At 40.0% G+C, this 58,581-nt stretch overlaps 1 protein-coding gene and 1 non-coding gene across 2 annotated transcripts; both read right to left on the minus strand.

Annotated features, from left to right (window-relative positions):
• Positions 1 to 16,517: 16,517 nt before the first annotated feature.
• LOC131255530 (pleiotropic drug resistance protein 1-like) lies at positions 16,518 to 45,629 on the minus strand. The gene is made up of 24 exons (XM_058256266.1): positions 45,024 to 45,629; positions 44,767 to 44,887; positions 44,093 to 44,181; positions 35,049 to 35,133; positions 34,492 to 34,651; positions 34,315 to 34,391; positions 24,613 to 24,666; positions 24,403 to 24,493; positions 23,976 to 24,277; positions 23,539 to 23,820; positions 23,098 to 23,414; positions 22,856 to 23,016; positions 22,190 to 22,293; positions 21,948 to 22,104; positions 21,742 to 21,849; positions 20,446 to 20,600; positions 20,038 to 20,370; positions 19,669 to 19,959; positions 19,472 to 19,555; positions 18,759 to 18,892; positions 18,437 to 18,664; positions 18,148 to 18,319; positions 16,909 to 17,163; positions 16,518 to 16,822 (listed from the first exon to the last, which is right to left on the minus strand). Exons 1-24 carry the CDS (start codon positions 45,344 to 45,346, stop codon positions 16,565 to 16,567), a joined length of 4,341 nt encoding a protein of 1,446 aa, XP_058112249.1. The 5' UTR covers positions 45,347 to 45,629; the 3' UTR covers positions 16,518 to 16,564.
• A 6,232-nt stretch (positions 45,630 to 51,861) lies between these two features.
• LOC131222397 (small nucleolar RNA R71) lies at positions 51,862 to 51,968 on the minus strand. The gene has a single exon (XR_009160026.1). It is a non-coding gene; the product is annotated as a small nucleolar RNA R71 (small nucleolar RNA).
• Positions 51,969 to 58,581: the final 6,613 nt, after the last annotated feature.

Consider the following 58,581-nt stretch of genomic DNA (forward strand, 5'->3'; position numbering starts at 1 on the left):
TCACCACGGAAACAACGTGAATTGAAATTCCACTACCAAAAAAATGACCTACACTGACGGCTGTCTGGTGGTTTCCCCGATGACTTTTAGCTGCCGGAGATGCCCAAATCTATGTTAAAATAGTATTCATGGTTTTGTTTCCTCCCCCCATTTATATTTTCTTAATGATGCACCGTGACTCACTGAGTGGCTCAGTTTGAGTCACCACTAGACATGTTGATTTTATGTTCTAACATAACACTACTAATATCCAAAGCTCCAAGCAACAATTTTAAGTGTTAGTTTTCTGTCTCTCTCATGAGAATGGATGATATTTATAATGCATTGCTACTTAGATCTTGAATCATTACACTATAGGTGACTAAGAATTGTGATGTTTATAGCATTGGGGTCCTAATGGCAGAGCTACTAACTGCAAGAAGGCCTAGAGAAGACATCTCCATTACAAATACTAACGCTTGTTTGCCTCCATTTCCTTTCTTTCTTTGGATTATACTTGCTTTGAGCATTTGAGGCATGCCTATCATACTATTTAGAGTTTTCATATGGATTATCTGTTTGTGAGTAAATAAATTTACAGTATCACCGTAATGTTGTTCCTCTTTTTCTTTTTTCTTTTTTCTCCTCCTTGGAATAGAAGCAAATAAACAAAATGACAAGGACTCACGAAGCTAGTTGAACTACTTGTTGCAGAAATTCAGGTTCATCTCATCATCTTTATAAATTCTGCAGAGAAATATTTAATGTTTGTGGAGGATGTTGGTGAAGTTCTTCCAGATAGCCAGAGTGGCCTGATTTTTGGGCCAAGGTACATGGTGGGCGCCATTAACATGTGTGGGCTGAGTAAGATCTGTAATCCCATTCTTGCTGCTAGCCTTCACAGTTCATATGGTGCAACTTGTAGGATATGACGCTCTTGATTGATCATTTCTATCTTTTGTCGCTATTTCAGAATGTCCTCAAGAGTGTTGGTGTGCATAATCTCAACTTTTATCAAAATGTTCTTTTTGTTTTTGACCTTCATTTCTTTTTATCTGTTCTTGTAGGCATTATTTGAAGGGATTCTTGTTGATATACCATTTGCAACATTCTTCTTGAGCAAATTAAAACAAAAGTAAGTTGTGCATCCCATAGTGAACCTTTTATAGCTGCATTTATTTGAATAATTCTATTGTATTTTGTACAAGAACATGTGCAACCTTTTCTGTTTCCTGTTCCATTGGCTGTCGTTGAAACTTTTCTGATCATATGACTCTTTCAAAGAAATGTTCATCTTCAAAGTTTTGGAATTGTTATATTAGTGTTTCACATTTTCAAAGTGCGAGTAGCTGCTCAACCATGAGTTGAAATGGATCCAGTTTTCTTGCCACAAGTAATTATGGCTATGGTTTATTGGTAGTTCTTTATAACATAATAAGACATTTGGACTAGAGATGCTAAGATGATTCGCAAATAGATTGAAGAGACAAGATTTGGGCCATTCATCAAGCGGGCTTTGAACATGCCATATCTACTTGATCAACTCATCAGGTGGGTTAGATGTAATATGATGATTCATAATTTCTGTGAATTGTCCAATTTCTTGAACAAGTGCAGTCCTCTTGATGATAAGGGCATGGTTTGATTTCAGGGCTGCAGTATGTTTGTCATGGGCCTCATCTGATGAATGGCTTGGATCTTGCACCAATGTGCCAAGTCGGCATGTGTACAATTAGTCCTTTAACTCTCATTGCTTAAACCATCGTAGCATTCATCTTATATGCTAAGCTCTAGTATGTCTTGTCTTTTGAGGAATGGTAGTTGTTCGATGCTCTGGCACATCATAGGTCTAACTTGCTAAGCAGATCAAAATTTTCATCTTTTTATTTTCAGCCTTTAAAAAAAAAAAATATCAGCGTTTAATAGCGAGGTTTGCTGGTTCCCATGCACCTTTGTAGATGGACAGACCTGTCAGGAAATGTGGACTTTCTACGTGTGTATTAGGTGGGACCTATAGTTTTGATATATGGCCAAAACTTTCTGTGTGCCTGCATATCAAGCATTTTATTTGTTGTATTTGATTCTTTGAAGTTTATTGATTTGATTTTATCTTTCTTCTGAACTCATCATTGATTATTTTTATTCTTTTGGAGATTAAATCCAAATCTTATTTCAGGTAATTCATTGAGAACTCGGAGGTTTGCTAGCTGGTTTCGAAGCTTCGGATTCAATACAGTAATCATTTCAGGCAGTTTAATCCAAACTGCCCAAAGTTTATTTCTAGATCAAACTTTGGTTTATACGTTACTTTGAATGTAATTTACTAAGAATGTGAGAATTAGATTATAATTTGAAAGATTTACCTCATATGATTTGTGAGAATTGGGTTGTATATTTTTTGTTAGCATATATTTAATTATTGTATTAATGTTCTTCTCAAGATTGCTTTTGGATGCAGTTGTCATGATCCGTCATGTCCAGGTGGCAACTTGGGATTGGGTATCATATATACAATCAATTTTTATGGAAATACAAATTTTATATATTGGAGATTTGGATGGTAGATTTGATTTTGATTTCTTCCCTTTCTTTAATAGACTTACCTTTACAAATAGGTCGGTTGGTTTGAGGCTATAGAGAAATGGGTATTAAATCCGTCGGAAACACAGACGGGTTAAATCCTCTGGTGAGCAACACCAACGCCCCCCTTTTTTGACAGCTTGTCCAACGGCTAAAAGCCGTCGGGGAAAGTCAATGTCGACGGTTTTAAGCCGTCGGAATTGCCCTAGTTTTTTTGCTAGTGTTTCTAGTGTTCAAAATTTCCACAGAAGTTTTGGATCAAGTTGTTATTTGTGTTTTCCCTTCATCCATGGAAATGCGATCTTATGTATAGATTGCATGACAAATAAACATCATTGTGGCCCTTACAAGGTGTCAATGGTGGAAGTCAGTATTCCCAATGTTTCCTATAGTGTGGTCCACTTGAGCCGTGGATATGCTTCAATTTTGAGCTTAACCATTACAGTGGGCCTAACTTAGTTTACTCGGTATGATAAAAGTAACTGAATCCGATTTCTAGTGCAGCAGTGCTGAGAATGTAAATAATGACATGGATCAATCAGGATGCAGCAAAGCAGGAATTTCCTGTTTGTTTAAAGCAAATGATCCGGATTCCTTAAAATGATACCAGAGAAAGGATAGATGGCCTGGATAAATAGATGCATCATGGTGGGTCCACATAGATATGTTACTAGAGAGGGGCTAGGCTAGACGTAATTTGATTCCTTTTTCTTCTTGTGCAAAGTGGCCTGTACTCATATCGTCATTTTGCATAGAAGCGAATTGCGTCCGACCTCGCTCGGACAATAATCCATTTGGCCAGGGGCTCCTACGGGGCCACCATGATCTATTTGTTTAACCATGCTATCCATCCATTTTCTTAGATCATTTTAATGTATGAGTCTATAAATGAGGTAGATCTAACATTCAAGTGAACCACATTAAATAGTGAGCTTGGATTGCATTAAACGCATGAGTAATCTCTAGTGTGGTCCACTTGAGCGTTGGATTTGCCTAATTTTTGGGCCCGTACCTTACAATGATATGAGAAAATGGATGGACGGTTTGGACAAACAGATACATCATAGTGGGCCCCACCATATCTCCTAGTCGAATAGATTATTGTCCGAGTGAGGTAGGATGCAATTCACTTCCATTTCGCACCCTAAGAAATGACTTTGACTCTTCAAAGGGGAGTGGATTAGGTGTTACTAGACGTTGTTAAGGTGATGATCTCAACATCGAAAGCTAATATTATCTTAGCCCTCTGACTTTCTTCAGGACAAAAATGGTCATCTGCTAGCCGTTCCCTTGTACGACGATAACTTTTCACAGAAGCCAAGATAGCCTTTTGAGAAGGGGGTGATCCCCACTAAATCAATGATTGGGGCTAGCCTGCAACCAATCTAATCCGTTCACTTTGATCAGACAAGTGGGAACCCACAATAAGGTCATTTAAAAAAAAATTGGAGTTGTGTGGCTCACAACTATGTTAATGTTGCGCATTAATTCCAAAATGTTTCCTCTGGTGTGGTACATCCATGATAAGTTTTTTCCTAAAATCCGACAAATGGCATGAAATTAAAACTCCTTTCATGTGGACGGATTGGATCTACTGTAAGACAATTTACTAGGCCTCACATAAGACGTGGGATGGGTTCAATAGGTGGGTCCCTTGCGCGGGAAAGGCCATTTGGCCTTTTCCTTCTTTTCTTATTCATTTTCTAGGGAAGGGACCATTTAGTCGTTAGGACCATTACCAATTTTGTGGGACCCACTCCAGGGAGCTTTCAGCGTGCATCCAATATCATTCCCTCCATTTTAGAGAGCTTTTAAGTGTTTTTAAAGATTTTTTGCCACACTCTCCGATAAAGAAGGTATGATAGCCAAAGGTAGGTTTAGGTTAAGATAATAATAGATTTTATGTGTTATTTTTATTTTTGTTAGTGGGTATCAATGGTGGAAGTTTGTGAAAGGGAGGAGGGTGTAGTAGTTCTCTTTACAATTATCTTTTTATTTTCTTTATCAGTATAAATGATAGAAGTTTGTGAAAGAGATAAATTTTATAATAGAAGAATATTGTAATGGATGAATTTTGAAATGGAAGAATGTAGTAATGAATGAATGTGATAAATGTTGTAATGGACGAATGTTGTAATGAAAGAATGTTGAAATGGATGAACATTCATACTTGTCATAACTCCTATAGGTCGCAAATCTCATGAAAACGGTCATAAATCCCTCGTTACATGTACGATTTAGGTAATCTTATATTCTTATATTCTTTAGAAAGGTAATTTGATAAATTTCAAATGACTTTGGAATCACCTCATTTAGTTACTCAAAAGTGGTCCCAAAATTCATCACAGGATTTATTACCGAATGAGATATCCAAATAGATAAACTTTGTGCCCACTTTTGAAAAATCAAATGATATCCAAATGAAATGATTCTAAAGTTATTTAAAATTTTATCAAAATATATTTTCAACAAATATAACATCACCCAAATCGGACATTTTTTTTAATCTCCTAGAAATTTCATTGCTGTGGAAAAAAAACAAACCATACAACCTATACGGGTGGGCTCTGGCAGAAAAATAACACCCGAGCCTCCCCTGTTTTCACAACCAACTCACATTCAGGCTGACCTTGCCTGGAAAGGAAGGGCCAGCCTATCATTTCAAAAGCTAACCAAAAAACACTAGCTAATGCACATCATACCTAATCTCGCCCTATCTAGGACCAGCTCCCCATGAGAAAGAAAGGGGAGGTCGGAAACTACCAAGAATATCTTGTTCTATTGATTAGTGCTTCTCAAACGGGCTAGGCTATCTGCTACCTTGTTGGCTTCTCTCGGGGTGTGCTTGATAGAAATGCTAATTGTGGCTTGGATAGAATCAAAATGATTTTTCCAATAGAACACGTTCCACGGAGTATTACCTACCTCGGAGAACAGCTCCACCACTGCTAGCGAATCGCTTTCCACTTCAACCTTGGAGAGCCCTTTTTCCTCGCAAATGTTGAGGCCATCTACTACTACCTTAATGTCCGCCTAGAAGTTCGACCTCACACCATAGCCTTTGGAGAAAGCAAACTCTAGATCTCCCTTATCATTTCTGCATACACCCCCACTACCCAAGGGCCTCGGGTTGCCCCTTGAAGAGCCATCAACATTCAACTTCACCCAGCCCTTCATTGGCCTTGTCCACTTCACAAAGGACACCAAAGAAGAAACGCCCCGGCCAAGATCCAGCCCAAGATCAGTAACAACCTCTTTATCTACCAGATTTCTACTCATCGGGAGCGGGAAGGTGTTGACCAGATGTTAGAGCCAGGACCAAACTTGCTGAATGGAATGAACTACCCTAATCCGGACATCCTCAAACCACTTCTCATTTCTAGCCATCACTCAAATCAGACATGCAACAAGGAAGTTATGATTGTTTTTGTGGGATGACAATCCATAGTGAGTATCGACGCCCCATAGTAACTTTAGGGCCACTTTTGGGAAATCAAATGGCACCTAAATGAGGTGATTCTAAATCCATTTAAAATTTCATAAAATTTCCTTTCCAATGAGTATAAGATCACCCAAATCAGATATGTAATGAGGGAGTTATGACCGTTATCATCGGATAGATGATTCATAGTGCGTACCGTCGATCCACAATCATTAATGAACTTTAAGACCACTTTCAGGTAATTAAATGATTTCTAAATAATTTGATTCTAAATTCATTTGAAATTTCATCAAATTAAATTCCCAATAAGTATAAGATCGCCTAAATGGGACATGTAACGAGGGACTTATCACCGTTTTAGTACGTATCGACGATCCATAGTGAGGATTGCTAATATTAATTATGGATCACCGATATTAACTATGGATCACCGATATTCAGTGAGGATCGCCTATATTAATTATTGTTCACAGATATTCACTATGGATTGCCAATACACATTATGGAGCACCAATCTGATGAAAATGGTTATAACTCCCTCGTTACATGTCCGATTTAGACAATCTTGTACTTGTTGGAAAGCTCATCAAATGAACTTTAAAATGGATTTATAATTACCTCATTTGAACACCATTTCATTGCCCAAAAGTAGGCCTAAAGTTACCACTTATACTCACTATGGATCGCTGGTTCCACGAAAAGAGTCATAACTACCTCGTTACATGTCTGATTTGGGTGATCTTATACTTGTTCAAAATGTAATTTTATCAAATTTCAATTGGCATTGGAATTACTTCATTTGGACACCATTTTACATTATAATATTTATTTATTCCAACATTTATTACATTCTTTCATTACAAAATTTATCAATTACAACATTCTTCAATTGCAAAAATTCATCGATTACAATATTCTTCCACACCCTCCCCCTTTCATAAACTCTCACCATTCATACCAAACCAAATAAAAAATAAATAGGAAGGGAACCGCCACACCCTCTTCCCTTTCATAAACTCCCACCAATGATACCCAAAAAAACAAAAAAAAAAAAATTACAACACACAAAAAACTCACATTTGGCCGCCATAACTTGTACGTTGGATATTGTGGATGAAGAACTTAAAAAATAAAAAATAAAAAATAAGAAAAAAAACTCATTTTTTTACGCTCAGAGCTTTGTTGAAGCTTCATCAGAGGTTTCTGGAGTTTTCCATTGTCGTCGGGGAGTGTAGTGTCCGTTTATATAGCTACTAATCGTCGAACAGGCTTCGGCTCTTCGTATGGTCCCCTTCTGTGAAAAAAAATGAATTAAGAAGAAAATGCCAAAAAGCCTTCCCATGCAAGGGCCTCTCCTTTTGAGCCCACATGAGACCTTATATGGGGGCCCATTATATTGTCTTGAAGCAAATCCAACCCGTGCATATGAAAGAAATTTTGATTTTAATGCATCCACTAAAGTTAAGGGAAAACTTCATCACAGATGAACCACACCAGAGGAAACATTTCAAAATTAATGTACAACATTAATGCAGTTGCAGGCCACATATAACTCCACATTTTTTTTTTGAAATGATCCTATAATATGTTCGCGACCATCCGATAAAAATGAACAGATCAAATCAGATGAGGGGTAGCCCCAATTATTGATTTAATGGAGCCACGCCCCCATTATCAAAAGGACCTCTCGACTTCCCTGAAAAGATTTATCATACGAGAGGGCAATTGGTAGGTAGAATGACACTTTGTCTTGGAAAAGTCCTAATAGTGATTTGAGGGGTAAAATAATAATAATTTCAGACATTGAGATCATTACATTTATGACTTTATAATTGATGGTTATTTTAATTAATACCTTGGGGTTACTTAGGTAGATAACTTTTTTTTTTTTTTTACCAAGCTCTTTTTTTTTTTTTTTTCCATTCCAACCAACAAAATGCTATACAAAGATTTGCACAACAAGCACCAAGAAGCTAGGCCCCTCACTACAAAAAGGACAAAAGGGGCAACCGGCAGAGGACGCAAAGGACCACGTATCTACAGTAAGGAGGAAGGAAAACCCCAAAACGACTGAGCTAGGTGTTGGATCTAAGCGCACCTAACCCGACCCTATCCAAAAAGATCATGCCTCGGAGATGATGAGGAAGGCCTCTGGAGTGGAGGTAGATCGAAGTTTGTTGAAGGAGGCTCCTTTCTCGAGCCAACCCATCAGTCAGACTGTTACCTTCTCTGAAGATGTGCACAAAAGAAAAGTTTCCCAGACGGCAGAGACGGTTGATTCTGGACAGCCACGACTTCCACTTCCAAGGGGTTTTAGAGAGAGAATTGAGGCTATTAATTACCAGTTGAGAGTCAGACACAACAATAACCCTGTCCAAACCCTGATCCAAACAAAGCAACATCCCGTCATGAATAGCTCGAAGTTCCGCCATATTATTAGACCCAACCCCGTAGCCAAACGCAAAGTCGAACAGGAAAATTCCATTCTCATTCCTACAGATGCCACCCCCGCCTGAAGGACCCGGGTTACCCCTCACCAAACCGTCAACATCTAATTTAACCCAACCAGGGGTTGGTTGTCTCCACTTCACCACAGAAGAAGTACTACGAATCTGACCCACTATCGAAAACGTGGAGTTCAGCCCATTATTCCAGCTAGTATCGTCCTTCAACTCTACCCCAAGGATTAATCTTGCCCACCATCTGATACGAGCCACTGATTTACCAAGGGTCATAGGGGAACTATCGAAAACAGCTTCGTTTCTGGAGCGCTAGATCTCCCACATAATCAGGATGGGCAGCAAGCATCTTACCGATTTATGCGTCGTGCTAGGAGCTGAGGCTTGTCTCCAGTGGGCCAACTTACCTGCAACCGAGCTGTGGAGCAGGGGAGGTATACCACACAATGCGCCGTTTGCGTGGCGACCAAAAAGGAAAAGGTGGGGAATTGATTCCTGATGAGGAGAAACGCTCGTACCTTGCGGATAACATCTACAAGTAGAGGCCAAGGCGACGTCTTTTTCTTGGACTCTGCTGTCTACTAGGGGAGCGTTGTTAAGAGCTCTCCACATGAACATGGAAAATTTTGGGTGGAGATTATGAATCCAGATCCAAGAAGCCCACTGGACGGGAGGGGAGGAGGAGCGCAGCAGCTTTCAGGCCGAGCGAATGGAGAACCTCCCTGACGCTTCATGCGCCAAAGACACTCTGGCGTCTCGTCAGAAGTAGAGAATCCCCCATTGATGATTTCCTCTGAAATGGGTTGGGGAAGGACAGAGAAGACCCACGAAGGAGGGAACGGGCCAGATCAACCCAGCACCTCATAAACTTTCAGTTCCTTTAGTTCCGTAGGAACATGACAGCCGGTGATGCGTTGGATGGGGCCTCTGCCCAACCAGTTATCTACCCAGAAATTCAGATCGCCATTGCCCATTGACCACTGAATTGATTCTGACAGTAAAGGAAAGAGGGATCTTACTTTCTTCTAAAGGGGCGATGGGTTTGAAGAAGAGGGCACGTGGACATTGGCATGGATATCCCTGCCGTATTTGTTACTCATAAGTCTTGCCCAGGGCTTGGGAGTCTCAGCATATTTGACGGACCAAGCTAATTTAAGGCGATGAGCAACCATGACCTCTTTCAGCCTTCTGATGCCCAGACTATCTTCCTCAAGCGGTCTGGTAATCCGATTCCAAGCTAGCCAATGTAGTTTTCTGTCCCCATCAGACCAGCCCCAAAAGAAGTTGGAAAAGCTTCTTTCCATTCTGTTGGTTACCTGATGAGGGATATGCATTGCAGACATGATGTAGATGGGAAGACTGCTCAGGACGTTGCGAATAAGTGTAACTCTACCTGCTTGAGAAATAAGTCTTCTCGCCCAACCCGAAGTTCGCCTGTCCACCTTGTTTAACAAGAATTAGAAGGCCCCCGATTTGACTTTTCCAGCGCAAAGCGGGCTCCCAAGTAAACTATATCGTCTCTAACTTGCTGGAAACCGAGGGTGCGCGCTGTGGATCTGATCCTTGCCGGAGTAAGGGCTTTTGAACATATAAATCTGCTCTTTTGCTTGCTGATTTTCTGACCCGTAACTGCCTGGAAGAGCGAGAGAAACTGGTTGAGCTGGAGGAGGGACGCCCTTTTACCGTTGGTGAAAAGGAGGATATCATCGGCGAAGAGAAGATGGGACGGGCTGGGGCAGCCACGTCGAATGGTAAATTGATGGCACCCGCCACTTGCAATCATTAAGTTGAGATTAACGGAGAAAGTCTCCATGGCAATAAGGAAGAGCGTCGAAGAGAGAGGGTCCCCTTGACGTAAACCCCTATGTGATTTGAAATAGCCCATGGGTTCCCCGTTGTTAAGGATGGAGAACCAATTGTTCCCCCAGCAACTCGCCATGATCTGGACCCATTTCTGGTTGAAACCGAACTTGAGGAGCACTTGTTTCAGGTAATCCCAATTCACCATGTCATAAGCCTTCTCGAGGTCGAGTTTGAGAATGAGATTTCCTCCCCTGACCTTCCTGTTGATATCGCGAATCATCTCTTGGACAAGCGCAATGTTCTCTGCAATTGATCTCCCTTGCACAAAAGCACCCTGTTCCTGCGATATCATCTTAGGCAAAAGGGAACTTAATCTGTTAGCTAACACCTTTGCAAAGATTTTGTAAATCACATTGCACAAGCTTATGGGGCGAAAATCAGTAAAGCATGCAGCTGACGGGGACTTAGGGATGAGGCAGATGAGATTCGAGGTGAAAGCTCTTGGCATAGGGGACCCGGCTATGAAGTCCCTAACCGCATAAAGGATATCTTCGCCTACAATGTCTCAACAAGAAGCATAGAACGCTGCGGAGAAGCCATCAGGGCCAGCGGCCCCCTCGCTAGGCACGGAAAGGGCCGCTGCTTTGACCTCCTCCATCGTAGGGGGGCCAGCAAGGGGTCATTTTCATGACGGGTGATAACCTGGGGGATGGCCTGGAGAAAATCAGCGTTGAACCTGATAGGTTCAGCGTGATAAAGATCCTCGAAGAACTTGATCGCTTCATCTTGGATCTCCTGGATAGAAGTGAGCAACTCTCCAACCGAGTTTCTGATGGATGATATGATGGATCTTCTGGCTCTTTCATTTGCAGCCGAGTGAAAATATTTTGTGTTTTTGTCACCATCCAGGTGCCACGAATTCCTGGATTTTTGCTTCCAGAACACCTCCTCCATGTTCTGAAGTTGATTGAGCTTTTGTTTCACCTCAATGTACTAGCGGGAGAGGACTTCAGAAGGCCCGGATTGCAAGCAGAAATCAATTCCCTCCAGCTCTTCTTCAGCTATCTGGATCTGGCGGAAAACATTACCAAAAGTTTCCTTGTTCCACAATTTTAAAAGTTGTTTAGGTTTTTTCAATTTGAGCTGAACATTAATCATCGCGTGCAGAGAGCATACGCCCCCCCATGCCTTCTGAATAAGCTAAAAAAAGAAGAATGCATGGTCCACATTCTAAGGAATTTGAAAGGTCTGACCTTAGGAAGAGTCTGGGCAGGAAGGATGAGGCGCAGGGGTGCATGATCAGAGTTGGTTCGAGGCAGGTGTTCGACGTGAAACAATTGGAACATAGACACCCAAGGGGAATTAATGAGCACTCTGTCTAACCTAGCCCACATGCAAGCATTACCTTCTCTGCTGTTGCACCAAGTGAACCTATTTCCAACAAAACCAGCATCAATGAGGCCACTGTTGTGAATCATCTCTGTAAACTCTTGCATGCTTGAGATATCAACCACCCTGCTCCCACGTCTCTCATCAGAACTAACCACCGCATTAAAATCTCCGGCAATGGCCCAGGCCTCTTGAGTTAATCTGCTTAGATTTTCAATCTCGCTCCAGAGAACTCTCCTTTGAATTTTATAGCATTTAGCGTAGACAACCGAGAAGGAAATGGGAGTAGACTGGGAAGGGGGAACAAAAGAAACTGTCAACATCTGATTGGAAGCCGCGGTCTTTACAGCATTCAGGTGATTTCGGAAGAAAAGCCAGACTTTTCCTCCTTGATCAGCATTTGAAACAGAGCAGTGGTAGCCTAATTTTAGCCCCAGTGCTACCCTCTTTCTGTCAGGCAGCATGGGCTCCAAGATCGCCAGGAGGCAGGGACTGAAATTCTTAACCATTTGTTTGAGGGCTTTAATTGTAAGCGCATTGCCGATCCCGCGCACATTCCATATAATTGCGTTATCCATCTGTAACACATCCAGAATTAATTGCCCGTCGCTTCAGCCTGCGCAGCCTTGAGCTCCAATTTCCTTTAATATAGAGGTTTCTATGTCTTCTAGATATTCGCCCTGATTGATCCCCTAACTGCCGTGAGTTTCCTTCTTAGTCTTCGGTTGCTGTTAGAACCTGTTTACTGCTCTCCCAGATTGAGTCAGGGCACTGAACTGAACATACACCCTAGCCCTGTCCCACGTTCAAATTGGCTACAGGACTTAAGCAACCAACGTCCGGATTCCCATCCAGCACATTGATGGTTTTGATTGTTGAGAAGAAATAGGGAGAGAGGTCCACCTCAAGAGCCGCTCTCCCTTCTCGGACATTGTTCCAATCTAATTTTGAAGTTATAAGCGACAGACTGCCCATGCTGGTTGTTGATATGGGGATTTGGCCACTGCACCTATCAGTTCTGCTTGCACCCAGCTCTGCCCCCATCAGGATGTCTCTGGATTCTGCAATTCTAAGAGCATGAGGAGCATTCTCTTTACCACGCATCTGAACCCATTCTAACAGATTTACCTGGTGATCCAGAGGGTTGCAACAATTCCCAGTCGGGCTCAGAGAAGTTTCTGCTATGTGATTGCTTTGGACGAGCTCGAGAGGAGGTAATATGTCCAAATGACTGACTGCTAGGACAATGCTTTGCTGAGGTTGGGAGTAAGGCTGCATTCCACTCAGCAAATCAACTTCACCCTGGATTGGTAGCACGTTACCAGACTTCTGTGCACCCCGACTATGCTGCATAATGCCCTAGTTGTTTTCAAGAAGGCCCTCCTTACTTAGGTCCCAAGAGTTATGTCGAACCTGGTTAGCATGAACTAAACTCGAGTGCAGAGGCATTCCCGCAACAGGATTGCCTACCCCTTCATGACAATCGGCCTGCCTATAGTATCCCTTGTTTCTTGGCAGCATGGCTCCTTGGCTGTCAAAGCACCCAGTCCGTCCTCCCGACTATTGAAGACTGCGCGTCCAGGAGGAAGAGTATAGATTGACGGATGAATAGCGGAGGAGTCTTGACCCCCTACAATATCTAGCGCACTGGCGTTAAAACACTCTCGAACTCCAGCATCAGCATTGTGGCAACCAGCAGATGGGACGAAAGCCTTGTCGTGGGGTGAGGCCTCAAAACCTGCAATGGTAGGAACCCTGGTCACCATGATTCGAGGTTCACAAGAATTGGCATTGAACAGCGGAACACTATCAGCAGTGTCCACCAAGTTACCAAATGAAAGAAGAATTGTTAGGTTGCCCACCTTTCCCTGAGGATTAGATTCCACTCTGACAGCCGCATTCCCACAAACATCATTTTAGTTGCCCCCTCCTCCCCGAGGGACACAATCAGAAGTTTCCACCCTGATAGCCACCTTTCCACAAACATCTGGTGGGGGTCCAGAGGCATTTCCACAAACATTTGGTGGGGGTCCTGAGGGGCCATGGAATCGTCGCAAAACCCACTCTCTAGTGCCCTCTTTCAGAGCTGGGTGGATAGCCGTAGAGCTACCTAACCTGAAAAGGGGTTCCATTTTTGAAATGATGGGAAACACCTTCCCCAACACCTCAAGCCACAGCACCTCTTTGAAGCTAACCCCTGGGCTAGGAATAACTTTCACCCAAGCGAACGCCTGGAAATAGCCAAACCAGGACTTAGAGTCAATCTGAACAATCTTCCCGAAGTAGCTTGCCAGATCAAGGATGGCTGCTTCAATCCATGCATGGGCAGGGATACTGAAGAGTCGGATCCAGACCCCACCACCTCCAATAACCTCTTCCGGAGTTCACTTTCTCACAGATTTCAAACCCATCTCCCAATGTAATGCGGTGTTCTTGTTGAACTCCTCCATCGCTATCGCGCTTTTGAAAGTCAGAAGGAAGTTCAGATCTGAAGTACGTACCATCTCTATCTCAGATGTGGACATGTTCGACTTTTTCAGCGACTTTGAGAGACGAGCAATACCAACCTCCTGGTCTACCACTGTCCCCACCAGAGCTAATCTCAAACGCTGAAGTCTGGTTTCCACGGCCCTTGAATCAGCAATAGTGTTTGACCCCAAACTCTGTTGCACCGATTGGCATCCCGGACTGGGTCTGGGAGCAATCGTCACTCGAAATCAATCCACATCCAGGTCCTTTTGTTGGGAAAGAGGAAGAGCAGCAACCGCCTACTGTGGCCTATTACCGATCTGCCCTTTCGCCCAATCCACAAACGCGATCCTCCCATCAATCCTTCTCGTGTGCAGGCAATGGATTGCGTTAAGAGCATCCTGCTCATAGTAGAAGCGGATGAAAGCAAAGCCACGAGAAATTTTGAGTTGTTGATTCCATGGAATGTAAACATCCCAGATTTTCCCAAAACGGCCGAAGATACGGTGCAGATCCTCTTCATTTGTGTCAAAAGTGAGGTTTGCCGCAAAGATGCAGAAGGGGTTGGATTTAGGAAGACGAGATCTCCGGGTAACGACCGTCACCCATTGACCCTTTGGATCTTGGACCGCATCCTGCGCTCTCTCTCTCTCTCCCTTTCCTCCATTTCACATACAGCCTTAACAGAGATCTTGTAATAAAAGTAGGTTGAAAGAACAAAGACTTAGGTAGATAACTTGTTATTGGTTGTACATAACGATCTGGGGCCCACCACCTTGATGAATGTACTATATATCTACCCTAGCCATTAAATCTTTGGCTTGCTTTAGATGACTTAGGACTGTGGACCCCTTCTAATCTCAACCATCTTTGGGTTTTGGAGGAAAAATTAGCACTGTAGACTCTTTCGTACTATACCTTTTTTTTTCGACGCCCGAAAACTTATGTCACCAAAGTAGATTTTTAAGGTACGGAAATAGGGTTTTGGATGAAAATACCCTGTCTTTTAGGGTAAAGTAGCTGAAAAAAGTAGGGGTATTTTCAACGGTTAAGTAATATAATCAAAAGTAGCTTTTCATAAAATTATTAAAAAAAAAAAACTGAAAAAAGTAGGGGTATTTTCATCTTTATGGGTTTGTCCGTATGAATAGAGGTCTACTTTGGTAATTTAGGTTTTTTTTTTTCGGATCGAATAAAAAAAGGTGGCTGCTACATCAGGTCTATACTAAAAAATTACCCGGTTTTGGATCTTCCTGTATGGGAAATTTTCAGTGCATGGGCTATCCATAGACTAAAACTTGATCAAACTCTGCGTGCGGCACATCCAAGTTGCCAATCAAGCAGATCCTACTTAGATGCCTTTCTCAAGAATCATGCAGAGCAGATCATCAGGTAAGCTGTAATAAATTGATACTCTGGTAGAGTGTGATGGATGATACACAGTCACTTAATCCTATGGGATTCACTCGGCCAAACAGGCCCTTAGAAATTACATGTGTCACATACAAGTCGATCGATTTTTAGTTGTATCATAAACTAAAATTTAGGCTTAGTTAATTATCTAACAATTGACCCCACTAGTGTGCACCAAAAACCTGTGTTTGCACATGTTTCTCTCAAAATTATGGATGAGAACATTTCAAAATGGGCATTATAAAAATTCAAATTTCCCACAAAGTAACTTTAAATGGCAAGAATGGTGGAGTCTAAAAGAACACAACAATGATCACACAAGGATATGTGGGGTCTAATCACTGGTCAGCTAAAGGCAAGCAACTCTGACAACAATGTCAAAATAATTTACTTAGGGCCTGTTTGGATTCGCGTATAGTATTGTATTGTATTGTAGTTGGGTACTGTTTATGTATACATTGGACGGTTTTCAGAATACATCCAAATCAATCAGATATTAATCAACGTTTGGATAGGAGGTATTGTTTAGCATAATATACAATACATTATACAGATCAATGTTTGGATAGGACGTATTATGTCTACGTATTGTACAACCTTAATTGGGTCGGGTGGCCTGTTTGACATATGAAACTTTTTGATTTCTAGCCTAGATGATTTTTACGTTGAAATGTACCAAATGAACGGTCCTGATCTTACACCGCATAGGTACCAAATATCTTGTAATCGTACAAATTTCAAACTTTCATCCGCTGCCGAATACAACACAATGAGTACGAAGTATTGACAGCAACAGAACCCACTGACAATACTCTACCGTTGGTTTGGAAATTTGGTTGGAGTTTGTATTCACACGCATGAGATTCAACTCCTATTCACTCCAATCCAAACACGGTAAACGTCAAATCATAACTTCTAATACAATACAATACATCCCAAAATGCTTATCCAAACAGGCCTTTATTCAATTCAAACTATGACAATGGATTGATAAACAAAAAAAAAAAAAAAAACAAAAGAAGAGTATTTCTTATCTTTTTTGAAAGTTAAACGTCCTAATCGAAATGGCAAAGGTACACGCGAACACAACAGTGAAGATGATGTGCATGAGGGCAACAACTCCCAGGAAATCGTGCTTGAATCCAAAGTAATTCCTCACGTAATCTTTTACCGGCTCACCCGTACCGAATGTATCATCAACATCCCCGTACTGCGACGCAACCATTCCATACATGGTCCATGCAATGGGGTCCAACCAGTAATTCCATCTCCACCATTTAGGAATCCTCTGTAATAAACCCGAAAAGCCTTTTTACCATCTAAACTCTCTTACAAAGCCAGTAATGTAATGATGAGTAGAATTCTCAACTTTACCTTTCTTGGAATTAGAAAGCCTGTGAAGATATTCCATGTCAAGTAGAAAGCAACCGAAATGATGGCTGCAATGTTGTGATTGGGGGTGATACCTACTGTCATCATCCCGAAGTAAGTGAAAGTTAGAAGCATAAAGTACATGAAGAACAGGTACCAGAAGAACTTAACAGCCGTCCATTCATATCCAGTCATTGCATACACAATAGACACATACGCCACGCTCTGCATCAAGACATATGGAAGCTCGACCGTGACCTGCAAATTCAGTGAAAACATTAAGGGCCTGTTTGATTTTCCAAATTCATTGTAAATGCCTTGTAAATAATCAATTATTATGATTTCACTTGTTTGAAAATAGGCAGGTATTTCTGTTTTGAAAAACGGTTTGAAAGGATTGGCTTAAATTTGTGGGCCCCACCATGATGTATATGGTATATCCATGTCGTCCATCTGTTTAACCAAAACATTTTGAAACATGAGCTGAAAAATGAGGCAGATGCTACTGGTACTTGATTAGGCGGGGGGCAGTTTGGTTTCTTGCAACCTCCCTGCAGCAGGAAGAGGCGGTTGTCATTTGAAAGGAAACAACCCCACTTTGGAAGGGCGCACTCGCACTCTTGGCAAAACGCTTTGGAAGAAGAACTCCTTGCCAATAGGGATACACCCAAACGAAAGAGGAGTTCGTATGGCTAAAGCTTGTCACCTTTGCATCTTAAAGTGGGGATGACACCTCTGCTTCAAGCGGTCACTTCATATTATTCTCCTGAGCTGGTGGGTTGGGTGGGGTTAGGAAGGATGTTTCATTGATCAATCAATTCGATGGGAAGAGCTGAACCCTACCCCTGAGGTTTCTAACATTAAGTGGCTCACACCAAAGTAAACAATGACCTCAAGAAGTTTTTAACAATGATGTTCAATTCCCTTTTTCCTGTGGTGTGGTCCACTTGAACTTTGAATCTGCCTCCTTTTTTGGCTCATCCCTAAATTCAATTGGCTTAATGGATGGACAATGTGGATAATCCACATATATCACAGTGGACCCCATATATATTTTGCAGCGTACTTGATTTTAGCGTTGAAAAAAGAAGTCAAATCAAGCCTAGGGAATGACAAGGTAATTACCAAAGAAAATAATTATTACCAATTTGTAATGCATTTACATTTACTTTAGAAAATCAAAACACAAAATCAATGAAAGACTGTTGCGTCAGTTTGTGTGTAAGACAATGCAGAAGTTACCTGTCCTAATGCATACGACAAAGCGGAATACATTCCAGCAGCTCTCTCTCTGTAAAAGACTGTTCTCTCGACGGCCACGACCGGCTGCACAGATGATGCGTTTTGTATTCCAAGGAAGAGAGCGGCAGTATAGATGGAACCCACAGCATTAAGCAGATCCTCTTGCCTTTCGCTGAAATTTTCCAACATCAAAATCTTATTATCTTCAATTCTAATGTTAAAAGGGATACCTCTTAGAGGAGGATCCGGTTTGGAATCTGGGTCAATCTGGATATACCGAATAGCTTACGTTTTGGAGCCGAGATCCCAGAATATTGACCCGAATGCCAAGGCTATGAACATTGTGAACCAAAACCTCACCGCCGTGTACTGCGTATTTCGCCAATATGACCAGTGTTGTTTCCAAAGGCAGGCCATGTATTGTGTATAGAAAGGTTGTGAGTACTGGGTTGGAAAGTGGAGATCTATGGAACCGGGAGGAGGTTTGCTTAGTTCTTCAATTAGAGCTTTGTTTCTCCTGAAACAATTTTCAAATATTTGTTATGGTTGAAGATATTCACGGTGTTTTGAGTCGTAGATGCAGTTGAAAGATGGTCTATTGCCTGACCTACCTATACAGTTCTGAGTTCTTGTACATCACGGCAAAATCAACCCCAAGAGCCTCTTCTTGTACTGGTGAGGTCACCTCCAACATCCACGTTGCAGGATTATAACCGTCTCTTATCTTGCTAATTCCATTGATTCCCTTGATAAAACAAAACTCGAATCCATTAGCATAGAAACTAGGAGATCACTCGTTTGGGAGCATGGATTCGGAACCCCCTGGATTTGAAATCATTCTATTGTGTTTGGTACCCTGGATTGGGATCCAAAAGTAGCTATGCATGGTATATTCACGGGGGTTTGAATTTAATTACTAAATCAACTTTAATATCTCAAATTAATGAACAAATGTAATGTTTGACATAATGGTCGTGATAAGCCCGCTGAAATATATACTTTGCCCGAAAATGATGAAATTTCATGTCCGGGTGGGCCACAAGCACAAGATCATGTTTGAGTGACTAACCAACGATTTTTAAACCATTGATTTAAATGAACAATGTTTAGACAGAGCTGATCATTATATTAAAGTAATTTATAGTGATGCAATTGATAATCTAATTGTTTTGGGATATCGTTAGTGGGTCATATGCCCGATAGTTTAATAGTCTAGTGACACATATATTACACGTGCAACTATTCGAAGGATTTTAGATGTAATCCAAGCTCTCACGGTAGATTTCCCCTTGTGCCAAACGACCTAGAGAATAAAATTCATTACCTCAAAGTACTTTATCAGGTGGAAAGAATTGTGCCCAAGCGGACCCACGTATATTTCTTCACCCCCTCTCTTCAATAGAAGAAGCTACAGTTGGGCAATAAGCAGATCTCCAATGCATTAGCAGATCAATTTATAAATTAAAGAAAAAAAAAAAAGACAACAAAATCACAACTTGTTTCATTTCAATCTCCTCTTACCTCATCAAAAGCTTCGAATATATCAATGCTCGGTTGGTGAATTGTGCACACCACTGTCCTTCCAGTGTTGACTGTGTTCCTCACCGTTCTCATCACAATTGCTGCAGCCCTTGCATCAAGTCCGGACGTAGGTTCATCCATGAATATTATGGAGGGGTTTGCGACGAGCTCGACAGCAATAGTCATTCTCTTACGTTGCTCGGTCGATAGCCCATTAATGCCGGGCAACCCCACCAACGAACCCCTCAAAGATGTCAGCTCTACAAGCTCCATGACTTCCTCGACGAACATCTGGGCCCACCACTTTACCAGTAAGCCAACACCCAAAAAGAGATAATTAAGAAACAGATGAGAATTGACAGCACTGACCTTTCTTGTTGTGGAGTCAACTTCACCGGGCAATCGAAGCCACGCAGAGTAGGTGAGAGATTCATGGACTGTGACATGAGGAGAGTGGATGTCGTTTTGTTCACAGTATCCGGATATACGAGCAAACGTTTCCTGCTTCTTGGGATAACCAGATATTGTAATGTTTCCCTCTATATATCCACCGGTCTTCCTTCCAGCCAACACATCCATTAGAGTAGTCTTACCAGCACCACTAACACCCATAAGAGCTGTAAGAACTCCTGGCCTAAAGGCTCCATTCACACCTTTTAAGAGCTCCAACCGATCTTCTGGAAAACCTTGAGATTTCATTTCCTGCGAGTTCATGTTTAATGAGAAATTCATATGTTTGTGTTGAAGCTGCAGATTTTAGCAGTTATCCGAAGCTACCTCTGGCATGTCTACGGAGTATCGGATATTATCGAAGGTGATTGAAAGTGGTGCAAATGGAAGAATCATTCCCTTCTTTTTGCTCTGACTGGCACTGGAAACGGCTTCTTCTTGCCCTTCTGAGACAGTGTTGTTCCTTGTTTCATTACTTCTTGCTGCAATTGCATGAATTGATTTCATCAACAATTATGAAGTATAAACTATAACAGACAATTAGACAAGAGTTGAATCCTACCCCTCAAAGTCCATGGATTTTTAATTTGTACAAGTGTTGCCAATGGATTAGTTATTCAGATCAATGAGATGATGGGCCTCTTTGTGAGAGGCCCATGTTCCAAGGTCTCCCCAAGTTGAAATATCTTTGGCCTTTTCCAGTTGAGTATAATAGAACATTTCTATATTACTTTCCTAACTATCTGCCAGCTGGCCAACAAATTGAAAGATTAGGATTGCCATATGAGAGATTTTTAGGTCATGGAAGGTGAGAAAGGTGTCTTCAAACTTATAAAAGTGATGTAGAGCGGGTCACGTACAATTTCATGGCCAATATGGACTAGAAAAGACCCAATGGAGGCAGAAGTGATCCGGACCGTCAGAACTTAAAACGTGTTTATCTCGCAAACTGAAATGAATCCAACATGCTATATATGATTTTGGGGTAGGACGAGGTACTTTAGCCACCCAACCCCGCTATACCAGGTTGCGCATGCCAAATTTGCGAGATTCCATCAGATCAACAGTTGAATTTCTATTTTATTTTTGTTTTTACTATTTATAGTAAGTTTTAGTTTGATTATAACTCTTCATCCGTTTGGCTTTAGGAGTTAACTCTAACATGAAAAGTGCTTAGAATAATTAGGAGAGTAGCATGGTTGAGCCAAATGGGACACTATTTTTTGCCGAAAACCATGAGGTATAGTGGAAATCACGACTGTTTATAAATAGTAAATGTAAGTCATGATTTATAGGAGTTTTAGTTATAGTATGATTCCGAAACTTCTTCCTAGGGTTTATGTTATTATTTAAGAGGTTGTAAGTTTGTTTTTCATCATGAATCAATTTATTTCAATTTTTAATAGAATTTATTTCTATTTTTTAATCTCTCCTGGTGGATTTGAGGCATCTATGTGAGGAGTCCAAAGAAGCTCTGTGGATTCGGAGTAATTATCCCTGCGTCAAAAAGAGTCCAGTCACTGAACCATTGGCCTCACTCGTAAAAACTGAAAACGTAAGGAGACTCTGTGTACTGGGGTCGAGAATCATAAAATTCCTCATTGAGAAATGGACTGAGTCTACATTCTGGTCTGCTGTTGTCCACGGAGCTCTCTATAAGTTCTCCCGTTCTGTTTGCATGTTTCTCTCTCAAGGCTTCTTCAGATAGAACTGCTTGCGCTCTCCCAAATGCTGCAGACGTTTGAAACAAACAAGTTTACGAAGCTGTGGAAATCTTTAACGATTTTCTAGATTGGAGTGGTACACACATGAGGGTAGAGCATACTCACGGTTAAGATAATGAAGAGCCAAGGGACAAATGGCATTGAATAAGAATACATAACCAACCACTGCAGCTAAACCGAGCCAATACCAATATGCGTGAACAAAGATTCCGCGGGACGTTAGGACTTCTTCTCCCAGTGGTACCGTAGATCCTGGACGAAACTGTAAAACAGTGCCAAATACGAAATTTAAGCTAGTTTCCTGCTCAAATGAAAATCTTTCTAACTACATAAAAAAAGATCCTTACATGGTTCCAACTATGCCCAAGGAATTCATTGACAGAGATCGCATTCTGCCCATACATCAAGGGTGAGGACCAATAGCCCCATTTCCACCATTTCTTCACATTATCTGTACCCAAACAGAGAATATTGTTTAAGTAACATCCTGGGAAGTATGTTGGGAGCATAGTTAGCAGGGCGCGTGGAAAGAAAAATGGTACGACAAATGTTCGAATTTAATTTGGTCTTGAAGGTTAGAAACATGGTATAAAAAATTTGGTCAGAACAGAAATTCCAAAAGTTTTGGAGAATGACAACTTTGAGTTTAATATGGTTTGGACTCATAAAAAATGGCGAGAAAAAACAGCTATATATGTGCATAAATGTGTCTATATATTATGTATACATGAGGTTAATATATAGAACTTTTATTAAAATAATTAGAATTTTTATATGCGTGAAGAATAATGTATAAAATCAGTCTAATTAGAATTTCTATGTAGGTATCATTTCCCTTGCTGTCCCAAATGCTCAGTAAATTCAACATAAGCCACCCCATTGAAATATTCAATTGAATTTGTAGTTGGGGATACTCCCTAATGCTTCCTCAGTTTACTAGTGCATATATCAGCAAAATTTAGTTGGGCATTTCATAAATTTGTAGGAAAGCAGTTTTTACTTGTGCATATTACCTCGAGACAAGAGGAACCCACCCATCGCCGCCACCAAAAGAAGTACAAAAGATCCGAATGTATTTGCGACGATCATAGTCCTCCCAAAAGAAGCAATGACTCGAAACAGTGCAGAGGCCATCTGGTTATTGGCCAGAACTATCAAGTAGTGCTTAAAAAACCTGCACCAAGCATTTTGCAGCGATAGCTTAGTAGTTATGCAATGTAGGGAATTTGAAATCAATCTCTTTCTTTGATCTTACCTCCCAGCATTTGAATCAAAGCCAATCACATAATAAGTGAGGCCAACGTGGATAGCAACTTCCACGATCGATACCGGGATCCTGAGGATCCATATAGGTAGGTAGTAGGCCCATGCAGGAAAGAAAAGGAGGTCTCTGTGCTTGTAGAAAACAGGAAGCTTTAGAATGGTCATCGCAAGCTCTGAAAACCCGTTGAACATAGATACGAAAAGTGTAAAAAATAGAGCACCCATAAAGATCCCACCATCAGTTATTGTATCACGGTGCATCTTGGTACGCAGGAAGACAGTCATTGTGATTATCGAGATGAAGATGAGCTGAGATAGGAAAGAAAGCATGATTTAAGGTTGTCGCACCTGTAGAGAGAGAGAGAGAGAGAGAGAGAGAGAGAGAGAACTCTTGGAATTAAAGAGAGTTTATTCAAGTAGTGAAGTTACTCACTTGCGATATCCTGAAGATGAAGACGAACGAGTTCCTCTTCATTAGCAAATATTCTCTTGCGGTGCAGGCCTTCAATAGTTCCTTCATGCTAGCGCCGAATCCGGAAGTTGTTAGAGCGGCAGGATGGCTCTTGCTCTTGTCAAACGGGATGGCCAGTTCGTCTCCTAATTTCTTGCCAACATGGAATGACTGGAAGGCCTCCGCGAATGCCTTGACAGGAATGTAACTGTAAGGTTCATCTTGGTTTACCCAATACTGCTGCTGATCTTTCCTTGACGTAACCTGTTTACTCAAAATAGGAGTCAGTGTTGGCTACTCCATGTTATAACATTTTATGTGCATTTGGAAGTAAGTCAGGACTCAATGTACATAGGGATTGCATTTGGAACTTTATGTTAGAACATGTTCAGTTTGATATTTGGGGTTGGCAAACTTACTTCTTGCAAAAAATCTGCAACGCCTTTTCTCTCAGGGCATTTGAAGCCCATGGATTCAAAGAACTCGAGCACATTCTCACGAGGCCCCTGATACACAATCTCCCCCTCCGATAGAAGAATAATGTCATCAAAGAGATCATAAGTCTCTGGTGCTGGCTGAAGCAGAGAAATAAGTGCCGTTACATTGAGAATGTGAATGGATTGCCTGAGTGCATTCACAATCTGAAAAGTAGTGGAGCTATCTAGACCGGTGGATATCTCATCCATGAACAATGCCCTTGCAGGTCCAACAAGCATCTCTCCTTCACAGTAGAAAAGAAACAGTATGTGCATGAGATGCTAAGGAATTTATTAATTTTTTTTTTTATTTAAAAAAAGCCCCATTCCCACATTACAATCTCAATCATTCTTATGGTGTCTGTTCTACCTGTCGTTACACGCTTCCTTTGTCCCCCGGATATTCCCCTCAACATTTCATCTCCTACCAGGGTATCAGCGCAGACTTCTAGTCCTAGAATCTGTAGTTTGGAGAGGAACATAAAATATAGATAATTTTATCTTTAGGATTCTGAGATCCTTCAAATGTTAAATTAAAGCTTTGTGAAAAATGATACTTTTCTTTATTCATAGTACATACCTTAATAATGTAATCAGTAACTACACCAGCCTCTTCCCCTGGCAATGCTGCTGCCTGCAAAATAGGTAGAAAATATCATGTGGAAAGAAAATGGGGCATGCAAATCAGGACTTCAGAATTATGGGAATTACATGGACTGGTCAGAAGTTACTCAAAGCTTAGAAAAGCAATTTCCCAAGGGTTTTACTTTGTGCTTGGATCTGTTTAATTTTGTCTATATTTAGAACAAGATATTTATCTTTGATGAACTGGTGAAGAAATGAACAAGGGATGTGGGAAAGATCATGGGATGCATTCATGCTATGGCTAAAAGCCACCTGATAGATGCACACCAGTTTTGAACAATGTTTCGAGTTTCAATGATAAAAAGAGCTATAATTGATGACAACTTCAAGGATGAAGAATTCACATGAGATGTTAGGTGGATGATGATCTACAAAATCTGTGGAGAAAGAAGATATTAATGTTTTAGAACATGACTGATGATGAATGTGTATCCTTTTATGGATACCACTTTTTTAGGATATAAATTGATCCAATGGAGCCATTAAGTTGTAGCATTATGGAAAAATAAGGCAAACCATGGTAAGTAGTGTTACAACATCAACATCAACCACCAAAGAAGGGCCCAAAATAATGATAGTTTCAAGTTATTAGAGTACATGTATGTTTTTACTTTTACCCAGATGCTCCCTTAGGACACCATTCCACTTCTATGATTATGCTCTTTGTTGAGGGTCAAATATTGCATATTAGACCCCAGTTATTACTTGGTTTTATAAACATGATAATGCTTAATGACCTATTTTAATCGTGTTCATGTTGCAGGGTGAATTTAGGAGCTTAGATTGAAAAGGGGTACTAAAGGCATGGATTTGATGCTCAAAAATCACCAAGGCAAAGGACGAATCATAAGACACTGAGATCAAAGAATTACACGCCAAAGATCTAAGAAAATTAAGTGATCAACGATAAAGAGCCTGAAAGTCGTCCTGAATGCAAGATCAGAAGGTTCCCACCATTCGTTTCACTCAAAAAATTATATCTGGCCTGAAGACCCTAAATTAACCACACATGTATAATTTCAGCCATTGGATCTTTGTGCAAGTGACCCAACGGACAGATCATCCCATAAATCACTAATCTGTGGCCCACCTGATATATGGATTTGCTTCAATTTTGGTATAAACCCCTTAAATGAGGTGGCAAAACGGATGGAAGGAGCAGATTCCTCACGAACATCATATTGGACCCCACATGGGGTCGTACGAGTGCACGGGTGGTGCACTAGTCCCACACTGCACCAGACCCGGTGCTCGGTCAAGGATCGGGTTGACCCGACCCTTCTTCGCAAAGGAGACAGTGTGCGGACGTTGTCTCGCCGGGCAATTTTAGTGGGCCACCATCATGGTCCTGATGGACGATCGGGACCATCCATTCGATCCAGGGGGTGGCCACGACCCCAGCCATGGTGGCCTTTTGGTCCCAGGCACGTGTATGCACGTAAATCACCGAAAAATGCAAGATGAACGGCGAGAAGATTTGATACAGTGGGCCGCACCAAATTCGACCAAAACCACTCTTTTCTAACCGAAATTTCGCCAGGAATCTAATGAACGAGGTGAATTTCTTGAAAACATCACTGTAGAGCCCACCGAATACATCAGTGGAAGAAAATTAGTAGCTTACGCATGCCTGGGAAAAATCGGACGTTGCGAGGAGTTGTACGGCACAGATAACTGTTGGATGACTGGTCCAAACCGTCCAAAATCTTGGGAAGGGGGTTTTTACCCCGACCATGGAGCCAAAATTAGTTCGCGGGACATCTTCTGGCTGAAAATTCCGTCCAAACGCAACTTGGTTTGCTTTTCGCGGCTGCGCACGTTGCATGTGCTGCGTAAGGAACTTATGCCTTCTCCTCACCGACCCTACCCGACCGCCTCATGAAGCTTATAAAAGAGAGAGAGAGAGAGAGAGAGAGAGAGAGAGAGAGAGAGAAGGACATAAGAAAGGCATTCCAGGTGTGAAGCATGAGAGAGAGATAGAAGAGGCATGCGGCTGGTTCTTGGTGGGAATTTTTCTTCCTTTTCATTTCATTGTTTTGTTTATATCTTTTCTTTAAGAGTTTTAGTCATCATGATTATGATAAGCTAAACTTATTAACTAGGGCTAAGAGGTGAAGCTTGTACTATAATGGGGTGTTTATGACTTTAATTCATGTTACGTTGAACTATCTTTGATTTGGTATGATTATAAAGAATATTCATAGTTTTTAATGATTTATTGTGACTTAATTAATTACAATGGATCTGCGATAGCTTTGAGTATGTTCTTTTCATTATTATGATTGTGAGCGTAGGAGCCATGTTGTTCACCATCGTCTCATGGACATGGTTGGATGATGAAATCCTTCCTAACGTTCATAATTCTTTCAGATTGGTTATGAATTTGTTAAATTCCGTTGTTTACTTTGTCTCATGGGCATGGTTTTGTGATGGAATCAATTCTAATTTTCATACCTTTCATCTCTTAAAAACTGGATCAAAGGAAGTTCAGATTTGGTTTATAATGAAATATATTCCAATTGAATGAAGATAGGACTCTAAATCTAGTTGTGACTGTGAATCAAGCATAGATCTCCCTGATCTCTACAAGTGGATCCTTGGCACCCTAGTTTCCCACCTTTTAATTTTACAAGTTTTAGTTAAAACTATTCATAATTATTCTCTTAAATTCTTCTAGTTTATATTACGTCTTCGTCTAGTTCTAGTTCGAGTTACTTTTAAAATACGTACAAGGTTCAGTCCCTGTGGATTCGACCTCGGTCTTACCGAGATTATTACTACATCGCAACCCTATACTTGGAGTGGTGAACACTCTTAACAAGGTTAGAGAGATCACTCTTCTTCTTATTTCTTCACACCTATTTTTTCCTTCTCTTTAATATGGTATTAGATACGGGGTTTTTCTTGCAGAGTTTGTACCTTCTGTTTCTCTTCCCTCTTTTTTGTTCATTTATTTTTTATTTTTCTCATCTTTGTTGACAGCAGTGGCCACCAGTGACACTAACAGAAGAATTGCCGATAGACACTTACATCGGTGCCAATGGTAACAGTGTTGATATCGGGGTGCACCGATGCCAGTAGCAGTGGTGGTACCCATTACGCCTTTTGTGGGTCCCGTAGATGTAGCCAAACCCCCACTTGGAAGGCTCTTATCACATCTCTTCTTTGTTGTGACATCCAAAAAAGCATCCTAAGTCCATACTGGACTGTGATCGGAATATATACATGTCACCTAAGAGATCGTGGTTTCAATATCGGATGCTAGTATGTTGTGATTTGGGTTCCTTCCAATTGTTTGTGGTTCAGCCCTATTCATAGTATTCTTCCTAGTTATACATATGGGAGACAGTAATGGCATGGTGATTAGAAAATAACTAGAGTTGGGGGGCTAGTTATCTAGATCAACACCCGGGATTCATAATTACCACAATAAAGCTTGATGGAGCCAACTATTTGAACTGGTTGTAGTCAGCCAAGATGTTAATTGGTGGCTGCAAGAAATTGTGGTATATCACTGGCAACAAGAAAAGCCAAAGGAAAATGAGCCGTCCCGTGAAGACTAAGAAAACGAAATCTTACTATGGTGTTCTGGTTGGTCCACTCTATGCAACATAGAATTAGTTGATGTTATGTATGACAACCAAAGAAATTTGAGACACTGTTGTGGACATTATTATGATATTAGTGAGGATATGGACAGCATAATATTGATAGATCGGGCTGATTTACTTGTTGATGAGTTTTTATGTGGGTCAAAATATCTTTCATAATGGGCCAAACCCATAGACCCATTAATGGACCATGCAATATGGTACCCATGATACACATTCGGGTGCACAAAATGTCTTTTGGTGATTTTTAAGTCATGATTTTTACTTTATTTTTGGATGAAATTTAGTTTGTTTTTGTTTTTCTTTTGCCTCACTTAACTAGATAGAGGTAGTTTAGTCTTTTCCCTTTAAAATAAAATTGTAGAGTTGAAATTATAACATTAAACTCATAATTATGTTTTGATGTAAGGCCCATATTAGTTCTAGGGCTTTTCTTTTGTTCCCTTTCATATAAAACTCAATAACAAAAATTGTCCAGAAGCTTTTGTGAGATTTTCTTATCTTTTTACAAGCTTTGGGCTAGGATTCGTACAACCGCATATTTGTAAGTGTGGCGCTTATGATTCAGGCCATCAAAATTGATGAGAGCTTCAATTATTCACCAGTTTTTGCATATTTTTACCTTTCATTGGAAGTAGAAGAATCTCTATCTTAGATTCAATTAGTTGAAGGATTGATGTTATATATGACAACCAAAGAAATTTGAGACACTATTGTAGACATTGTTATGATCTTGAAGACAACATAATATTGATGGATCAGGCTAATTTACTTGCTGATGATTTTGGCATGGATCCAAAAATCTTCCATAATGGTCCAAACCCTGACGCAAGGATGAACATGATGAGGTTGATCACCGTTTTCCTCAAGGATAACTACTTCGAATCTACGAAGCTTCTCTGGACTCCTCACAAATTAAGACTTCTCGAATTCAAAAGGAAAATGTAAGAAAATAGAAATAATATTCTAGAAAATTCGCAAATTGATTGATGAAATGAATACACCCCTTTAAATAGGGATACTAAGCCACATAATAAATTTCAGAATCATACTAAAACTAAAACTCCTAGAAATCGTGACTTACTATAAATAGTAAACTTACTATTTATAGACATTCGTGATGTCTACTAGTGCGCATGGTTTTCGGCCAAAATAGTAAGTGTCCTATTTGGCCACACCATGACATTCCCCTAACTTTTCTAAGAACTTTTCATGTTGGGCGCAACTCCTAAAGCCCAATGGTTGAAGACTTATAATCAAACTAAAACTTACTATAAATAGTAAAAATGGAATTAAAATGGGGATTCGTCCATCGATCTAGTGGTATTTCCCAAATCCGACATGCATAATCCAGCATAGTGGGGTTGGGTGGCTAAAGTAGCTCGTCCTACCCCAAAATCATATATGGTACGTCTGATAACTCATTTCGATTTGTGAGATACATCCGTTTGAAGTTCTGATGGTCCGAATCACCTCCATCTCCAATCGGGCTTTTTCTGGTCCATTTAGGCCATGAAACTATTTGCATCCCTCTCTACATCAAACGCATAGACCCATCAATGGACCATGCATTATGATACCCATAGCACACATTCAGGTCCACAAAAAATGTCTTTTGGTGGCATTTTTCTTAAGTTGCAATTTTTTACTTTATTTTTGGATGAATTTTAGTTTAATTTTGCTTTGCTTATGCCTTGCTTAAGTAGATAGGGGTAGTTTGGTGTAGGGTCGTATGCTTGTTTTGTAGCAAGGTAACCTTCTGGACAAGGTGAAAGGTATGCTTTTCCTAGACAAGGTTGGGCTCGGCTCCATTAGGGAAGGTTCTCGAGTTGAGGGAAGCCGAAGATAAGCCTTTGTTTTTCTCTTTTTGTATAGTGTTTTCTTTTCTTCCTGTTTCTATGATAGGCGTTCCCTGGGTTCTTTTTTCTCCCGGGGGACCCCCGAATGTAAATATTGGCCACTGATATATGGAAAGCTCCTTTAAAAAAATAAAAAATAAATTAAAAAAAAAAAAGTAGATAGGGGTAGTTTAGTCTTGTTTCTTTAAAATGAAATTGGAGGGTTGAAATTATAATATTCAATTCATAGTTATGTTTTAATGTAAGGCCCATATTAGTTCTAAGGATTTTCTTTTATTCCCTTTCATATAAAACTCAATAATAAAAAATTGTCCAGCAACCTTTGTGACATTTTCTTATCTTTTTTACAAGCTTTGGGTTAGGGTTTGTGCAATTGCATATTTGCACATGTGGGGCGTATATTCAGGCCATCAAAATTAGTGAGAGCTTCAATTATTCATTGGCTTTTGTATTTTATTTTATTTTTCCCTTTTGTTGGTAGTAGAAGAATCTCTATCTTGGATTGAGTGTGTTTAGGGCATGATTTGGTCCGAGGGTTTGATACAACTGAATGTGGTTGCCGGCTCAAGAGTAGAGCTAACATCGTTAACCCTGAGGGGGATCCTACCATCGTTGACTCAATGTTTAACAGTGTTAGCAAACTTCATCAAGAGGTGTCAGTCTTCGTGCTTCTCGCTCTTTCTATACTACTAGTACATCAAGTGATCAATCAGGTGTATTTGCAAACCATATGTCAAGATCCATGTCTTGTCCCTCTACATCTTGGATCATTATTTCTAATTCTACTGATCACATGGCATGTTAAGAAGGTAACTTCTTCTCATGCTCACATCTTTCCCATCGTATTAAATTAGTTGATGGATCTTATTCTAAAGTTTTTGAAAAAGGATCTCATCAATATTGCGCAGTACAACTTTGGCATACATATATGGGTCATGTGTCATTTTCGTTCCTTACGGTTTTATTTCCAAGTAAATTTCATTAGAATGTTAGATTTCAATGTGATACGTGTCAAACTACATATCATGTTAGTGAAAATAAAAGTGTTGTTCCTTTTTACTTGGTTCACTCTAATGTGTGGGGCTCTGACCCTGTTGTTTTTGTTTCTAGATTTAGATATTTTATCCTGTTTGTTTGTTGATGATTATTCTTGTTTTACCTAGGTATATCTTAAGAAAAATAGAAGCGGAGCTATTAGTTGTAAAATTGTTTGATAAAATGGTCTATACTCACCTTGGTGCCTGGATTAGAATCTTTCAGTATGACAATTCTAAGGAATATACATGACATAATCTGAAGAACTACTTCTCTAATCGTTACACACACACCTTAGTAGAATGGAATTGCTGAATGAAAACATTGGCATCTTTTTAGGAGAATAAAAATCATTTTGATAGGAATGATGCTTCTAAAGGCCTATTGGGATGAGGCAGTTCTCACTTCAACTTATATGATTGACAAGATGCCTTGACTTTCACTTGGGAATAATTATTGCGCTTCATTTTCTAAAACATTATTTTTTGTTTAGTAATTCCCCTAAGGTGTTTTGTGTGTATATTTTATTCATGTTTTGAGCATTTTTGAGATAAGTGGGCTCCCCAATCCATAAGGTGTAGTTTTTAGGATATGCATCAACACAAAAAGGGTATTAGTTTTATTCCTCCACAACTAGGAAGAAGTATATTTTGAGAAATTTCACATTCTTAAATAATATTCCCTAGTTCCTCTCTATGATAACTGATACTAACCCTTCATGTGCAGATGTACTTCCTCTTCTGGTTAAAATCGATACTATTGCTCATTTCTCTATGCTCTCTAAAAAACCTCTTTAGCTGTTCACTTGCAAAAAGAAAAGGGAACAACCTTATGAGATATGATCGCCTGCCGCCTGTCCAACGACTCAGTTCCAGAGCCTCATGACATTCACCCAATCACCTGTTGAGAACCAATATCTCCATCCATTCTTCTCATTGCACTTCGTAAAGCTACATGCATGCCTGCTAGTCTTGAATGATACAAATCTAGTACCTTTCATCCTATAAGAAATTGCTTTCATATAAGAAAATTTCTTTTTTCTTTCAAAGCTTTTGTTTCCTCTATTTCTATTGTGTCTATTACTTCCAGAGTTACAGATGCTTAACAAGATCCTTTTTAGAAAGTAATTATGATGAAAGAAATGGAAACTCTCAATAAATACGAAACTTGGGTCCTCATTGACTTATTAGAAGGAAAACACGTTGTTGAGCATAATGGATGTACACATTGAAATATAACCCCGATGGTTCTATTACTTGACAAGAAGTCCATCTTGTTGCTAAGGGGTTTAGACAACAATTTGGCTTTGATTACCACAAGACGTTTGCCCCCATCACCAAGTTGAACTTGATATGAGTTCATTTGGCTATAGCTGCTCATCATCACTGGCCACTTCACCAGTTAGATATAGAGAATGCTTATAGTGATCTTCAATAGGAAGTATCTATGTCACTCCTCTGGATTTCATCCTTTAGACTCTAAATGCAAAGTATACAAGTTGAAGAAAGCGTTATATCCTCCATCATAGTTTTGTACAATTTAATGAATTCATCTCTCATATTTGCTTCCAGCGTAATGCTTGTGATCACTTCATATTTGTGGAAAGATTTTGCTCCTCTTCAACTATGTTAGCAACCTATGTCAATGATATTACTATTTGGTGATAGATGAGATAAAAGCTAGGGAAGAGTATTCTATAGGCACCTTTGAGAATAAAGATATGGGATTGTCGAAAATTTTCTTAGAATTGTAGTTGCCCAATCCAAGTTAGGGATATTTATCTCGTAGTATAAATATTCCCTTGACCTTCTTTAAGAGAATAGCATGCTGAATGTTCTTTACGAATACATTGTTACTTGAAGTCTTCACCTAGAAAGGATCTTTACTCAGATTGCGGTAATCTTCATGCTAGTGTGTATTGCGATGTAGATTGGACTGGTTCATCTACTTATGGGCCATTGTTAACTTTTTTTTTCTTTTTCTTTTTCTTTTATTATTATTATTATTATTATTATTATTATTATTTTATTTTATTTCCGGGGGGGGGGGGGGAGGGGGGGATATAATATGATTTCTTGGAAGAGCAAGAAAGAAACCGTCATCACTTACTCATATGCTGAAGGTGAGTACTTCACTGTGGGTCATGCTATATGCGACGATACCTCATTTCAACACTGAGGTCTTGGTATGGATTCCCTAGTGGAGGTGGCTAACAGTGGAGTGTGTACTGACAGTGGTGTGTAATAACAAGCTAACCCAAAAAATAAAAATAAAAAAGAAGTCATTTGGCTTTAGTCTCTTCTTAGAGATCTTGGGGTTAAGGCACCTGTGCCCATTTCACTCTATTACGGTAACCAAGCCACAGTTAATATTGTATCTAATCCAAGAAAGCATATCAAGATGAATTGTCATTTCATCTGCGTCAAGATATCCTTTGGATTGTCAATATTTCATCCATGACAAGATATCCTCTAGGTTGATTTCTACATTCCATGTTCATTCCAAGGATTAAGTTATCGATATTCTTACCAAGGATAACGTTCGCTCTTCTCACCTTTGTGATCTCATGGGTAAGCTAGGAAAGTTTGATATCTATGCTCCAGCTTGAGGGAGTATGTTGAGTATGTGTGTTTATACTTTTACTTTGATGCCTCCTCAGGACACCATTCCATTTGTATATATTAAGCTCGTAATAAATTAAGTTAGGGAGATCGTTTTTCTTCCTAACGAATAATTTTCTCCAAATCTCTTCTCCCTTCTTTTCAATAGAAGTGAATGTTTGAAGAAGACGCCTCACAAGAGCAAGTTGCTTCTAACTCGAGGGTGAGATCCTTCCGCCGGTAAAGACTATTGTTGGTAGAAATGGTGGTCATGCAAAAGTAATGCTCTAGGATTATCATTACTACCATAAACAAGTGGAAAGCCGAAGAAACACCAACAAAATAATTTTCTATGAATATTTATATAGTGAGTTCCAAAGGTACAACGTCATGTTCTAGTGGCAATGGAATGAATTGTCATCCATATATATATCACTTTTAAGGCCAGCTGGACCTAACTATATATATGTATGTATATGTGTGCGTGTATAAGGAATAGTCATTTCACAAATAAAAGCTACTTGTTTTTCACCTTCATGTAGACGTCGATATCAGGATCCGGTTTAATATTTGCTTCCTTCTCTCTTCTCGATAGCTCTTGCAACATTTCTGTAGATTGTTGTGAAAAAGGAAACAAATGATTAAAATTCTGTGAAATTATCTTGACATGGTTTTGGGAGAGAGAGAGAGAGAATCATGTTTGTCTTACCATAATTACTTCCAACTCCCTGACACCTTGCAGAGAAATCCAAGGTTTCTCTCACAGTCATTTCCCCTATATGGTTATCATATTGACTGATGTAGGCAGCAGTCTTCACAGGTACAAACTCTCCCAGTTCACGACCATTGTAAGTCACTTTCCCAGAAGCCTAATATTTCAAAAAGTAAAAAAAAAAAAAAAAAAAAAAAAAGAAAAAAAAAAAAAGAAAAAGAACCCCTCATATGTATGCATGAAATGATTCTAAGCAAGGAATGTTTGGTAAGTACGAGTCCATGGTGAAGGACAGGAACTTGTAATGAGAGAAGTTCGTAAATTCCAAAATGACATGTAGGTTTGATTTAACCATGGAAATCCTAATTTCAGTAGACAATGATCATTTTGTATCTTGTGCCTGAGAATTGCCATTGATGGTAAGTCCAATAATTATATGTGTGGATTCCACAACATTCCTTGCATGTCAAATAGCACGTAGGGACAATATTTTCTTTTCTCGTGAATTTCTCCTAACTAAACAAGCCTTGAGAAAAAATATGCAATGTCTTTACCTTTAGATCTGGATCAAGCTTTCCCGCCAAAGCTAATAGCAATGTGGTCTTCCCTGCACCCGGAGGGCCTAAAAGTAAAGTCATTCTGCAAAATTATATGGATAAAACTATATATTAATTGTTTGAACACAATCTTTACATTATATCAAAACTAAATTCAACCAAAACCCAATTTGTTATTTAGTGTGTGTATGTTATACATACACACACATGTAGACACATCTATGCACACACGTGTGCAGTGATCGTCTATCAACTGTAGCGTATGGGAGCTACCTGTTCTCCAATCTAAGTCCCCAGTCAAACATGGAATGAAATGTGTGTAACCCTGCCTTGGTTTTCTATGGCCCACCATGATCTGTAAGTGAAATCCATTCCAACCATTACATGTGCCATTCCATGTTAGGCCCAAGGCCAAACAATTAGGCTGAATTGTGATTACGGTGAGACACACTAGGGGCGTGTTTGGGCATTGGGATAAGAAGGGATTAAGTGGGATGGAATTGCATCCGGTACTGTGCCAATTCCACTCCATGTCTGGGAAGAATGGAAAAGCTGTATATGGAATTACATTGGGTCTCGTGCCAATTTCACTCAATGTTAGCAAGTTGTGTAGGTCCCACCATGATGTGTGGGCTATATCCACACCGTCCACCCATTTTTCGAGATTATTTTAGAGCATGGGCCAAAAAATCAGGTAAATCTAAGGCTCAAGTGGACCCCACCATAGAAAGTAACGGGGATTGAATACTTACCGTTGATTTGGAGCCACATAAGTTTTGGATCTGCCTCATTTTTCGGCCCATGCCATAAAATGAGGTTACCAAACAAATGAACGGTTTAGATATAACACATATGTGTTATTCTCAGTAATTTCAAATGATGGTGGGTATATTCATTCAATGTACCATCGTATTACCAACAAAACATGGTATTAATCTTATCCCATGGCAACAGGGGACAATCCCTGCCACGGGTAATAATTATGTTTTTTGAATCCCATCCCACCTAACCTAATCCCTTCTAATTCCACCGCCCAAACACGCCCTAGAAGAAACAATTGGGAAAAAGATGTGTAATGTTGATTATTCTAAAGGGCCCACTAGAGCTGTTCACGAGTCGAGCTAGCTCGAATAACTCGCTCGACTCGGCTCGAGTCAGCTCGGATTGACTCGGCTTGAATGGCTGAGTTGGGCCGAGTCAAGCTAAAATTCTGTAGCTTGAGTTGAGTTCGAGCCGAGTTTGACCATTGCCATTTTAACTCGACTCGAACTCGAACTCGACTCGCCTCGAACTCGAGCTCGACTCGGCTCGTTAGAAATAGGTTTTTTGATATTTTAAAATATTATATATATATATATATATCATAAAAAATAAAAACCCTACCCCACCCCACGGTCCCCACTCCCCACCGCACGACTGCCTCCCTTTTCTTCTCCTTCTCTATCTCTACCCCACGGTCCCCACCTAGTCCGCTGCCCCTGCTCGCCGCACGCCCGCCCGACCAACATCATCAAGGAGATTAGGTGAGTTCTTCTTCTTCTTCTTTTTTTCTCTTTCTTGATTCCGTTGGAGAATGGGGTCCACCTGATGAGTGGCTTGGATCTTGAATCGGGCTCCGTGACTGATGGCCCGCTGATGCCCCACCTGATGAGTGGATGGATTAGATCTCTCACGTATCTGCCTGTAGCGTGGGTCCAAGAACAGCTATAGTTGGAGGTAGAAAGGATGGAATGGATCTGGGTTGCTTTTTTTTTTTTCTGGAGAATAGGGATACGGATTGGCTACTCCCCCTGACACCAGCCCTCGATCTGGTGGTCGGTGCTCTGTGGGTCCCACCATGATGAATATGTTTCATCCAATCCGTTCATCAATTTTTAAATATCATTTTAGTTCTTTACCCCAAAAATTAGAGGGATGTAAATCTCAATTGGACCACACCACAGGAAAACAACAGTGATTGGATATCCATCATTTAAATCCTCCTAAGGCCCACTGTACTGTTTATTTGACATCCAATCTGTTGATTAGGTCATAAAGACGCAGATGAAGGGAAAAAACAAAGATCAACTTGATCCAATACTTTTATGGCCCCCAAAAAGTTTTTAATGGTTGAAGTTCATTCAACACTTTCCTGTAATGTGGTCCACTTGAGACCAGGATATATCTCATTTTTTGTGTATTACACATAAATTGATCTAGAAAAATAGATGGACGGAATGGATGAAACACATACATCATGATGGGGCCCACAGAGCACCGACCACAAGTAGCGAATCCGTTTCCAGAGAATAGTCAATGGGAGCTTGAAACGTCATTTCAGGCATGGGCTTCACAGGCCCTCCTTGGAATTTACGCTTGTGGGATTTTTGCAGTCCAGCGTTGGATTTCACGTGCCTTAGTGGTTGGTGCTATGTGGGGCCCACTATGATGTATATGTTTTATCTATGCCGTCCATTCGGTTTGAAATATAATTTTAGGACTTGACCATAAAATTGAGGTAGATATAAATCTCAGGTGGACCACACCATGGGAAAACAGTAGTGATTAAATTACACCATTAAAAATATCCTAGGGCCAAATGTAATGGTTATTTGACATCTAACCCGTTAATTAGGTAATAAAGACTTGGACAAAGGGAAAAAATAGTTATGAGCTTGATCCAAAACTTTTGTGGCTCCCAAAAAGTATTTAATGGTGGGCGTTCAATCAACACTTTGTGGTCCATTGAGATTTGTATCAAACTCATTTTTGGGCTCATATCATAAAATGATATGAAAGAATGGGTGGATGGCACGGATGAAACACATACATCATTGTGGGGCCCACAGTGCTTGGGCTCCACAACCTACCATTATATATATGCCTGGATCCCTCCCTGAGAAACACCTTTGGTACTCTTGTGAAGTATCATAGACAATACACATGCACTTGAGACTTACATGCATGGCATAAAATTAGTTCAAATTAACCCATCTTAAGTATGGGTATCAGTTTAGATTTAGGAAAAAATTATGCCCACTTGATCATCTAATATTAGATTTATGAAAAAATATTAGACGGTTAGAAATTAATCTTATCATATGGTCTGATTTCAACAAACAAGTGTTTACGACTCAGATGTTATGATTTTCTAAGATACGATGGATTACATTCAAAGATGGAAAATAAACATTAATACATTTTAAAGAAAGTTTTAACAATAAATATCATTACCCCCACTGTTTCCAGTGGCATGGTCCACTTGAGCTTTGGAGATGCTGCAATTTTGAGCTCATGCCTAAAAATATGAATGGAAGGCTTGGATAATACACACGTCACCATGAAGTTACATCGTATTAGGGATCACCACGCAATCAGCTTGCGGTCCCACAACAGGTGACATCCTAGCTCTGTTGTCTTGCGCTAGTTTACATGTATTGCATCATCATACGGATTAGTAATCTAGCCATAAAACCAAAAATCTCCTATGGTGATTGCACGTAAAGTACGTGCGCTTTTAAACCACATAATATCATTCACAATAATAATAAAAAAAAAACTTCAGTACTCCAGCAAAGCGTGATGAATGATAAGCAGGCGCTTCGATAATACTTAAAAGCTGTCCTTCCAAGTCATGCATACACTCTAAATGCATCATGAACCAATCCGAATCATGTGTACCCTTCTAAATTATTATTATTTTTCTATACAATACAATATAAAATTATGATGATCACAAATTTCTTTTAAAGTCCACTTGATTTACTATCATGTAGAGGAAATAAACAATGATAACATATTACTTTATTATCTCCTTATATAGTTGCATTATGCACTATTGTATGTTAATGATCATATGCATCATCTTCTTATTTATTTTTAAACATTATCTTCTTGTAGAGTTGTAGGTGTATGGATAAATTATTTCTAATATATTTTGATAATTGTTCTTTACATTTTGTCATATTGCTACTTATGATTATTTGTGATCTAATGTTGTTAATTAATATTTAGGTCACCTAGATAGAGACAAGTAAATTGTATGGTGATATTACATGGAATGTTACCGAATGGGATAGAGACAATTAGCACCTCTAGATAGAGACAAGTAGGAATAAGATATTTAGAAATAATAAGTAAAAAAAATTGAAACAATTATGGACAATTTATAGTTATGTATATATATGTATCCTGGTGGATTTATTTATTAGAGGACTATTTGAGACACTTGTGTCTTCCAGTTTATGGAGGGGCCCGATATTGTTTGTATTGTATATATATATATATATATATATATATATATATATATGTATAAATGTCATTGACTGATTCCTTCAACCTATAAAATTCCTGATCTTACCCTACTCTTATTAACTTTTGATTTTTAGATGACTACTGAAGAAAACCCAAGTACTCCTGACCCTGGTGCGTCAATCAATTCTTCTTTTTCCGTGGATGAAGAAAAATTAGAGAACAAAGTTGAAATAACTTCAGGTTCTGTGAAATGAAAAAAAAGATCCGCAATATGGGAATCTTTTGATGAGATCACACAACCAGATGGTTCTGTCAAGATTAGATGCAAGTTTTGTAAGACTCTTTACAGCAAGCATTCTGGTTCTTCTACAACTCACCATCAGAGGCATCTAGATAAATGTGTGAAGAGACCAAGAATATCGAAGGGTGGAGTCCAGCAACTGCTTTCATTTAATATTTCTGAAGATGACGACTCTAAAGCTGCACTCTTAACATATAAGTATGACCCAGATAAACTAAATGAGTGGTTTGCGAGATTAGTGATAGTAAATGAGAAGCCATTCAGCATGGTGGAAAGCAAGGTTTTCATGGGATTTTGTAAATTTCTAAATCCCAGATGTGAGAAGATCTCTCGATCTACTGTGAAAAGAGAGTGTATGAAGATGTATGCCGTTGAGAAAGCTAAATTGAAAGCTCTCTTGGAATCCGTATCCAGAATAAGTTTGACATCTGATATGTGGACGGCCTCAAATCAGAGAAAGGGATATATGTCATTGACCGCACACTTCGTTGATGCGGATTGGAAACTACAAAAGAGAATTTTAAACTTCCGCTATGTTCCTCCTCCTCATACCGGTGTGGTACTGTCCGATTGCATTTACAACTGTCTTGTTGAGTGGGGCATTGAAAAGAAAATTTCTTCAATTACTTTAGATAATGCATCATCCAACGATACGTTAATTTCTTTCTTACGTACTCAGTTCAAGGCTGCTGGAAATTTATTCTTCGAAGGTAAAATATTCCAAGTTAGATGTTGTGCTCACATACTCAACTTGATTGTGCAAAAAGGGCTGAAAGCAATTGATTCAATGATTGCAAACATACGAGACAACGTTAAATATATAAGGGGGTCACCTTCAAGAATGAGTACGTGGAATGATATAATCCAACGTTTGGATTTGAAATCTAAACAGCAGTTGAAGTTAGATGTCTGCACTCGCTGGAATTCCACTTATGAAATGTTGGATACAGCTTTACAATTTAAAGTTGCATTCCCTAAACTTGCGGCACGTGATAAAATGTACGTATACGTGCCAAGTGATGAAGACTGGAAGAAAGCTGAAGATGTTCATTGGTTTCTCAAAGTTTTTTACGACTGCACAAAGATTTTTTCAGGAAATAAGTATCCCACGGCAAATCTATTTCTTCATGAAATTATTTTCATTATGAACGCACTTAAAAAATGTGCTGCTAATGGTCCGGAATTTTTAAAAGCGATGGCTCTAGGAATGCAGATGAAATTTGATAAGTATTGGGCTGAATGCCACTTATTAATGGCCATTGCAGTTATCCTAGATCCACGATACAAGATGGCAATGGTTAGATTTGTTTTCAGATCACTTTATTCCAGTTCCGAAAGAGTTTCAGCGGAGACCGCCGTTATTAATGTGGCAATTGAAGAGTTGTTCGCATCATATGTTGATAATTCGGCCGATTCATCAAGTGCAATAGGTACTTCTCAAACTACAAATAATTCTTCTACTGCGGGCGAGCGACTTCGTGACTTTATGTCTTTTTTAGACGAAGAAGAAACAGAGACGCAGAAAACTGAATCCGAAGTGGACAAGTATCTAAAGGAACCGGTCATAAGGATAAAAGATAATGATTTCGATGTTTTGCAATGGTGGAAGTCTCGAGCTCGTGAATATCCTAGACTTTCGTTGATGTCACGAGACATTTTATCAATTCCAATTTCGACCGTGGCATCAGAATCAGCTTTTAGCACTGGCAGCAGGGTAGTTAGCAAGTATTGAAGTTCACTCGCCTCGAATACAGTTGAAGCACTGATATGTACGCAAGATTGGTTGCATCCAGTTTGGGGCGGTAGCACTTTCGATGTTGAAGAGTATGAAGAGGATAATGAAATTGAAAATGTGGGCCAGAACGCTTAAAGGAAAAGCTTTAAAAATTTTCATGAACGGATTTATAATTTTTGATATATTTTAACTATTTCGAATTGATGTTGATGTTGATTGTTAAGGACAAATTATTTTTTTGTGGTATGATATTGATAGTATCTAGAGGTTTATCATTTATGTCTTAGTAATGTGGCATTTAATTTGTATTTTTTAGCCAAAATTTTAATAACGTAACCTATGATGAATGATACAAACAAGCTCGAGCTTGACTCGAGGTAAACTCGACTCGACTCGAACCACTAGCTTGACTCGAACTCGACTCGATGGCTTTGGCAAACAAGCCAAGCTTCAATGTTGAGCTCGAGGCCGAGCTCGAGCTCGAGCTCGAACTCGAGTACACCATGGACAAGCCAAGCCAAGCTTGGCCCAGCTCGACTCGACTCGGCTCGATGCCCACCTCTAGGGCCCACAGTGATTATTATATGAAATCCACGCAATTTAAACTATTAGATGCCATACAACAATTTAAGCCTGGAGCCAAAAAAATTAGGCCTATCCCTGATTTAAGTGGGCCACATAAAGGGAAACAATTTGGAGGGCAGGCGTCACTTTATACACTATTTCTAATAGTGAGGTCTACGTAAATTATGGATATGGCTGGTCTTTTAGCCTTATGCCTAAAATTGGGCCACTTGCCTGATGGACGGAATAGATGTCCACGATGGTGGGCCCATCTGAGCTAGACCACTCCTAGTAGGGGATTGCATGCTGACCCTGCTGGTAGGTGGGTGCTGAAAAAGCTGTGGGCCCACCATGATGTATATGTTTTGTCCACGCCCTCCATCCATTTTGCTGGCTTATTTTAGGACATGAATCCAAAAATTGGGAAGATGTAAATCTCAAGTGGACCACACCACATGAGGCAGGTGTGATTCCACATAGTTGACTCAGGACTTAAGCTGGAACGCACTAGCTCCCCTACGCTACTGTTCACTGTTCATAGGAGATCATGCAACTATTTATAGGAAATCGCTTGATAGGTGTGTACATAGTAGGGGTGCACATCGAACTGGTAGAACCATGGAACCGGACCGGAACAAACCAAATGGTCTGGTTTGGTTCAGTTCTAGAGTGCACCGGTTTCGGTTCCGGTTCCAAAAATCAAAGAACCGATTACATCGGTTTAGTTCTGGTTTGAAGGTATGTAAAACCAAACCGAACCGTGAACCGATCCATAGAACCGAACCGTGGATCCGAACCACAGAACCGAACCATGGAACTAAAGCTGGAACTGAGCCAAGATCTCTTTGATTGTTTCCATATTTGACTCATGATTTATGATTTACAATGCACCATTTGACTGTTTTCAAAATTGTATTTTTGCACATCCTATACAATATCTAAACTATTCATCAAATGGATTATAACACGAATGGACATGTGGGCTAGATTATAAAATAAAATATGCAATTGGGCTGGATTATAAAAAACCCAGAACCGTGGAACTGAACCGGTTTTAACGGTCCAATTCCGGTTCAATTCTAGGGTGCTAACAGTCTGGTTTCGGTTCCGAATATCCTAGACCCATTAGGAACAATTCGGTTCCAATTTCGCCCCAGAACAGGACCAAACCGACCTGTGTGCACCCCTAATACATAGAGAGAGAGAGAGGGAATAGTTTCCTCCTTTGATTTGTCTCTCTCCTTTACCATGGCCCATCAAAATTTTGGATAAAGGTGAAAGTTAACCATGAAGAGTTTCATGGGCTACTGCATCACATGGATGATTCGGATTTTACATTCATGTCATCCCAGTAGATGAGTTCTGAAACACCTGCCACCTGCACGCACACGTGTCATTGGCGTCTAATCTAAACAGTCCATGTGATGCGGCATCCCTTGAAACCTCATTGGACCAATTTTCACACTAATCTAAAACTGAGAGATGCAAATCAATGGAGAAAAGTGTTTTCTTTTTCCACGGCCCACCAAGTTTTGGATCAAAGTATAAGTTAGGGCCTAGGGTTTTTGTGGGGTGTTGCATCACGTGGACCGTTCAGATTTGGGACTCACATCATATATGATAAGTTCTCAAATTGTTCACACGAGTTCCTTGTGAATATATATATATATATATATATATATCTATCTTCCCATGAAATCGAGCTCTGTGGGCCCGTCACGCCATGCTTTTGATAGGTTCCCTCTATGTCAAGTGGTGTGTCAAAAATCAGCCGTATTAGGAACTCAGGTGTGCCTTACCATCTAAAATCATGGAAAAAACATATTTAAAATATAAAATCACTTGATGAGACCCACCTGAGTTTTGAAATGGCCTGAAATTTGGTTTAACTGCTCATCTAAGTGGATCACACAAAATGGATGGACTGGATGTCTGAAACACATCTCAGTGGGTCCTATATACCATCAGGAACATTTCAATGGATGGGCATCCACTCTCAAATATTGTTTGTGGTGTGGACCACATAAGCCATGGATCTACCTGATAAGCACATGTCTCACCATGGAAAAGTACATCTCATTAATGGGATGGATGTCTGTCACACATCACTTTGGGGCCTATAAAGCTCGACCTAATGGAAGCTTCCCATGTGGTCGACCTCATAGTACCTTTTCTTTTCCACACACACATGTAACTTTCATCTCTCACCTGGAAGGCTTGATGATCCCACTGACATCACGAAGGATTGATAATGGTCTCTTTCCACTAGGAAGAATATGGAGATAGTTCAAGAACCCCTTCAAAAATCCAAATAACAACTTAACAAATCAGTACAATTTATAAACACCTAAATCTACATGTTTGTAATCTCTACGAGTGTGTGATTTCGACGGATTACATCATCCTCAAATCAAGCATAGGCATCGTATCCTTGCGACTTGAGCTGGGACAAGTTGGCTGCCTGACTCGGTTATCTGGACCGTTGATCTGATCGGATCCAAAGTGAATAAACCATGCATGCCCCTAAAATCTCTCAGTTCGGTGGCATGCATTCTTTGAATCTACGGTTTTCTTTATATTATCGAATGTGGGTTATGGCTGAATTATCCTCAATGATGCTGTTAGGATTGTTCAATCAGAAGTGGTTTTGAGGCTGTTTGGATTGATGGAAAAACGGGATTCAACCATGGAAAATGGAAATTAATTGCCTCATATGTGATGGTTTCCCTCATTTGTGAAAGGCAAGAGCACCAGGGATTCCCAGCAGATCAACAGGCCGGAGTACCCACACTGCGGTGGGCCCCACTTGTCCAACTTTAAGGGTTGTAGATTCTTCTCATGTCCTTACTCTCCAAGTTCAAATAGTTCTTTGTGTGAATTACCTCTACAATATTAGTAATGAAGTTGAGGAATGTAGGTAAAGCTCGGCTGCCAATGTAAGCTTCTGCGTCAATATTTAGATGCTCGAACCGAACTTCGATTGTCGGAAGTTCAATTCCAACTCTAAGTGGAAAATCAAGAAAAAGAAGTCATGAAACTACTTTTGATAGAAGAACTCGAGAAGTCTAAAAACCAAGATAGATTGAGAACAGAAAATCAGGAAAAAAGAAAACCTTGTAAAGAATGCAATGGTTCTTACTGATCAATGCGGTTCTTCATTTTCAACAGGAACTTCTCATTGTCTTCCTCTGCAACTTTAATCAATCTATCCAACAAAATTTTCCTCTCCTGAGTTCCGAGACTCTGAATGTCGACTTCCCTGAGGTCCCCTGGTGCAACTGTCAGTATTCCTTTCCTCAAACGATCGTACGTCGGCAGTTTCTCGAGAGCGGCCCATTTAAGAGCTTCTTCATCGTCCTCCTCATGATGTGATCTCGAGAAAACATTAGTTGTCGCGTTCCTCCATACTGAGGAACTGTTTCGGCGCATACTACTGACACTGTGCAGATCAGCACTATCCATTTTAACCAACTTAAATTCCAACGACGGCAAAACCCACGAAAATTCTTCGAGCTTTGAACAACGAAATTCAACGAATTGAAGTCTATGGATCAAACAAGCCTCTATAAAGTGATGGGTTTCTTTTCATTTTTCCAATTTCTTTTCTCACAGAGAAATGCAATTCTCTTTCTTGACGAATTGGAGCAAAATATCAAAAGGAAAATATCTTGGATTTTCTGGGGAAGGGAGTTGAAATCCCGCGGTCCGGAGCTCGAATAAAGGATCTTGATGGATTGAAATGAGAGAGAGAATTATATATAGAATTGGAGAATAGCTTTTAGTGGTGGGTTTGCATTCGGATGAAATGGACTTATTAGTGACGGTTGGAATTTTTAATTCCCAGTGCTGTTTTTTACTTCTTCTAGAGGAGAGAGCTTCCGCAACTCCTGTGATAGTTCACCACTATTTTAAAAAAAATAGTGGTGATTATTTGATTGTACGTATGGCATAGTTGGTCCGCAATCCAGACCGTCCAAATCACTGACTCAGTTATGTATGGAGCAAGACCCCAAAAATTACACTGACAAGATGATAGTAACCATCTAATTTTTTTCATTGGAATTTGGACCATTCAATATAATATTTTAACCATTCATGCAATAGCCACCAATTTAATGATTAGGATTGCTTGATGAATGCGATTTTCGAGATGTACTCCCTCTGCCATGTACCCCAAAATTGAGTCCGGATCCTCTGTTATCAGGTCAACAGAGAATTCCTGATACCTTAATTCTCATTGGTCCACGTTACCACTCACTAAAAAAATAAAAATGATAAAAAACAGCTTCGGACGCGGAACCATTAGGGTAATAGGAATTCTCTGTTAACCTGATAACAGACGATCCCGACTCAAATTTAGGTGGCTCGGTTTTTTATCTGTTTCGGCCGGGCGTTCATGCCGGACGTAGTCAAAATGTTGATTTTTGCAGGACCGGGTCGGGCCCATTAACAGCCCTCTCGAGGGGAAACGGATTGGCTACTCCCTTCCACCAGCCAATGGCTGGTGGTCGGTGCTCTGTGGGACCCACCATGATGTATGTGTTTCATCCATTCCGTCCATCTATTTTCTGGATCATTTTTTGTTACGAGATTAAAAAAAAATGAGGTATATCTCAATCTCAAGTGGACCACATTACAGGAAACAGTGTTGAATGAAGTCGAGCATTAATAACTTTTTGGGGGCCATAAAAGTTTTGGATCAAGCTGATCTTTGTTTTTTATCCTTCATCTATGTCTGTATGACTTAATCAACAGATTGGATGTCAAATAAACAGCACAGTGGGCCTTAGGAGGATTTTAATGGTGGATATCCAATCACCATTGTTTTCCTGTGGTGTGGTCCACATGAGATTTATATCCCTCTAATTTTTGGGATCAAGCCTATAATGATCCGTAAAAATGGATGAACTGAATGGATGAAACACATATATCATGGTGGGGCCCACAAAGCACCGACCATCAGCCACAGGGCTTGTGGCTGGGGGAGTAGCCAATCCGTTTCCCTCTTGACGGTTGCTGGGGTGCGTGGAAAGAACGCTTCACACAAAATAATACGGGTCCACGGGTCCTCTACGTGCTACAAGCAGAGCCGTGCTTGTTGCAATCGAACCAAGCCACTTCGAGTTCCATCACCACATTTGTATTTAATGCAGCAGTGCTGGCAACATTACTAATTATATAACCTATCATCATTCAGAAACAGCATTTCAGGCATTTAACGTCAATAATTACATGGCCTATCATCGGTAGCAAAAGAAAAAAAAAGTAGCAGACACACTAGCCATATAGCTGTGTATTTACGTCAGCACATTCATATAACTAGTGTATTCACGTCAGGAAATTCTGTGAGTCTCGTAACGACGTATGTGTTATATTCAAATGGTCCAGTGTACATGTTACACTTAGAAAGAACAGTGGGGTATTGAATGTCTACCATTGAAATTCTTTTGGGGTCACAAAAGTTTCAGATCAATATAAATTTGTTTTTCCTTTTCATCTAGTAATTTTTACCTTATTAACAAATTGGATGGAAAATAAATATTATAGTGAGCCCTAAGAAATTTTTAACGATGAAAATCATTATCCTTGCTGCTTGTTTTGGTGTGGTCCATTTAAACTTTGGATATGATTCATTTTTTGTCTAATACTATGAGGGCGTGTTTGGGGCATGGCATTGGGAAGGATTAGGTGGGATGGGATTCAAAAAACATAATTATTACCCATGGTAGGGAACTGTCCCAAGTTATCATGGGATAAGCTTAATTCCATGTTTTTTTTTTTTTAATACAGTGGTACATTGAATGGATATACCCACCATCATTTGAAACTATTGAGAATAACACACATGTGTTATATCTAAACCGTTCATTTGTTTTGTAACTTCATTTTATGGCATGGGCCTAAAAATGAGGCAGATCCAAAACTTATGTGGCTCCAAAGAAGTTTTCAATGGTAAGTATTCAATCCCCGTTTCTTTCTATGGTGGGGTCCACTTGAGCTTTAGATCTACCTGATTTTTTGGCCCATGCTCTAAAATGATCTCAAAAAATGGGTGGACGGTGTGGATATAGCCCACACATCGTGGTGGGACCTACAAAACTTGCTAACATTGAGTGAAATTGGCACGGGACTCAATGCAATTCCATCTCATCTAATTCCAAGCTTTTCCATTCTTTCCAAACATGGAGTGGAATTGACACAATGCAATTCCATCCCACCTAAGCCCATCTAATACCATGCGCCAAACACCCCCTAAAATGATCTGGAAAAATGGATGAATGGTATGGACATAATAAATACATCATTGTGGGGCCCATGTAACTTTGATCCCCTTTGAACCGGGATTGGCTGGTGTACCACACACCAACTGTATAGCTAGTGAATTGACGTCGGCAAGTTTTGTGGGTCCCATCTTAATGTATGTGTTATATGTTGAGGGTCAAATATTGCATATTAGACCCTAGTTATTGCCTGGATTTACGAACATGATACTGTTTAACAGCTCAATTTAATCGTGTTTGTGGTGCAAGGTGAATTTAAGAAGTCTGGTCTGAAAATGATGCTAAAGGCATGAATTTAATACACAGAAGTCACCAAGGCAAGGGACGGATCCCAGGAGACCAAGATCGACAGATTTGCATGCTAGGGATCCAAGGAAATCGAGAAACTGAAGCTCAAGTAACCTGAAAGATATCCAGAATATGAGATCATAAGGTTCCCACCATCCGTTCGACTTGAAACTTCATATATGGCCTAAGGACCATAAATCAGCCATACACGCTGAAAATCATCCATTGGATCCATATGGAAGTGGCCCAGCAAACAGATTAGCCCACAAATCGTCAGTCTAGGGCACACCTGATATCTGGATATGCTTTCTCAACCGCTTAAACCTGAGGAAAAAATGGATGGACGGAGTGGATTTCTCATAGACATCAAGGTGGGACCCACCTTAAGTGGCCAGTGTACACTACAGGCATACGCCCGCAGTACACTGGACCGACTGAAGCAGTCAGCGGGCGCTGACCTGATTTGAATGGGATTTCTCTCCGCCCACAACAGAGACGGCTTTGGTTGGGCCACCATCATCATACGTTTTGATGATCCACAACGTTCAATGAGATCAGGAGGTCAAACCGACCGCACACTGATCTACGATCCGATTTTTGCAAACAATGCATGTACAGGGAGTCCAAATGCCAGTCGGACGGCTGAAGAACGGAGTCAGTGGGCCACAGTATCGAAAATAAAAATTCACTCCTTCTGCACCGAAATTCCACTGCAAACCCAATGGACGGAATGGATTTTCCATTGTCATCGCTGAAGGGCCCATTAAATCACACCGCAAGGAGTACCCGCCAACTCTGTTCGCAAACAGAGCTTGCGGACAATCCTTGTCGGCCACCATCAAGGCCCACCTAGATGATCCGGACTGTCCATTCTGTTCAAGGCTCCGTGCAATCCAAAACCACAAAGTTTAAAGGATCCACGCAAGACGTAGAGTGTGCAAGCACAATCGCAAAGGAAGTCGGTTCTAGTTGAAGCCAGCAAGATCTCAGTCGTTCTGCGATCAACAGTCCATTCTCTAGTGTGATCAAGGCCATCCAAGTTACCTTCAAAGGGCAATCGTCTATCGTCAAGGAGCCTGAATGGCTCAGATCTCACAACAGGATCGATTTTTGTGGTAAATCTAGGTTCACCAGATGAATTTAGTACAAAGGGAGTGCGTAAAACTTCCACACCGACTCATGAGTGCTCCAAAGAACTTCAGCACCGGATGCATGGAGTGCGGAAACTCGCCACCGACCTTGCTGGCTCTATAAGAAGGAGAGGGAAAGAAGGGAATGGGGATCCAAGTCTTTGGACGTGGGCAGCTGTGGAGGCAAGGTAGACACATGAAGCAGAGAGAGAGGGATCGTGGCTGGTCATCTCCTTATTCTTTTCTTTTCGGGTTTTTCTTTCCTAAGAGTTTATAGTTAATCAAAACTATGGTTGGCTAAACCTCTTAGATAGGGCTAAGAGGTGAAGCTTGTAGCGAGATGGGAGACTCTATTTTATGCTTTTAATTTAATTTAAATTTATGAACTGAATTTTATTTTAGTTTGATTATTAAGGGAATATTTTTAGTCTTTAATGGTCTATTGTGACTGAAATTGCAATGGGTCTGCAATGGCTTTGAGTGTGTTCCTTTCCCTTTTTATATTTATGACGTCAGGAAGCCCTATTGTTCACCATCGTCTCCTGGGCATGGTTGGATGACGGTACCCTTCTTAACCTTCATATCATGTTGATTGGTTTTTCATTAGTTTAATTCTGTTGTTTACTTTGTCTCCTGGGCATGGTTTGGTGATGGAATCCATTCTAATTCATATACCTTTCACCTCCTGAAAACTATATCAAAGGAAGTTCAGTTGATTTTCATGGTTACACCCTTCAACTGAATGAAGATGAGACTCTAAGTCCAGTTGAGTTCTTGAAACAGGCATAAGATCTCCCTGATCTCTACAAGTGGATCCTCTCAATCCCTAGTTTTCTACCTCTAAATTTCTTAAGTTTTACATTAATATTTCACCATTATTCCTCAAAATCATTCGATTTAGATTTCATCTTAATCTAGTTCTAGTTCTAGTGAGTTTCAGATTACGTATAGGTTTCAGTCCCTTGGGATTCGACCTCGGTCTCACCGAGTTTATTACTACATCACAACCCTATACTTGGGAAGTGAACAAGTTTTTGGCGCTGTTGCCGGGGATTGACGGTTACGATTCTTTGAAATTAATTAGTTTTAGAATTAGTTTAAGATTAGAATTTTACTAACTTTAGTTTAAAATTTTTATTTCTATTTGATTTCTAGAACTAACTTGTTTCCTGTTTTGTAGGATTCTGAGATAGGTTTCTAAATTGGTAATTTATTTTGTAATTTCTTCCTTGCTATTTCTAAATTAGGATTTATTTTTATTTTTAGCAAGTTTCTAATTCTAACTCTTTTAGAATCTAACTTTGTTTCCTAATTTATTTTTAGAAATTTTCTAATTGTAGAATTTAGAAACTAACCTTCCTATTTTGTAGGCTTTTAAGATAGAAATTTTTAATTAGGTAAGCTCTTTCTCTACTTTCTATTTTTCAGATCTCTTTTAGTAACTTACTTTCTAGTTTAGGACTTTCCTAATTTATTTCAGAAACTTCCACTTTCTTTTAGGAATTTCTTCTTCTAGAAATTAGTTTACTTCTATTTTTCTTTTTAAGGATTTTCTAAATTTAGTCCTTCTCTTTTTAGAATCTAACTTATTTTGTTTTGTTTTCCAGGTTTTTAACTTAGGGACTCCAATTTGGTATCTTCTTTCCAACCTTCTTTTTCTAGATTTTTATTTCCTTTCTTAGGATTAGGTTTCGAATTTGATTGAGAGCTGCGAGTGTTTCATGCTCAAGTGGGCCCGTGACAACACTCGACGTCTCTTGACTGAAGGAGGATTGGTTGAGGGGTTGACTATCCATCGCAGAACTAGACACCACTCGCAATACCCTGAGTTAATTGAAGTGATGGCTAAAAACCAAGCTCTTCTACTCCAACCTTGGGTGGAGGACATTCAGGATGAGAATGAGGTGCATTAAGCACCCCCGCCTCGTACTTTACGAGATTATTTACAACCAGCGGGGTGAGTACGCCCTCATGCATGATTTTTCCTGAAAATACAGGACATATGGACATCAAGCCAGGGGTTATCCAACTCCTTCCTAAGTTCCATGGGCTCGAATCTGAAGAACCATATCTACATTTGAAAGAGTTTGAAGAGATCATAACTACTTTATATTTTCAAAATGTGTCTGAGGACATAGTCAGGCTAAAACTCTTTCCTTTTTCCTTGAAGGAGAAGGCTAAGACATAGTTACATTCACTGCGTCCTAGATCCATTGGCACATGGAATAATATGCAGAGGAAATTTATAAAGAAATTTTTTCCACATCATAAAACGATTACCCTTAGAAAAGCAATCATGAACTTCACCCAAAAGGAGGATGAAACATTTTACCAATGTTGGGAAAGGTTTAAGGATTTGGTCAATTCATGCCCACAACACGGCTTTGAAACGTGGCGCATCACAAATTTTTTCTACGATGGACTGACATCCTCCATGCGCCAAATGGTCGAGACAATGTGTAATGGAGAATTCATTAATAAAAATGTCGACGAGGTATAGGATTACCTCGATAGTCTTGCTGAAAAAACACAATCATAGGACTATTACCCAAAATCGAACACCACGTCTAGGCCGACTCAATCTAAGGAGAAAGGTGGATTGTATCTCTTGAAAGAAGAAGATGATCTCAAGTATAAAGTAACTAGGCGCATAAGAAAATTTGAGGCCATGGAAGGAAAGAAGGATAAGGTTAATGAAAGTGTTTGCGGCATCTGTGATTACAACATTCATACAGCTGAAAATTGTCCTACAATACCCGCATTTCGAGAATGTTAAATAAACAATCAAATGCCGTAAATACTTATCAAAGACCTTTCAATGGACCGACCTCTAATACGTACAATCCTGGTTGGAAAAATCATCCAAACTTTAGTTGGAGAAATGGACAAACTGTTACCCCTCAAAGTTTCTTCAATCAAAATCCAAATCAGGGGAAACCTCAAGAAGAACCGGTTCAGATTTTCATGCAAGAGCTAACCCGGGCAATGCAAGATTTTATGCAAAAAATAGATTCACGTATAACGGTTATAGAAAAGGGGATGCTTCCTGCACAACCGCTCCCCAATCCTAAACCTCAATACAAGATAAGTAATCACAACTCTTCAAATCAAATAGAGCACGCTAAATCCATCACCACTCTTAGGGGTAGGAAGATCATTGATAAAACCCTTCCGGTTAGGCCCGAAAAGCCTCAAGAACCAGAAGAGGACATTATATCTAAACTGTCCATTCATTCTGAGAGCTCATTGTCATGCTTAAGACAAAATATAAGACAGATTTAACAATCAAATTAACCGCACTGCAAAAAGAAGTAGAGGATTGAACATCTACCATTGAAACTCTTCCGGGGTCATAGATGTTTTGGATCAGTATGAAATTTTTTTTCCTTTTCATCGAGGTCTTTTTGACCTTGTGAATAGATTAGATGGAAAATAAACGTTATAGTGATCCTTACTAATGTTTTAACAGTGAAAATTATTCTCCCAATTACTATTTGTGGTGTGGTCCAGCTGAGCTTTGAATGGCTCATGCTCTCAAAAAATTGATGACCGCATGCATATATTCTTTTGGGGGCCATGTAACTTTAATCTCCTTTAAACCATGTGAGCAACTCGGAGCCGAAGAGCGTCAATGATTGTCTTTGCATGCTGGTGTGTGGTACACCGGCCAATCCGTTTCCAAACAAAAGATCCACTTGCATTTGGTACTACCAATAATGATTAAAATACATGGATATTACATTTATAGGTAAGTGATTTGGAAAATAGTATGACAGCTAGCTCACATGTATGTAGGCTAGCAATAGGTTAAGACGTGTTTGGTCCGTAGAATTAAATGGTATTAGATAAGATTAACATCATTATTATAAAATAATTGTATTTTTAAAAATATTATGATAATTTTGCCGTCGAATTGCATATTTGGAATAAAATTCTTATGACGAGAAAAAAACAGCAAAATCTTGTTTGGTAAGCCATATAATTGTAATTAACAGCTAAATTCAAAATAGATATCAGTCACTCTCTCTCTCTCTCTCTCTCTCTCTCTCTCTCTCTCTCTCTCTCTCTCTCTCTATATATATATATATATATATATATAGTATAAAAGGTATATATGGATAGACGGCAAGGATAAACACATGTATCAAAATGGGGCCCAAGTATAGTGAATTTAAATACACCAAAATTCCACATGATATCGAATGCAATTTCATCCCCACCAATTCGCAACCTTAGCGTCGCATTCACAGGTTGGCGAATAGGTTAGTGATTGGGACAATGCCATTAAAGTGGAACATTCCCGAGTCAAGTGCAAACCCACGATGACAAGGACAACATCATCATTGGAGTACGGATTAGGCAAGGATAGCGGAGAGTACTTTTAAAAGCCTTTGTCCTTGGACAATAACACAGCCAAACGCAAGGACACATACATTACATCCCCTCCTTTGAGCCTTGCAATGTCGAACACGTGCGCAAGCAGCTCATGTATAGGCGACCACATGTGTCATCATGGGACATGGGATCCAATTCATCCATCGGAAGAGTCCTGTGTTAACGGCCCTTGCCCAATAATAAGATCCGTCCTAAAACTAAGGATGCGGATTTCCTGCTAAAGTTGTATAAAGTTAGTGTGCTGAAAACTTAGATGGGCCCACCATAATGTTTATCAGAAATTCACCCATACCATCCGTTTTTGTGAGCTCATTTTATGACATGGGACCAAAAATGAGCCGGATCCTTACTCTTGCTCGGGTGGTAGACTCTCAGGATTTTCAACACCCAATCAAGGGTTCAAGTATCCCTAGGTGGTGAAATCCCACTACAACGTGGATGGCATTTAAACATTAGTGTCGGCCCAGGAGGTTTCAACAGTAGAAATTTTCTTATCCAACTTTTCCTTTAGTGAGGCCCACTTGAGTCCTGGGTTATACTCACTTTTGGTATAAGTTCTAAAATGAGCTCGCAAAATGGATTAACATCGTTGATTTCTCACAAACATCATGCTGCCACACTTAGAAATCTGCGTCCAAAAACTACATAACACGTGGCACATGTGGTGGCGCGTGGATGGTATAGCCTTGTACACACGCGTGCAGGCTCAACAGGAAGTGGATTTCCTTCGAAAGCGTTTGGCATGAATTTCCGAAATCGGATTGCTTACGGAGTTACTCAGTAGGCTTTTATCGTACTGAGTAAACTCTGTTGGGCCCACTGTGAATAGATGTGGTCTATCCATGCCGTCCATCTGTTTTTCAAGCACATTTTAGTGGTTGAGATCAAAATTGAATCATTTCCCATATTAAGTGGATCATAGCACAAGAAACATTGGGAATAATAATTTCCACCATTGAAACGTTTCTAGTGTCTACAGTGATATTTATTTGTCATCCAACCTGTTCTCATAAGATCAAAAATATATAGATGAAAGGAAAACACAAATAATGATCCAAAACTTTTGTGGACCCCGAGAAAATTTTCAACAGTTGACATTCAATTTACACTGTTTCCAGTGGTGTGGCCCAAACTGACTTTGGAAATACTTCATTTTTGGTCTTAAACATTAAAATTATCTGTTAAAATGGATGTAAGGAATCGATGGAATATATAAATCACGGCAGTTTCACAGAGTTTACTCAGTACGCTTAACTCAGTACGCAATCCGCTTCCATGAAGTTCCTGCCCTGGGATACTAGGTGGGGGCACCGTGATTTTTGTGAGAAATCAACTCCATCCATCCATTTTTTTGGATCATTTTGGTATAATATAATAAAAATCAGGTATACCCAAAACTCAAGGCATCTATAAAAAAGGAAAAACTAGGAAAACAGTTTTCCACTGTTGAAATCTTCGTGGGCTCCACCTTTATGTTTATATGCCATTCAAGCCGTTTGTAAGGTTATTTCCACTGGGACGAAGTGAAGATCATAATACTTAGCCTGATATGAAACTTTTGTGGGCATACAAAATTTTCAACGGTGGTCACTAAATTCCCACCGTTTCCTCTCGTATGGACGCCTTGAGTTATGAATCCATCTGATTTTTGATCTCCTGTCCTAAAATGATCCAGAAAAACAGATGGACAGAGTGGATTTCTGACAAACATCACAGTGGGCCCAACCTAGCATCCCAGCACAGAAACTTCCTGAAAACGCTTCTAGGCCCATTTTAGAATATTATCTTTACTCTGTATCGCTTTAACATGACATCCGTGTCACAGAAGTTGTTGTCATACGTTTGGTAGATAGACATTTTCTTGAAAAACAAGAAAGCAAAAACATGCCTCACACCATGACTATCTGTCTGGATTGCATGCTATCCCGTCCGGGACAATAATCCGTCTATATAAGGGCTCCCGTCGGGCCCACTATGGTGTATCTGTTTATCCACGCCATTCACCTATTTGTTTAGATCATTTTAAGGTATGAACCAAAAAAGGAGGCATATCTAACGCCCAAGTGGACCACACCGAAAATACTCTTGCATTCAACGCTATGTGCATTTAATGCAACCCAAGCTCACCATTTGGTGTGGTCCACTTGAAGGCTAGATCTGCTATTTGTCGAGCTCACACCTTGAAATGATCGGAGAAAATGGATGGACGGTTGCAGATAAACAAGTACATCACGGTGGGCCGCAATGGAGTCCAGACGGATTTTTGTCCAAGCGGGGTCGGACGCAATCCGCTCCCTATTATATATATATACCACGTGACATACACGTGAAGACAGTTGAGGCCACACTCGATCTCTCCAGAACCACGTGGGGCGCGAATTAGGTGAGGTCATGGCTGTGGGGCCTACATCGATGTGTGTGTTGTATATCCATGCCGTCCATCCGTTTTTCCAGCTCATTTTAGGGGATGGTCTAAAAAAGTCAGATATAAATCTCAAGTGTACCGTATCATAGAAAACGGTGGTTATTAAACGCATACCATTAAAATCACGGGAGGGCCCGCTTTAATGTTTATTTACCATCCAAGCTGTCTACAAGGTCACATGGACACGGAGGAAGGGAAAACACTGATTGTAGCTTGTGGTGCCGATTGATGTTATTTCAACATCGGTCACGTGATTGTTGCGGCCGCCGTAAAATAGAATATGTAGCTCAATTCAAAGTGAACAGCCCAAGCGGTAAAATGGTCCCATACTTCGTAAATCTATCATGCTAATGTTTAAACATGTTCAATACTGCCTCTTCTCCAACTAGTATTAGGGGTAAGTGTAATTTAATGGAGAATAAGAGAATATACCGGGGGTGCCGGTTAAGAATGGGAACCTTCGATGCTTAAGTCAGATGTATAGACCCACGGATACGTAGTAGAATCAGAATATTTGATATACCTTGTTTCATGTCGGGTTTAAGTGGTCTCATATCTGAGTTGATTTGCTAAATATGATGGAGGTGTCGATTGGAGTTGGACTCTAACTTCAAGAATATATCTGACTTTGCCTCAATCAACGTGATCTTCGGCAGAAATCTCGGGAGTTAATCTCATCTGTATATGGAAAGGATTCTTCTTTCTATTCCGAGATTGGGGCCAATATCTAAGGCCGTCATCCAAAGTCGAGGTCAATGGTCGAACCCGACCTCCGAGGTCAAGGTCATCCCCTGAGACCGAGGTCGATACCTGAGGTTGGTACCCGAGGGGTCAAAGTAACAACTGAGGCCGAGGTAGAAAGTAGCCGACACCAAAGGTTGGGGGTGGATTTTCGGTCCTTAAGCAATCTATAGTCATCGAGTCTGGCTACTTAACTCATCTGTCTCATACATTTGTTTAACTTCATTTTACTCATAACAGTAGCCCCCCTACTTCTGAGCTCTATATTTTATGAGCTCGGGAAGTAATTTTTGAACTAATGTATGAGAAGGTCAACTCGTTCCATGTATATTCCTCGATTTTGTTGCCTTTACGTGTGGGTGGTCATGTATGATGACTTCATAGATATGATAGTCGAGCATGTAGTTTTCTAGTCACGAAGTCGAGCATGTAGTGATAGGTCGTGCACGGTAGAATCAATAAGTCGACCGTCAAATAGTAGACGTAGTAGCAAGCCGAGTACTAAGAAGGACTTTCTTCCCTTAAATGGAGGGAAGTCCTTGTGATCGATCGTACAGCTCAGATAGTCGAGATTTGAAAAAATTCTCTTCCCCTGACTTGGGGAAGTTCTTTTCTTGTAGAATTCGTAAAATGGTGGAGGAGAAACGGTAACAGTATCATGAGCACCTTTTTCCCTTCTACAAAGGGAGATTACTCGCAGTCGAACATATAGATAAAAACGATAGATAAAACAGTATAAATAAAGGGGAGAACATTCTTCCCTTTAACTGAGGGAGGTTTCTTATAGTCGAACACGAGTAGCTTCTACCAAGGCGATCAATCAATCATGGTCGTTTCATCCGTCAGAGTTCCTCATAGGTAGTAGATTTTTAAATGATCGGTGTTCTATGAGTGAGGTAAGAGCTTACCCTTCATGTCTTTTAATCGGTACATCATTTAGTACATATGTTGAGATTGGGGTTGGCTGATGCGCCTTATTACCGAACTTAGTTGACTAGTTCAGCTCGGTCATAAGGTTTTCTTACTCTACCCAGCTTCCTTAAGTACCTGCTTCGGCTTGGTGTTCAAGAGAGTGTACTAATGGAAGCGACTTTCTGGATGTCGGTTGGTATGCTGGCCTCAGTTTTGGTCATCCTCCTTTCTTTTTATGTTAGTGGTAGAGGACTCTTCTTCCCTCCGCTTCTTGTCTTTAGCCGAGTTGTTTCCTTCTTGAGTAGCTCTTCGTGAACTAAAGAACTCCTCGACATTGGAATATTTTTTAGCTCGATTAAGTACGTCTACGAGGGTATTCGAGGGGTTCTTACAAATAGAAAAGATGAACTTTCCTTATTTAAGGCCAGCTACCATCGCGGACAGAGCTATCTGGACAGAATAGTCATCGACCTGCAACACTACCTCATTGAAGCGAATGATATAGTCTTTCAACAGCTCATCCTT

Source organism: Magnolia sinica, chromosome 1 (assembly GCF_029962835.1).
Source record: "Magnolia sinica isolate HGM2019 chromosome 1, MsV1, whole genome shotgun sequence".
Taxonomy (NCBI): Eukaryota; Viridiplantae; Streptophyta; class Magnoliopsida; order Magnoliales; family Magnoliaceae; genus Magnolia; species Magnolia sinica.

Excerpts from the sequence above, each read along its gene's own strand:
- LOC131255530 (XM_058256266.1), bottom strand. The coding sequence starts at position 45,346 with ATGGATAGTGCTGATCTGCACAGTGTCAGTAGTATGCGCCGAAACAGT. Across the intron at positions 24,667-34,314 it reads ATATCGACGTCTACATGAAG|GCAGCAGCATTGCCAGGGGA; the intron begins GTGAAAAACAAG and ends CCTATTTTGCAG. Across the intron at positions 23,415-23,538 it reads TCATCTTCAGGATATCGCAA|CTCATCTTCATCTCGATAAT; the intron begins GTGAGTAACTTC and ends TTCCTATCTCAG.